The sequence below is a fragment of the Bubalus kerabau genome, chromosome 17, assembly GCF_029407905.1.
Source record: "Bubalus kerabau isolate K-KA32 ecotype Philippines breed swamp buffalo chromosome 17, PCC_UOA_SB_1v2, whole genome shotgun sequence".
Taxonomy (NCBI): domain Eukaryota; kingdom Metazoa; phylum Chordata; class Mammalia; order Artiodactyla; family Bovidae; genus Bubalus; species Bubalus kerabau.
The window spans coordinates 64,888,689-64,949,636 of record NC_073640.1 but is presented as its reverse complement, the minus strand read 5'-3'; the positions used below and the strand labels follow the sequence as shown (position 1 = coordinate 64,949,636).

General features: G+C 41.9%; 3 protein-coding genes and 1 long non-coding RNA gene across 4 annotated transcripts in view; all 4 read left to right on the top strand.

Moving 5' to 3' along the window:
- Window positions 1-5,185: 5,185 nt before the first annotated feature.
- LOC129632211 (zinc finger protein 883-like) lies at window positions 5,186-8,094 on the top strand. Its single transcript, XM_055553675.1, has one exon. It carries the CDS (start codon window positions 5,943-5,945, stop codon window positions 7,884-7,886), a length of 1,944 nt encoding a protein of 647 aa, XP_055409650.1. The 5' UTR covers window positions 5,186-5,942; the 3' UTR covers window positions 7,887-8,094.
- LOC129630721 (zinc finger protein 883-like) lies at window positions 7,958-9,629 on the top strand (the record flags this gene model as incomplete). Its single annotated transcript, XM_055551218.1, has 1 exon — window positions 7,958-9,629. A coding segment is annotated over one exon (837 nt), but the record flags the coding sequence as incomplete, so codon positions are not given.
- A 6,117-nt stretch (window positions 9,630-15,746) lies between these two features.
- Window positions 15,747-41,847, top strand: LOC129632213 (uncharacterized). The gene is made up of 3 exons (XR_008704426.1): window positions 15,747-17,713; window positions 33,943-34,038; window positions 41,427-41,847. It is a non-coding gene; the product is annotated as an uncharacterized LOC129632213 (long non-coding RNA).
- Window positions 41,848-55,359: 13,512 nt separating this feature from the next.
- The window catches only part of LOC129632210 (zinc finger protein 345-like), an 8,008-nt gene continuing 2,419 nt past the window's right edge, over window positions 55,360-60,948 (top strand). Inside the window, 2 exon segments of the mRNA XM_055553674.1 lie at window positions 55,360-55,440; window positions 60,123-60,948. The exon segment at window positions 60,123-60,948 is cut by the window's right edge and continues 2,419 nt beyond it. Of these exon segments, the coding sequence (XP_055409649.1) occupies window positions 60,152-60,948 (797 nt within the window). The 5' untranslated portion in view covers window positions 55,360-55,440; window positions 60,123-60,151.

The following is a 60,948-nucleotide window of genomic DNA, read 5'->3' as shown; positions in this document are numbered from 1 at the left end:
TATCTGGTAAGCTGGTAGCAGACTGGAATTTAGTCTAATCTCTATGTTAATACAACAAAGTTTTCTTAGAATGCAGCTTTCAAGAAGAGATTATGAATTTCTTTGCCTTTAAGTGATTTACTTTCATTTTAAAAATCTTTTGTTACTTTGGTAAAGTAAATAAGCGTTACTTAAGGTTATGGTACATGTAGACAAAGCTTATTCATCTTCTCCAAAAGTAACCCCTCATGGTTAGACTTTTGCCATCCTGATGCCTTAAAACATGGCCGTGGTCTGCTCCTGAATCACGGAATAAATATGCTACTGTGGCCCTGATTATTTTATAATTGCTCTTTCAGATGAGAATAGTTTCTCTAATGGCTTGTGGATCATAACTCATCCTCCTTTCTTCACATTAGAAATTGGGTAAATAGGAAAACTGTGTAAAAAAATATATTTTATAATACCAGCCAAGCCACCAAATCACGACCAGGTCTCTGAACTTGCCGTTTTCATCTTGGATCACATTAGGAAGACTTCCCACGGCATATTGGCATCTGTACTTTGTATTTCAGGGACGGCTAATGTTTCAGGATGTGGCCATAGACTTCACTCAAGAGGAGTGGGAATGCCTGGACCCCAGTCAGCGGAAATTGTACAGGGACGTGATGGTAGAGAACTACAGGAACCTGGCCTCCTTGGGTGAGGATAACTGCCTTCCAGAATCCCTTATCTACCCACTGTGTTTTTGTTCTGTCATTTCTAGAATGTCTTCTGAAATTTTCTGCTTCCCACAGTAGTTTCAGATCTGTGCTCTCTAGGGGATAATAGGTTATTTCTGAGTTTAGAAAGAAAGGCTTCATGATGAATCGTTGTGCTGGTGATGTTTTTCTTCCTTGATGTACTCTGCATCCTTCATTCTACGTTACTGGTAATTGTGTAAGTTCTGTGGTATTAAATAGTTGCACCCTCTCTTAATCTCACATTGACACTACTTACTTTTGCCTTAGTACTACTTGACCAGAATCTCAGGACCTGATTGTTAGGTGTGTGTTAGTATTGTATAGCAGCTTTGAATAAAGTATTTCAGGAAATCGTTTTCTAGAAGAAAATGCATTTTCGTCTCACCTGAATACATATTGGATTCGATACTGATGAATCTAACAACACAAATATTCCTTTCTCTGATCACCAGGGCTTCTCTCTAAGGTGGACCTGGTCACCTTTCTGGAGCTATTGAAGGATCCCAGGAATATGAGGAGAATGGAGGCAACAGCCATTTACCCAGGTAGGTATGAATGGCTGGAGATGATGACTCAGATGAGAGGTCCAAGGAGCAGCAAGGAACTCATCCTTCATCACGTGATGTTGGGAGATTTGCTTCAATGGAAATGGTTTTTGAAAACCTGGGTTGGTTCTGCTACTGTGATAGAAATGTATCACCTGCCCCATTCTCTCTTTCTGAAATCTTCATGAATTTATCTCCAGTGATTACTTTTCTCCATCACAGTGTGACCTAAAAGTCTCCTCTTGGCTTCTGACAAACTGCATTCATTCATTGCTCTTCGATTTCTTGGGGGCCCTAGGAAAACTCTGCCCATTTCTGAGTAACTGTATGACAGTCCTTTTAAAGTTTCCTTCTATCTCTAGACAGAAATGTGTGAGTGGAGTGGTAGACAAACTACCAAATTTCCAGGAATACTAGGGACGGGTTTTTGTTTTCTGATTTATAACTTCCTATCTACTGGGAGCGACACAGAGGACCTTCTAAGTAAATTTCAAATTCAAGTAATTTTTCACTGCAGAAAGCAAAACCTGGTGAAAATGAAACAATGCACATCTCAGGTTGACTTGAAAGTTTCTCTTTACCTTATATGATCTCATACTAAATATCTTTAGTGTATTTGCCCCAATTCTAATGTGCTAAAATACTTTATTGTGTTTTATTACCTCATAGAATTTTAAAATAAATGGACATAAAATCTTAGCACATTTTCCACTACATTATTAATGGTTGATTCAAACTATGACAATTTTTAGATTCTATAAAGAAATCTTTATTAAAAGTTCTAATTGGAATATAGCTGTTTTCCAATTTTGTACTCCTATACAGCAAAGAGCATCAATTATACATATCAGTCAGTTCAGTTCTGAGTCTGCGATCCATGGTCTGCAGCAGGCCAGGCTTCCCTGCCCATCACTAACTCCCAGAGCCTTCTCAAACTCATGTCCATCGAGTCAGTGATGCGATGCAACCATCTCACCCTCTGTCGTCCACTTCTCCTCTCATCTTCAATCTTTCCCAGCATCAGGGTCTTTCTCAGTGGGTCAGTTCTTCATTTCAGGTGGCCAGAGTATCAGAACTTCGGCTTCACTATGTCCTTCCAATGAATATTGAGGACTGATTTCCTTTAGAATGGAGTGGTGTGATCTTCTTGCAGTCCAAGGGACTCTCAAGAGTCTTCTCCAATAGCAGAGTTCAAAGGCATCAATTCTTCAGCAGTCAGCTTTCTTCATGGTCCAACTCTCACATCCGTAAATGACTACTGGAAAAACCATAGCTTTGACTGGATGGACCTTTGTCAGCAAAGTAGTGTTTCTGGTTTTTAATTTGCTGCCTAGGTTGGTCATAGCTTTTCTTCCAAGGAGCGAGCATCTTTTACTTTCATGGCGGTAGTCACCATCTGCAGTGATGTTGGAACCCCCCAAAAATAAAGTTTCTCACTGTTTCCACTGTTTCTCCCACTATTTGCCATGAAACGATCTGACCGGTGCCATGATCTTTGTTTTTTGAAGATTGAGTTTGAAGCCAGCTTTTTCAGGCTCTTCTTTCAGTTTCATTAAGAGACTCCTCAGTTCCTTTTGGCTTTCTGCTCTAAGGGTGGTGTCATCTGTATATCTGAGATTATGGATATTTCTCCCTGAAATCATGATTCCAATTTGTGCTTCATCCATCCCAGTATGTCCCAATATGTACCGTGCATATACATTAAATGAGCAGGCTGACAATGTACAGCCTTGACGTACTCCTTTCCCAATTTGGAATCAGTCCGTTGTCACATGTCCAGTTCTCACTGTTGCTTGTTGACATGCATAGAGATTTCTCAGGAGGCAGGTAAGGTAGTCTGGTGTTCCCATCTCTTTAAGAATTTTTCACAGTTTCTTGTCCACACAATCAAAGGCTGTGATATAGTCAATAAAGCAGATGTCGTCGTTTCTCCAGAAATCTCTCGCTTTTTATATGATCCCAGGCATGTTGGCAATTTGATCTCTGGTTCCTCTGCCGTTTCTAAGTCCAGCTTGAACATCTGGAAGCTGTCGGTTTACGTACTGTTAAAGCCTGGCTTGGAGAATTTGGAGCCTTTGCTATTGTTGGAAATGAGGGAAATTGTGTAGTAGTTTGAGCGTTCTTTGGCATTGCTTTTCTTTGTGATTGGAATGAAAACTGACCTTTTTCCGTCCTGAGGCCACTGCTGAGTTTTCCAAATTTGCTGGCTTATCGAGTGCAGAACTTTAGCATTATCATCTTTTAGGACTTGAAATAGGTCAGCTGGAGTTCCATCACCTGCACTAGGTTTGTTGGTCCTCATGCCTTCTAAGGCCGACTTTACTTTGGATGCCAGGATGTCTGTTACTAGGTGAGTGACCACACCATCGTGGTTATCTCGGTCATTAAGATCTTTTTTGTATAGTTCTTCCATATATTCTTGCCAACTTCTCTTAATATCTTCTTCTTTTAGGTCCATCCTGTTTCTGTCCTTTATCGAGCCCATGTTTGCATGAAATATTCTTAAAAGAGATCTCTAGTCTTTACCGTCCTATTGATTCCTTCCCATTTAGGTCTCCACAGAGCAATGAGTAGAGTTCCCTCTTTCAATCATAGTTTTAAAGTCTCTCTTATTTAATTTCTTAAAACTAGGACTTTATTAAGTTTATCTTATTTGTATTCAGCTTCCTTGGACACTGTCTTATGTGTCCTCAGTTTCTGACTAGTTCTCTGTCACTATCATTTATGCTTCTTAGATTGAAACAGCTAATAGAACATTCTCAGAAACATGTGTGGCAAGAAGTGGATTTAAGAATTACTAGGCACCTAGGATTTGTGAAAGTGTTTAGTGTCTCCACTTAAGATGACTAAAAGCAAGAAGTAATCATTAGATTGCCTATCACCTCTTAATTCAGTGGTCTTTGGAGGGTTTTATCTTGTTTCTTCCCCTATATCGTATGTCTTTGCCATCTCATGTTGTCCTGCGTTCTGTATGTGGTCTTTGTTTTGAAGCATGCAGCCACCTAGTTAATCTTCCTTCTGATAGCTGCACCTTGGTGGGTGAGGTTGGTCCAGAGGTTGGTGCCCTTGTCCTCTCTTGATCTGTGCTCTGATTGCTGTTAACTGTGACCAGAGCCTGCCCTGGATATTCAGGGCTGTTTCCCCCTTGTTCTGTGGTTGTTAGTGCCCTCTGGTGGTGTCTGCTCCCTGCATGGTGGAATAGAGCTCCCAGATCTGAGTCTTTGCTGTGATTCTGATCTGTGGTGCCAGGCAGGTGGGATTGGGGCACACCCACTGGGAGAGAAGTCACTGAATATTACTCCTCTAGGAATGTTCCCCTCAGGGTGTGCTCTGGTGTCCTCTCTCATGCGTTCTGCAAGCTCTCATGTTATGAGGTGCTAGCACTGCTCTTGGCCCCACCTTAACCATGGGCATGATGGCACACGGCCCTGGTGTCTCTCAGCTGTTGTTTTCACAAGGTCACCAGCATGGATTCAGTGAAGTCAGGTTCTGTGATTGCATTCAGCATGGAGCTGGACCCGCTGTAGTGCTATGGAGAAGCTCAGGCTCTGTCCTGGCCCAGCCCCCTTGGATAGGAGCCCACAAAGTCTACAGCTACTAAAGCTATACCTGCCGTGAATGAGAGAGCCCTTGGTTGTTGGTTCAGATGCTCTGTAGGGGCTGAGGTTACAAAGCTGGTCATGGGTATAATACCGTGGCTTGTGTTGCTGCAAGGAGAGTTTTCAGCTTTTCTTCTTTATTGCTGGCATTCACCTGTGCTTTCTGCTCCATCTGTGCATGTGGCCAACTCACAGGTGTCTTCTCCTGAGGCTGCCCCAGAGCTCCGGATTCTGCTGATTGTGGAGGAGGTTGATGGGGGAGGCCATGGCTGGGGGCTCAAATGATCCCAGGCTGTGTAGAGTTCTTCATAGTCCTTGGATAGCAGGGGCAGGCATAAGGGACAAAGGATGCAGCTGGCTCATTCTCTGGGCATCACTCAACAATGACACTTTCTCTGTAGTGGTTCACGCTTCCTCCACAAGCATCCTGTTTATAGACCTCCTCCCTCTCTCCCGTCCCCTCAGTATGTCTCCTCACAGCACACCGCAGTCCTCTGCCTGGGTCTGCTCTCCAAACCCCACATTTCAGCACCCAGCCCTTGTCTGCATTGCTGGACATGCCGCTAAGGCTGGGTGGGCAGGGCTGGGGTCAGAACCCTGTGTGCAGGTCTCACTCTGTCCTGCTGCCACGCACTGTTTGCCATGTTCTCTTCCCACAGAGAATGAGGCTCTTCTGTCCAAATTGAGCTCCCCCAGTGAGGGGATTCCTTGAATATGGAGACATCTCCTCACTTTCATCTCCCTGCAGGGTTGCAGGCCCCAACCCACTTCCTCTCCTCTTCTTTTTCCTTCTTCTTTCTTTTGTCCTACCCTACAGAGCAGGAATCTTTCTTTTCCTTTCAGATTTCCAAGGGCCTCCGCTAGTGTTCAGCTGGGCTCTGTGAGAATTGTTCCCATTTCTCATTCATTTGTGGAGAGAGAGATGAGCTCCACGTCTGCCTAAGCCTCTGGCATCTTGATCCTTCCATCTCCATTGTATTTTTAAACTAGCTATGGTCATCAATTTTCTGTAAATCTTTAAAGATATTCACTAGGAATAGCAGGTAAAATTACTTGTTATTTGGTATCTTTCAGCTATGTCTCCACAGGACACCCAGGATTTGATGGCAAAGAATCCAGCATTGGAAGATGTATTCCGAAAAGTAAACCTAGGAATGTATCAAATATTTCACCTCAAAAACTTAAATTTAATGACGGATTGGGAATATACCAGGGTAAATGAAAGACAGTTCTTCCCCCAACAGATATCTTCTATCCATTCCAAGATGTATAATGTTGATGATAATGGAAGAGATGCAATCCAACCATCATTCTTCAATACATATTGTGGTATGGTTAATACACAACAGCTTTCCATGTATAATAAAATGAGTCAGACCTTAAGTAAGAGCCCCAGCTCCAATAATTACAAGAGTATTTATGGCGGACTGAGAAGATATTCCGGCAATGAAACTAGGTATACATTTGAAGGAGACTCAAACCTTAAGAAACATCAGGGACCTGAATCTTCAAACAAGGATTCAAAAACTAATAATAGTAGAAATACCTTTGATCAAATGTCAGGTTTTTCTCTAGATAAGAGTACTTGTACTGGAGAGAGGACTTGTAGTGAATATGGTAAGGTTTCTAATCACTGTTCAGAACTTACTCAACAGGATGCTGTTCAGAATCCACAGAAAGAAAACAAGTGTAAGATAGGTGAGAAAATATTTAGTAAGTCATCCAATCTAAGTAGACATAGGAGAATTCATACAGGAAGGAAACCTTTCAAATGTACAGAATGTTGCAGAGCATTTAACTGTCACTCACTTCTTACTCAACATCAGCGAATTCATGCTGGAGAGAAACCTTATATATGTAAAGAATGTAACAAAGCCTTTCGTCGTTCCTCATTTCTTACTCAACATCAGAGAATTCACGCTGGAGAGAAACCTTATAAATGTACAGTATGTGGCAAAGCCTTTACTTACAACTCAAGCCTTATTAAACATCAGCAAATTCATGCTGGAGAGAAACCTTATAAATGTACAGAATGTAGCAAAGCCTTTACTTACAACTCACTTCTTATTCAACATCGGCGAATTCATACTGGAGAGAAACCTTATAAATGTACAGAATGTAGCAAAGCCTTTACTTGCAACTCAGACCTTATTGAACATCAGCGAATTCATACTGGAGAGAAACCTTATATATGCAAAGAATGTAACAAAGCCTTTCGTCGTTCCTCATTTCTTACTCAACATCAGAGAATTCACACTGGAGAGAAACCTTATAAATGCACAGTATGTGGCAAAGCCTTTACTTACAACTCAGGCCTTATTAAACATCAGCAAATTCATGCTGGAGAGAAACCTTATAAATGTACAGAATGTAGCAAAGCCTTTACTTACAACTCACTTCTTATTCAACATCGGCGAATTCATACTGGAGAGAAGCCTTATAAATGTACAGAATGTAGCAAAGCCTTTACTTGCAACTCAGACCTTATTGAACATCAGCGAATTCATACTGGAGAGAAACCTTATATATGTAAAGAATGTAACAAAGCCTTTCGTCGTTCCTCATTTCTTTCTGAACATCAGCGAATTCATACTGGAGAGAAACCTTATAAATGTACAGAATGTAGCAAAGCCTTTGCTTACAACTCATGCCTTATTCAACATCGGCGAACTCATACTGGAGAGAAACCTTATAAATGTACAGAATGTAGCAAAGCCTTTGCTTACAACTCATGCCTTATTCAACATCGGCGAACTCATACTGGAGAGAAACCTTATAAATGTACAGCATGTAGCAAAGCCTTTACTTATAATTCAGACCGTATTGAACATCAGCGAATTCATACTGGAGAGAAACCTTATATATGTAAAGAATGTAACAAAGCCTTTCATCGTTCCTCATTTCTTACTCAACATCAGCAAATTCACACTGGACAGAAACCGTATGAATGTACAGAATGTGGCAAAGCCTGTACTTACAAGTCAAACCTTATTCAACATCAGAGAATTCATGCTCGATAGAAACCTTATAAATGTACAGAATGTAGCAAAGCCTTTACTAAAACTCAAGCCTCATTCAACGTCAGTGAATTCATGATGGAGAGAAACCTTATAAATGTACAGAATGTAGCAAAGCCTTTACTAACAACTCACACCTTATTCAACATCAGCAAATTCATGCTGGAGAGAAACCTTATAAATGTACAGGATGTAGCAAAGCCTTTGCTTACAACTCAGTTCTTATTAAACATCGGCAAATTCATACTGGAGAGAAACCTTATAAATGTACAGAATATAGCAAAGCCTTTACTTACAACTCACTTCCTATTCAACATTGGCGAAATCATACTGGAGAGAAACCTTATATATGTAAAGAATGTCACAAAGCCTTTCATCATTCCTCATTTCTTACTCCACATCAGAGAATTCCCACTGGAGAGAAACCTTATAAATGTACAGTATGTGGCAAAGCCTTTACTTACAACTCAAGCCTTATTAAACATCGGCAAATTCATACAGGAGAGAAACCTTATAAATGTACAGAATGTAGCAAAGCCTTTGCTTACAACTCATGCCTTATTCAACATTGGGGAATTCATACTGGAGAGAAACCTTATAAATGTACAGAATGTAGCAAAGCTTTTACTTGCAACTCAAGCCTTATTCAACATCAGCGAATTCATACTGCAGAGAAACCTTATATATGTAAAGAATGTAACAAAGCCTTTCATCGTTCCTCATTTCTTACTCAACATCAGCGAATTCACACTAGGGAGAAACCATATAAATGTACAGAATATGGCAAAGCCTTTACTTACCAGTCAAACCTTATTAAACATCAGCGAATTCATGCTGGAGAGAAACCTTATAAATGTACAGAATGTAGCAAAGCCTTTACTTACAACTCAGGCCTTATTCAACATCAGTGAATTCATGCTGGAGAGACACCTTATACATGTACAGAATGTAGCATAGCCTTTACTTGCAACTCAGACCTTATTCAACATCAGCGAATTCATACTGGAGAGAAACCTTATATATGTAAAGAATGTAACAAAGCCTTTGTCATTCCTTATTTCTTCCTGGACATCAGCGAATTCACTCTGGAGAGAAATCTTATAAATATTCAGAATGTGGCAAAGCCTTGACTTACAACTCACATCTTACTCAACATTTGCAAATTCATACTGGAGTGAAACCTTATAAATGTACAGAATGAGCAAAGCCTTTATCTGTTACTCAGATCTAACCTCTCATCAGCAAATCCATACTGGAGAGAAGCCTGATATAGGTAAAGAATGTAACAAAGCTTTTCATCATTGCTCAATTCTTACTCGACATCATCGAATCCATTTGGTGAAAAACCATACAAATGTAAAGAATGTGGCAAAGCCTTTATTAGGAGTTCAGCCCTTTTTCAACATCACCCAATTCATACCGGGGATAGACGTTATAAATGGACAGAATGTCTCAAGGCCTTTATTACGCGTTATAATCTTACTGAGCATCGGCGCATGCATACTGGAGAGAGACCATATAAATGTACTGAATATGGCGAAGTCTTTGGTTACAACTCTGCTCTTACTCAACATCGGCGAATGCATACTGGAGAGCGACCTTATGAATGTACTGAATGTGGCAAAGCCTGTAGTCAGAGTGCTTATCTCACTAAACATCTGAGAACACACACTGGAGCGAAATTCTAGTAATGGAACAAGTGATGGAAGAGGTTTGCCCTAAACATGCACCAGAAAACACAAGAGTTTATAGAAAAAAAAAAAAAAAACAATGGAAATGACGTAACCAATATGTAGAAAAGTATTTAATCAAAAGTTAAATGGAAATAAATATCAGAGATTGCATAATAGAAGGCATTTCATCAATCTTGTTTTCAGAAGTTTCTCTGAAGTACAATGACTGTAGGGAGTGCTCCATAGTTAAAACACATAGAAAATGGACATATTAGCATGAATCGTGAGATGAAGGTTGGTGGTTAGAAAGTTACAATTCTTAGCAATGTATGTATGAAAGCAAAAGTAAAGTCGCTCAGTTGTGTCCAACTTTGCAACCCCATAGACTGTAGCCTACCAGGCTCCTGTGTCTATGGGATTTTCCAGGCAATAGTACTGGAGTGGATTGCTATCTGTATGCTTGTTTAGAATGACATGATTTGAGATTCTTTTACATGAATGTAATTGAACACTCCATCCATACTAAGCTTTCTACTGTGTTGGAAAACGTAGTTTTTTTATGGTTTGTTAAAGATTAGCCTTTTTATATTGTGTTGCAACCATTTCTATCTATCCTCCATTAGAAGATGAAGGATACCATAATGTAAAATGGACAATGACCATCTAAATGGAGGTGTTTGGCACTGATGTGAAATATCTGGAAGTTGCCATGATGTAAGTGATCATTTAATCTTTCCATGTATTAAAGTAAGATAGAAGTTGGTTCAAAAGTTTCAATAGTAATATCCTTGATTTGTAAGAAAAACACAATGAGAGTTCACTGCAATATTGATGTATCTTTATAATATCAACACACAAGTCATGATTATTACTTGACAATGTTGAAATGAAGACAGCTTCTGTGATAACCCAGAAACGTATTAGAAAGTCTTCCTGGAAGAGGCGTGGAATTAGTGTATACCACGCTTCCTAAGTGCTTCCTAGGCTTTGTCTGGTAAGCTGTAAAAGTCACAAATCTCATATCCTTATATCAAAAAATGAATATTGTTGACAATTTCCATAAACTGGTCCATGCTGTTGCTGCCTCAGCATCTGTCTGGGCAGCAGGCAGCCTGCGGTTTCTTGAACTCACAAAAGCCAGTCCTGTGAGCACCTGGTCTAGATGACCAGCTTCCTTGAGATCAACAGTCTTGCTGAACTCCAGGGTCTACTTTACAAGCCCCCCTTCAATGACACCCTCACAGTGCTCACCGGATTTGTTGTATTGGTTTAAATGGGTTAATTCACACACACCCTAGGGATCCCAGAGCACCTCACCCAGCGTAACTTCTACAGGCTAAACTGCAAGAACTGGCGTTCTCTCTGCCTGATTCTAGCTTTGCCCTCTCTCAGAAATCCCTGCCCGAAATCCTCCCCTACAGAGAGGTCTTAGGTGTGGTGAGTGTGAGGCTTTGAGTTCAGGACTCCTGAACGTTGGTTTGGGAGAAGAAACATCAGAAAAAAGTGGGATTTGCTGATGACTCCATTAACGGCCACACTGTAGACCTGCAGATTGATAACTACTTGGAGTGGGGACCTGACCACCAGGGATTTGTATTCATTGAAATGGTTCAGAAAGAATCTTTACCCAAGTAGTTTCCATCTGGTTTTCCATCAGGATCACATGACCAGTGTCAGGAACTGACCTCACTGATGCCCTCCCAACAGAGTTCTATGTTGGTCCTGTGGGAGCATCACTGTGGTGTCTAAGAAGTGCTCCAGGGCATTCTAAGCAGAGGCCCTGGTTAAGGAAGTGCCTCGTGATCCATCTGTGAGAGCTGAGCCCTGGCTTTCTCCACGGAGAGGCAACAGGTTGGTCTAGCTGGATTTGGACAGGGAAATGCAGTCAGCTCACATCATCTGTGTGAGGAGAATGTTAGGAGCTCTCTATGGGGAGAGAACAATCAAGAAATAAGTTCACAGGCTGGTCTCCAGGTAGGAATTGATTGTTCCTGAATCTCTCCTGAGACAGAGGACAGGAGAGGTCAGTCTTCTCAGCTTTTCAAGGCCCTTCTGTCTGTAGGAGCATTGGTTGCAGGTTAAAGAGCTATTGTGATGCCCTCAACGGTATTTTCTGAAACTTCAGAAGTGCGTTTGCAGCGTAATATCCCCAGAGAAGACAGAGCAGGAGGAAGAAGAGGAGGAAATGGCAATTTCTCAGGTAAATATCCTGTCCTGGGTCTGGGGCTGCATCTGCTTTTCCTCCTGAAATGCCCAAATGAGAATCTGCAAGCCTTTAGCTTTCTGCTCCTAGTTTTTCTTCCCGGGCATCTCATCATCTTATTTCTTCCCATTTCTTCTTATCATAGTGAAGACCAGCCCTTTAGACTTCCTTCTGTCCCAGAGCCTTTGCTCCATTGTCTGCATCCTCGCTTTCTGTGGAGCATAATGAATTCTCAACGTGAATCAGGGACTTTGAACTGTTGAAACTATTCTTTTTGTGAGAGATCAGCATGGGGAGTCACTCCTATCCTCACTCCCACTGGGATGTGGTTTGATGCCGGGAGCCGGCGAGAGACATTCCACTCGTGACAAAGGTCATGAGGAAGGGGGCTCGGCATACGCAAAGGCGGGATCGAGCCTCGGGAGTGCCCCCGGATATTCTCGAGCATCTACACCCAAAAAACCAGAGTCTGCCTACTTTATTGCTTTGTGCTCTCGCCTCTGACTTTACTGGGGGCTGTCCCCCACCACCATCTCACTCTCTCTGTCAAAGAGTTAACTTACAGCTCCAATTAATAAAGTTCCTGGGCAATTAGGAGTGTTTAAATCCAAACCCCTCAGATGGTTCTCTAACTCGCCTGACAAGTTTACCCGGACACCTACAGCTATGCATACGATTGTTTACAGTCTCCCAGCCTCCAGAGGCACGGGAAGCTTAAGATATTCAAATAGCTTAGAGCCTCTCAGAGAATTAGAAACTGTCAGAATAAAACTAGTAAAAGATTTCATTGATGAGCCAATGTTTGTTGCCAAGTTTTCACATCCCCTGAATTGTATCCTTGAATGTGCATTAATTAATATAGTTGGTATGTAGAAAAAATAAGTAGTGGCCTGGTGTTAGTAACTTTAGACCCTTAAGGTAGTAAATTCTTTCCTTTGTAAACCCATTACACATCCACCCTATAGGAACGTAATCTTATCTTCGGAGGATGGCGCCAAACCTTAAAATAATTACTCTTAGAGAAAATAAGTCTTTGTTGATAAGTCCTTGTCAAGAGTCATAAAATGTTAATAGGCCTCTGGCCAGAAGATGATGTAAATCACCTAAACCATTTGTATACGATAAATCTGCAGGAAAGAAACCCTGGTTTTTGATAAGCATCAAAGACTGCTGATTTTGCATCCCCTATTGTCCTCTATGTGTAACTTAGGGTATAAAAGCCCCTGTTGAAAATAAAGCTATGGGCCTTGCTCACCAACGCTTGGTCTCCCCATGTCATTCTTCCCTTTAACTTCTAGCTGAGTGTCCATCTGGAGCGTGGATGTCCTCTGCGACCATTTATTTGCCTGGGCTTCTAAGACCCACTCGAGAAGGTGTCTAAGGTGGGGCACCTTCCGCTATTCGAGAGGGCGCCTGCGGCCTCCGTGGTCAGAGCTAACCTGGTGTCACGGGTTATATTGATTTTCCGCGTAAACCAAGCCACTCAGCTTCTTTTCTCCACTGAATTTTCCTACTGAGCTATCCTCATTCTATTCCTCTTTATTATATCTAATTAACATTTGAATAGGTCGCCTAGCCGTCTCTCCTTCGAATACCCTGGATCAGCCGGGAGCCCCTGCAGTTTGGTGTTGGGATTTTAGGGATGTTGCGAAATGCAGTGATGACTTAGCACCTGGGTGCAATATAGATATTTAAAACAGAGTTTGAGAATGCCATTATACAAAGAACCAACTCTCTTCTGTCCATGGGATTTTCCAGGCAAGAATTTTGCATTGGATTCCCATTTCCTCATCCCAGGGATTCTCTCCACCCCGAGACTGAAGCTGCATCTCCAGCATTGGCAGGCAGATTCTTTACCACTGAGCCAGCTGGGAAGCCCAGTGACTCAACTCAGAGGACCAGAGTTTTTCAGAAAATTTTCAGAAATAAAACTAGGAGATGCTGTCTTTTGCATTGCTGAGTCTTACTACTTAAATGCATTATTAGGATACTAAACAGGGGAAGTATATGTGAAATGAAATTTGCATAAAATTGAGATTTTTAAATGTTAAATTCAAGTTATAATTTCATTGTTAATTCCAGAATGCCCAGGCAGTGATTGTGCATTTCATGTGATTCATTTACACCGTGACATCTGATGTCCACTGGTTCTGGAGACGTCACTCTGACATCATAAGACTATGAAGTTCATACTTCTCTCTCTCTTTAAACAAGGTTGTGGAAAAAAGGAATAAGGAATGTGTGGAAATGCTCATAGTTAATGGAGAAACTCCCCATCTTCTTGGTTTCTCTTTGCTTCTGAGAATGAACACTCATTGTGTTGATTATAGATAGTGGGTTTTCCGGGTAGACGAAATGATCAGTCAAGCCCAGGTGTGATGTTTCCAGAACACTCCAGGCTCAAATCACAGACACAGTCTTTTTACCACCTCCCTGTACTTCTACCCCATGACTCATGTTCACTGGTTTAAGTGTTTCTGTGAGATTCCCATGCTGTGAATTTGTTTTTTTCCACTTGACTTGAACAAGTGTCTTGGAAAGAAAAATGAGGGATGTGCCTAAACTATCACAATTAATGAAGTAACTTCCTGTCTTCTTACTTTCTTTCTGCTTTGGAAAATGAACACTCGTGTGTGTTTAGCAGAGATGCTGGGTTTGGGGAGTGGTGGTTTTCATCCCAAGCCCAGGTCTGATCTTTTCCAGTACACTCCATGCTCACATCACAGAGTCTCTTCACAGTTTTGTATTTTCCAAAATGTTTACAAGAATCTTATTAGTCCTAATCTATGCTCAACTGTATTAAAATTTAAAATACAGCTCAGTGCAAGTAACGAATATCATCCTCTAACATTATGTACATTTTACTACATTCAAAATTACCTGAGTTTAGTGACATGAAAATGTCTCTCTCTTCCCCCTAATGAGCATATAGCCCCATTTGAGTGTATGTCTGTACTCCGTGGAGATGAGTTTGAGTAGGCTCCGGGAGTTGGTGATGGACCGGGAGGCCTGGCGTGCTGGTCATGGGATCACAAAGAGTGAGATACGACTGAGCAACTGAACTGAACTGTGTGTATGAAAATATTAACATGACTTGATCAATTTTTTCTTCTTCTTGTCTTTTTGCTTTGTTTTTCTGAAGAACTTCTGGGGAAGGGAATGACTACCCGTTCCAGTATTCCTGCTTGGGAATTTCTTGGACAGAGGAATCTGGCAAGTTAGAGTCCATGGGGTCACTAAGAATGGGACAGACTGAGTGACTAAAGCTTTTCTTGCCTTTAGTATTCTTTTCAGTTACAGAAACTTCTATCAACTTTTCTTAGAGTTGTCACTGTGAATCTGTGTTTTATTAGTTAAAGTCTGAAGTACATAAACTGAAATAATGTTTAAGCTCTGCTATTTAATGGCTATTTGTTAAAATCTGTGCCAAAAAGTACAAGAGCAACATTACTGATTTTTAGTTATTTCTCTTGCACTTTCAAGACTCTGATAAAAGCAATCAGAAAGATACAGAGCATATACTAAATAGTTAAAATGATTCTTTCTGCCAAGGTTGTGGTTACCCAAAGAGTGAAGAGCAGATAAAACCAAGGAGGGTCTTAGAATGCAGAAACTGAAAAACCAAACCCGTATTGTCTCATGTCTGGAAATTCTTTTCCAACCGGCACCCAGACCGTGACATTTTTGTGGCTTGTTCAGGGACTTGGAGTCTCTTGCCCCCCCACCCCAACCCACCCCTGCCCTCACTTCTCCTTTCTCACAGGGACCCTCATCCAAAAGGCAACTGCTCTGGAGGCAACTGAGGAATGCTGGCCAGGGTTACCCTCTGGTGTGTTCCAAACGCCCCACTGCTCACTGCGCCCAAAGTATCTGCCACTTGAATGGGTGAGGGTCTCTCCTTTTTTTTTTTTTTTTTTTTTTTTGGCAAATGAGGACTATTCCAACCAATATTCTGTGGGCGCAGATCAGACACGTAAAAGCCATTAGGGCTCTTGCCACAGAAAGACTCCCATGTGAGGATGGGGGGCACACAGAAAGGATCAGGCCACAAGGGCATCCACCCGCAGCAAGACAACTTCCGTCCACCATGTCAGGCTCATAGTGGTTGAAGCAAAACAGAAAGCATTCTTCCCAGGCCACCACCTCCCGGATATATTGTTCGGCGGATGCCTCAGCCTTCTTCCCTGTCACTTTCTCTTCTTTCCATTTTGGTTTGGATTGATTTACAGAAGCCTGGGTATTGCCTCTGAGCCATCCCAAGAGTGCCTTCCACGTTTCAGGGAATCACCAAATGGTGAGTCACCTGGTTGCTCCCAGGAATTTCTGTCTTTCTCTGCCCGTGTCACCTGGTGGCTTAGCTGCATGGTTCTCAGAGGTCTCCTCTCACTGTTGGATGTGACTGTTGGGCCGCTCGGCCATTCTGTGCCCTCAGTCACACGGAGAGACCACTGGGGGAAAAGGGACGTCTTTCTCTCAGCCAGTGACTCTCAGTACTCCCATTCTATGGTAGATAGGCTATGAGTGGGTTCTGTTACATCCCAGGAGGCTCTCATACTCAACCTTTGTCTACATTCTCAGAAACTGGATACTTGTCAGCCTTCAAAAGGCCTGGCTCCAAAACAAACAGGGGACCGCCAAAAATGGCCTCTGAATGGCTCACTAGGTTTTGCCAAAAGACGGGAAAGGATTCAGAATGTCCTTACATTCTGTTGCCTGCCTGTCTCCTGTCCCTCTCTCTCTCTCCATCAGATTTCCTAGATGACCTCTATGTGACCTTTTATATCCCCATGATCTCTAGGAAAGGATTCTGAGGTTCCCTTTGGTCCAGGTTTCTTCTATATTCAAAAGCCTGAAGGATCAAAAACTGTCCTAACATTTCTAAAGAATCCCTTTCTAAGGAAGCTTATCTCTCACGTGGAGAGGGAACCAAGCTTCCCCCACGCCTGAACATCCTAAAGAATTCCCTTCTGAGTACTCCTGTTTCTCAGGGCTGCCAAGGACCAAGGTTCCCCCAGTCCTGCAAATTCCCTTAGGCCTTCAGATTCTTCTGATGGGACAAAGACCTCACTTTCCACCACAGGGACAGTCCAAAATTTTTATTAGCTGAAATGCCCCTGATATTAGAGTCAATTTGAGCATAATTTGGTCTATATTTTAGCTATAAAACTAAGACTACAGAAAGGAAAGGTAACTTTTTGACACAGGATGGCCCTGATATTCTTTAGACTGGAGAAAACTGGTTAAAATAAAAGTTTCTTTCCCTTGGAAACTGCAAAACCGGTTCTTTTTGCATATACATTTTAAAACAACTAGCTTGTTAACAACTAGGTTGGAGAAGGAAATGGCAACCCACTCCAGTATTCTTGCCTGGAGAATCCCAGGGATGGGGGAGCCCAGTGGGCTACCGTCTATGGGGTCGGACACGACGGAAGCGACTTAGCAGCAGCAGCAGCAGCAGCTTGTTAAAAGGCCTGCCTAGGGAAAAGCTTGTAGTTAACCCTTTCCATGTCCTTGAATGTCACTGCCCACTTTGCCTGAGACCTGACTCAGCCTGGGGCAAATCAGAACTTCAAGCCAAACAAACAAACGGTCAAAGAGATGTTTTAAATCTTAACCAGGAAACTATGAAATCTCTGTCTGTCTGTCTGGATTTATGTATGGCTCAGTGTGCTTTTTTTTTTTTTATAATATTGCTGAAGTTCTAAATGAGTTCTAATTTAAATGGCCTAAAGGGCATCCCTGATGGCTCAGAGGTTAAAGTATCTGCCCGCAATGCAGGAGACTTGCGTTCGATCCCTGGGTTGGGAAGATCCCCTGGAGAAGGAAATGGCAACCCACTCCAGTATTCTTGCCTGGAGAATCCCATGGACGGAGGAGCCTGGTGGGCTACAGTTCACGGGGTCGCAAAGAGTCGGACATGACTGAGCGACTTCACTCACTTCACCTCAAGGAAGGTAAGTGCTTACAAATCAGACAATTCTAACTCCAAGAGAAATTTACCTAAGTGAATTTCAGATGCACGTGAACTGGGAAATATTAAATATCTAGCATTAATGTTTGTTTGCTAATCTAATGTAGATATGTCTAAGAGTCATTAAGCACAGTATTTTCATTGTGCCTAGGTTTATTATTACTTACATATTGTTATATTTTTATATCTGTTACAAGTTTCTCAACCAGGAAAGTACCTCTAGGAAAGAGGAAGAAAAAAGAAAAAAGAAAAAAAAAAAACTTCAAAGAAAATGTAAAAGAGATATGGTCTTTCAGGGAAACTCTTTTAAGAATAATTATACTTTAGAAATATCTCTCTAAAACATTCTCTCGATTTCGGTATCCTGACTTTCTAGGGCTGTGCCAAACTAAGTGATGGAAGTTTATTGACTAGCTAGGTCATTTGCAAATAAAATAAGATTCTGAAACATTCATTACTGAGGACTAACTTCCTCTTACAGAGAAAGTAGAGATGTTGGACTATTCATGACTAATGCTTGATGCCATCCTGAGATGTTCTCTAGAATATTTCTTTTAGTGCTTATCACTGGTATTTATGTTCACCAATCCACAAAATGCTTAAGTTCTAGGCTGCTTCAGGAAAGTAGCATGTGTATTTTCAGTAAAGAAGGTATGAGGAAAGAAATTACATTTTATGAAGAGAAAAGGAAGTAGGTCTGACTTAGAGGTGGCTCTTTCAGCATGGGAGAACAAAGTAATGGGTACAGAAAGTGATAAGGTTTTATGGAAAGAGGACACCAAGGGAAGAGTTTTGTGCATAAATACATGTTTTCTTGCGATGTTGAGCTGCCTTTGATAATGGATTTTAAGTTTCTTTACCTCTGAAGTGATCTGTTCTAGGTTTACCTTTGAAATCTTCTTTGTTACTTGGGCTAAGTGAATACATTATTTCCCAGTGATCTATATGATTTTCCAAAGTAGTTTTTATACCTTAAGTTATGCATAGAGGATAATGGGGGAAGGGGTAGAGTCATGCAGTAAGCCAGGCTTTCTTCCTGCAAACTTATCATATGCAAAAGTTTAGGTGATTTGCATCATCTTCTGGCCCGGAGGCCTGTTAACATGTTAAGAAACTTATTTTTCTCTAAAGGTGATTAAAGTCAGGCGCCACCCTCCAAAAGCATTAGATAAAGTTGCATTCCTATAGGGCAAAGGTGTGGTGGGGTATAACAAGAAAAAGAATTAACTCAAGGGCCCAAGATTACAAACATTAAAGCTACCACTTACACCAATTATATTAATCAATACATTGCCAGGAACACAGCAGGTAAGGGATATGGAAACTTAGCAGCAAACATTGGCGCAAGAAGTGAAAAACCCTTCACCAATACAATTTCTAATCAATCTTTTAACTGCTCAAAGGAATCTGTATTCAGACAGTTTAGAACATCTCATGCCTCTCACAGTTGGGAGGCTCTGAACAAACACATGTGGCTGGAAAAACCTATTCAGGCAGGCTAGAGGACTTCCAAAGGAGTTTGTAGGTTGAAACACTGTCACACCCAGGAATTAGTAACAGGAGCTGTAAGTTAATTCGTTTTTCAGAGAGAGGTAGTGGGGGACGGCCCCCCAAAAAGTCAGAGGTGTAGGTGAGAGCACAAAGCAGAAAGTAGGCAGACACTGATTTTGGAGGGTAGATGCTCGAGAATTTCCAGGGGGACTCCTGAGGCTCGATCCCGCCTTTGCGTATGCCGAGCCTCCTTCCTCATGACCTTTGCCAGGGGCAGAACTACTGCTCCCAGCAGAATATGCTATCTAGGTGGGTCATAACTTTCTTTCCAAGGAGTAAGCGTCTTTTAATTTCATGGATGAAGTCACCATCTGCAGTGATTTTGAAGCCCGAAAAAATAAAGTCTGACACTGTTTCCCCATCTATTTCCCATGAAGTGATGGGACCGGATGCCATGATCTTCGTTTTCTGAATGTTGAGCTTTAAGCCAACATTTTCACTCTCCGCTTTCACCTTCATCAAGAGGCTTTTTAGTGCCTCTTCACTTTGTGCCAGAAGGGTGGTGTCATCTGCATATCTGAGGTTATTGATATTTCTCCCGGCAATCTTGATTCCAGCTTCTGTTTCATCCAGTCCAGCGTTTCTCATGATGTACTCTGCATATAAGTTAAATAAACAGGGTGACAATATACAGCCTTGACGTACTCCTTTTCCTATTTGGAACCAGTCTGTTGTTCCATGTCCAGTTCTAACTGTTGCTTCCTGACCTGCATACAAATTTCTCAAGAGGCAGATCAGGTGGTCTGGTATTCCCATCTCTTGAAGAATTTTCCACAGTTTATTGTGATCCACATAGTCAAAGGCTTTGGCATAGTCAATAAAGCAGAAATAGATGTTTTCCTGGCACTCTCTTGCTTTTTCCATGATCCAGCGGATGTTGGCAGTTTGATCTCTGGTTCCTCTGCCTTTTCTAAAACCAGCTTGCACATCAAGAAGTTCACGGTTCATGTATTGCTGAAGCCTGGCTTGGAGAATTTTGAGCATTACTTTACTAGTGTGTGAGTTGAGTGCAATTGTGCGGTAGTTTGAGCGTTCTTTGGCATTGCCTTTCTTTGGGATTGGAATGAAAACGGACCTTTTCCAGTCCTGTGGCCACTGCTGAGTTTTCCAAATGTGCTGGCATATTGAGTGCAGCACTTTCACAGCATCATCTTTCAGGATTTGGAATAGCTCAACTGGAATTCTGTCACCTCCACTAGCTTTGTTTGTAGTGATGCTTTCTAAGGCCCCTTGACTCCACATTCCAGGATGTCTCGCTCCAGGTCAGTGATCACACCATCGTGATTATCTGGGTCGTGATGATCTTTTTTGTACAGTTTCTCTGTGTATTTTTGCCATCTCTTCTTAATATCTTCTGCTTCTGTTAGGTCCATACTATTTCTGTCCTTTATCGAGCCCATCTTTGCATGAAATGTTCCTTTGGGATCTCTGATTTTCTTGAAGAGATCTCTAGTCTTTCCCATTCTGTTGTTTTCCTCTATTTCTTTGCATTGATTGCTGAAGAAGGCTTTCTTATCTCTTCTTGCTATTCTTTGGAACTCTGCATTCAGATGTTCATATCTTTCCTTTTCTCCTTCGCTTATTGCTTCTCTTCTTTTCACAGCTATTTGTAAGGCCTCCCCAGACAGCCATTTTGCTTTTTTCATTTCTTTTCCAATGGGATGGTCTTGATCCCTGACTCCTGTACATTGTCACGAACCTCATTCCATAGTTCATCAGGCACTCTATCTATCAGATCTAGGCCCTTAAATCTATTTCTCACTTCCATTGTATAATCATAAGGGATTTGATTTAGGTCATACCTTAATGGTATAGTGGTTTTCCCTACTTTCTTCAATTTAAGTCTGAATTTGGCAATAAGGAGTTCATGGTCTGAGCCACAGTCAGCTCCTGGTCTTGCTTTTGCTGACTGTATAGAGCTTCCCCATCTTTGGCTGCAAAGAATATAATCAATCTGATTTCGGTGTTGACCATCTGGTGATGTCCATGTGTAGAGTCTTCTCTTGTGTGGTTGGAAGAGAGTGTTTGTTATGACTAGTGCATTTTCTTGGCAAAACCCTTTTAGTCTTTGCCCTGCTTCATTCCGTATTCCAAGGCCAAATTTGCCTGTTACTCCAGGTGTTTCTTGACTTCCTACTTTTGCATTCCAGTCCCCTATAATGAAAAGAACATCTTTTTTGGGTGTTAGTTCTAAAAGGTCTTGTAGGTCTTCATAGTACCGTTCAACTTCAGCTTCTTCAGCGTTACTGATTGGGGCATAGACTTGGATCAGTTATATTGAATGCTTTGCCTTGGAAACAAACAGAGATCATTCTGTCATTTTTGAGATTGCATCCAAGTACTGCATTTCGGACTCTTTTGTTGGCCGTGATGGCTACTCCATTTCTTCTGAGGGATTCCTGCCCGCAGTAGTAGATATAGTGGTCATCTGAGTTAAATTCACCCATTCCAGTCCATTTCAGTTCGCTGATTCCTAGATTGTCAACATTCACTCTTGCCATCTCTTGTTTGACCACTTCCAATTTGCCTTGATTCATGGACCTGACATTCCAGGTTCCTATGCAATATTGCTCTTTACAGTATTGGACCTTGCTTCTATCATCAGTCACATCCACAGCAGGGCATTCTTTTTGCTTTGGCTCCATCCCTTTATTCTTTCTGGAGTTATTTCTCCACTGATGTCCATTCTCCATCACAGTGTAAACTAAAAGTCTCCTCGTGCCTTGTGACAAACTGCATTCATTCGTTGTTCTTCCATTTCTGGGGGCCCTAGGAAAACTCTGCCCATTTCTGAGTAGCTGTATGACAGTCCTTTTAACATTTCCTTCTACCTCTAGACAGAAATGTGTGAGTGAAGTGGTAGACAAACTGCCAAACTTCTATGAATCCTAGGGACGGGTTTTTGTTCTCTGATTTATAATTTCTTATCCACTGGGAGCGACACATAGGACCTTCTAAATAAATTTCAAATTTAAGTAAGTTTTCATTGTAGAAAGCAAAACCTGGTGAAAATGAAACAATGCACATCTGAGGTTGACTTCAAAGTTTCTCTTTTCATTATATGATCTCATATTAAATATCTTTAGTGTATTTGCCTGAATTCTAACATGCTAAAATACTTATTATATTCTATTACCTCATAGAATTTTAAAATAAATGGACATAAAATCTTAGCACATTTTCCACTATATTATTAATGGTTGATTTAAACTACGACAATTTTTAGATTATATAAAGAAATCTTTATTAAAAGTTCTAATTGGAATATAGCTGTTTTCCAATTTTGTACTCCTATACAGCAAAGAGAATTAATTATAAATATCAGTCGGTTCACTTTAGTTGCTCAGTAAAGTCTGAGTCTGCGATCCATGGTCTGCAGAAACCAGGCTTCCCTGTCCATCACCAACTCCCAGAGCCTGCTCAAACTCATGTCCATTGAGTCAGTGATGCCATGCAACCATCTCACCCTGTGTCGTCCCCTTCTCCTCTCATCTTCAATCTTTCCCAGCATAAGGGTCTTTCTCAGTGCATCAGTTCTTTGCATCAGGTGGCCAAAGTATCGGAGCTTCAGCTTCACCATGTCCTTCCAATGAATATTGAGGACTGATTTCCTTTAGGATGGAGTGGTGTGGTCTTCTTGCAGTCCAAGGGACTCTCAAAAGTCGTCTCCAACACCACAGCTCAAAAGCATGAATTCTTCGGCATTCAGCTTTTTCATGGTCTAACTCTCACATCCATACATGACTACTGGAAAAACCATAGCTTTGACTAGATGGACCTTTGTCAGCAAAGTAATGTTTCTGCTTTTTAATATGCTGCCTAGGTTGGTCATACCTTTTCTTCCAAGGAGCAAGCGTCTTTTACTTTCATGGCTGTAGTCTCCATCTGCAGTGATTTTCGAAGTCCAAAACTTAAAGTCTCTCACTGTTTCCACTATTTCTCCCCTTGTTTGCCATGAAACGATCTGACCACTGCCTTGATCTTCGCTTTTTGAATGTTGAGTTTCAACCAGCTTTTTCACCCTCTTCTTTCAGTTTCATCAAGAGACTCCTCAGTTCCTCTTTGCTTTCTGCTGTAAGGTGGTGGTGGTGTCATCTGTGTATCTGAGATTATGGATATTTCTCCCTGAAATCTTGATTCCAATTTGTGCTTCATTCAACCCGATATGTCGCATAAAGTACTGTGCGTATAAGTTAAATAACCAGGGTGACAAATGATGTGCTCCTTTCCCAATTTGGAATCAGTCCGTTGTCACATGTCCAGTTCTCACTGTTGCTTCTTGACATGCATACAAATTTCTCAGCAGACAGGTAAGGTAGTCTGGTGTTCCCATCTCTTTAAGAATTTCCCACAGTTTCTTGTGATTCACAAATCAAAGGCTGTGGTGTAGTCAATAAAGCAGATGTAATTGTTTTTCCAGAGCTCTCTAACTTTTTACATGATCCAAGGGATGTTGGCAATTTGATCTCTGATTCCTCTGCCGTTTCTAAATCCAGCTTGAACATCTGGAAGCTCTCGGTTCAGGTACTGTTAAAGCTTCAATTGGAGAATTTTGAGCCTTTGCTATTGTTTGAAATGAGGGAAATTGTGTAGTAGTTTGAGCGTTCTTTGGCATTGCCTTTCTTTGTGATTGGAATGAAAACTGACCTTTTCCCGTCCTGCGGCCACTGCTGAGTTTTCCAAAATTGCTGGCCTATCGAGTTGCAGAACTTTAGCATTATCATCTTTTAGGACTTGAAATAGCTCAGCTGGAGTTCCATCAGCTTTGTTCGTGTTCATGCCTTCTAAGGCTGACTTGACTCTGGATTCCGGGATGTCTGTTACTAGGTGAGTGATCACACCATCGTGGTTATCTCGGTCATTAAGATCTTTTTTGTATACTTATTCCCTGTATTCTTGCCAACTTCTCTTAATATCGTCTACTTCTTTTAGGTCCATCCCGATTCTGTCCTTTATTGTTCCCATCTTTGCATGAAATATTCCCAGTACTTCTAATTTTCTTAAGGAGATCTCTAGTCTTGACCGTTCTATTGATTTCCTTCCCATTTAGGTCTCCACAGAGCAATGAGTAGAATTCCCTCCTTCAATTATAGTTTTAAAGTCTATCTTCTTATTTAATTTCTTAAAACCAGTACTACATTAAGTTTATCTTATTTCTATTCAGCTTCCTCGGACACAGTCTTATGTGTCCTCAGTTTCTGCTTAGTTCTCTGTCACTATCATCTATGATTTTTAGATTGAAATATCTAATAGAACATTCTCAGAAACATGTGTGGCAAGAAGTGCATTTAAAAATTATTAGGCACCTAGGATTTGTGAAAGTGTTTGGTGTCTCCACTTAAGATGACTAAAAGCAAGATGGAATTATTAGATTGCCTATCACCTCTTAATTCAGTGGTCCTTGGAGGTTATTATCTTGTTTCTTCCCCTATAACCTATATCTTTGCCATCTCATTTTGTCCAGCATTCTGTGTGTGGTCTCTGTTTTGAAAGGTGCAGAAACCTAGTTAATCTTCCTTCTGGTATCTGCACCTTAGTAGATGAGGTTGGTCCAGAGGTTTGTGCTCTTATCCTCTCTTGATCTGTGCTTTGATTGCTGTGAACTGTGACCAGAGCCTGCCGTGGATATTCAGGGCTGTTTCCCCCTTGTTCAGTGGTTGTTACTGCCCTGTCTCTGGTGGTGCCTGCTCTCTGCGTGGAGTAATAGAGCCCCCAGATCTGAGTCTTTGCTGTGAATCTGATCTGTGGTGCCAGGCAGGTGGGATTGGAGCACACCCACTGGGAGAGAAGTCACTGAGTATTGCTCCTCTAGGAATGTGCACCTCAGGGTGTGCTCTGGTGTCCCCTCTCATGCGTTCTGCAGGCTCTCATGATATGTAGTGTTGGCACTGCTCTTGGACCACCTTAACCATGGGCATGATGGCACATGGCCCTGGTGTCTCTCAGATGTTGTTTTCGCAAGGTCACCAGCATAGATTCAGTGAAGTCAGGTCCTGGGATTGCATTGAGTGTGCAGCTGAACCCGCTGTGGTGCTACGGAGAAGCTCAGGCTCTGTCCTGGCCCAACCCCCCTTGTGTAGAAGCCCCCAAAGTCTACAGCTGCTAAAGCTACACCTGCCATGACTGAGAGAGCGCTGGTTGTTGATTCAGATGCTCTGTAGAGGCTGAGGTTACAAGGCCGGTCGTGGGTGTAAGCCCTTGGTTTGTGTTGCTCCAAGGAGAGGTTTCAGGTTTCTTCTTTATCCCTGGGTTTCACCTGTGCTTTCAGCTCCATCTGTGCGTGTGGCCAACTCACAAGTGTCTTCTCCTTAAGCTGCCCCAGAGCACAGGATTCTGCTGATTGTGGAGGCGTTGGATGGGGGAGGCCCTGGCTGGGGGCTAAAAGTCCTACGTGGATGGAGTTCTTCATAGTCCTTGGAGAGCAGAGGCCGGCACAAGGGACAAGGGATGCAATGGGCTTCTTGTTTGGGCGTCACTCACCAATGGCACTCTGCTCTATGGTGGTTCAGGCTTCACCACAAGCATCTTGTTTGCAGAGCTCCTCTGTCATGGCCATCCCTTCAGGATGTTTCCTCATAGCCAATAGTAGTCCTTTGCCTCGGTCCGCTCTACAAACCCCACATTTCAGCACCCAGCCCTTGTCTGCATTGGTGGACATGCCTCTAAGGCTGGGTGGACAGGGCTGGGGTCAGCACCCTGTGTGCAGGTCTCACTCTGTCCTGCTGCCACACGCTGCTTGCCATGTTTTCTTCGCACAGAGAATGAGGCTTTCCTTCTGTCCAAACTGAGCTCCCCCAGTGAGAGTCTTCCCCGGATATGGAGACATCTCCTCACTTTCATCTCCCGGCTGGGTTACACGCCCCAACCCACTTCCTCTCCTCTTCCTTTTCCTTCTTTCTTTTGTCCTACCTGGCTCAGCAGGAATCTTTCTTGTCCTTTCAGATATCCAAGGGCCTCTGCTACTGTTCAGCTGGGCTCCGAGAGAATTGTTCCATTTCTCATTCATTTGTGGACAGACAGATGAGCTCCGCATCTGCCTAAGCCTCTGGCATCTTGATCCTTCGGTCTCTATTTTATTTTTAAACTAGCTAATGGTCATCAATTTTCTTTAAATCTTTAAAGATATTCACTGAGAATAGCAGGTAAATTACTTGTTATTTGGTATCTTTCAGCTATGTCTCCACAAGACACCCAGGATTTGATGCCGAGGAATGCAGCGTTAGAAGATGTATTCCCAAAAGCAAACCTAGGAATATATCAAATATTTCACCTCAGAAACTTAAATTTAATGAAAGACTGGGAATATACAAGGGTATATGAAAGACAGAGGGATGTTTATATGGACATAAAGAAATGGAGGCAGTTACACGTAATGCTAACAATACTGCCAAAAGCAATGAGCAACGTGAGTCGAACTGGGAAAACACCAACTTCAATCTTCAATATCTGCCGAGAAGTGTAAGTGTTTAAGAAAAGATTTCCATCCTTTTTTGAAACCTACATATTCTCTGAAGGGACATGTGGAAAATATGGAAGGTAATTTAGTCTCTACTGCAAATCCTCATTCATACAATTGTGAACGTAGGCTTCAGCTAAACATACATTCAGGGATGTCTGAACACCTACAATTTAACACTGAGTGGGAAAATTCACTATCTAATCAATTTGAGAGATCCGTGAGCAGAGAGTCATTTTTCTTCCCCCGACAGATATTTTCTCTCCATTCCATGATATATAATGTTGATAATAATGGAGGAGACATAATCCAGCCATCATTGTTCAGTAAATATTGTGATATGGTTAATACACAACAACTTTCCATATGTAATAAAATGAGTCAGACCTTAAGTAACAGCTCCAGCTCCAATAATTACAAGAGTATTTATGGTGGACTGAGAAGGTATTCAGGCAATGAAAATGGGTATAGGGTTGAAGGAGACTCAAACCTTAGGAAACATCAGGGTACCGATACATCAAACAAGGATTCTAAAAGTAATAAATGTAGAAATACCTTTGATCAAATGTCAGGCTTTTCCCTAGATAAGAGTACTTGTACTGAAGAGTGGACTTGTACTGAATATGGGAAGGTTTCTAATCAGTCTTCAGAACTTACTCAACAGCAGACTGTTCAGAATCCACAGAAAGAAAACAAGTGTAATATATGTGGGAAAGTATTTAGTAACTCATGCCATCTACGTAGACATTAGAAAATTCATACAGGAAGGAAACCCTTCAAATGTACAGAATGTACCAAGGCGTTTAACCATAGCTCACTTCTTACTAAACATCGGAGAATTCACGCTGGAGAGAAACCTTATAAATGTACAGAATGTGGCAAAGCCTTTAATCACAACTCAAATCTTATTCAACATTGGCGAATTCATACGGGAGAAAAGCCTTACAAATGTACAGAATGTAGCAAAGCCTTTATCTGCTACTCACAGCTAACCTATCATCAGCGAGTTCATACTGGAGAGAAGCCTTATAAATGTAAACAATGTAACAAAGCCTTTATCCGTTCCTCACATCTTACTGGACATCAGTGAATTCATTCTGTGGAGAGACCTTATAAATGTAAAGAATGTAACAAAGCCTTTATCGTGGCTCACATCTTACCGAACATCAGCAAATTCATACTGGAGAGAGACCTTATAAATGTAAAGAATGTGGCAAAGCCTTTATTACGAAAACACCCTTACTCAACATCACCGAATTCATACTTGGGATAGATGTTACAAAGGTACAGAAAGTGGCAAGGCCTTCATTAAGGGTTCTAGTCTTACTAAGCATCAGCGAATGCATACTGGGGAGAGACCGTTTGAATGTACAGAATGTGGCAAAACCTTTAATCGGAATTCAATTCTTACTACACATTTTCGAGTTCATACTGGAGAGAAACCTTATAAATGTAAAGAATGTAACAAAGCCTTTCATCGTCCCTCACTTCTTACTCGACATCAGCTAATTCATTCTGGGGAGAGACCGTATAAATGTAAAGAATGTGACAAAGCCTTTATTCAGTGCTCACATGTTACTCAATATCAGCGAATTCATACTGGAGAGAGACCTTATAAATGTACAGAATGTGACAAAGCCTTTAGTCATACTAGTAATCTCACTAAACATCTGAGAACACACACTTGAGAGAAGCCCTAGTAATGGAACAAGTGATGGAAGACGTTTGCCCTAAACATGCATCAGAAAACACAAGAGTTTATATAAGAAACCAATGGAAATGATGTAACAAATATATAGAAAGGTATTTAATCAAAAGTTAAATCGAAGTAAAGATGCGTGCTCCTGCTGCTAGGTCGCTTCAGTCGTGTCTGACTCTGTGCGACCCCGTAGATGGCAGCCCACCAGGCTCCCCCGTCCCTGGGATTCTCCAGGCAAGAACACTGGAGTAGGTTGCCATTTCCTTCTCAATGCATGAAAGTGAAAAGTGAAGTAGCTCAGTCGTCTCCGACTCTTTGCGACCCCAAGGACCGCAGCCCAGCAGGCTCCTCCATCCATGGGAATTTCCAGGCAAGAGTACTGGAGTGGGGTGCCATCGCCTTCTCCGAAATATGCGTACTAGAAGGCATTTCATCAATTTTCCTTTCAGAAGTTTCTCTGAAGAAGAATGACTGCAGGGAGCACTCCATAGTTAAAACTGGTGGAAAATGGATATTTTAGCATGAATCGTGAGATGAAGGTTGATGGTTAGAACATTACAGTTCTCAGCAATGTATATATGCTTGTTAATAATGATGTGATGTGACGTTATTTGAACTGAATGTAATTCACCACTCAAATAATCCACGTTATGCTTTCTTTCTAGTGTGTTTGCAAACATAGGTTTTTGATGTTTTATTAAAGATTAGCCTTTTTATGTTGTGTTGGAACCATTTCTATCTAATCTCCATTAGAAGATTGAGGATAGCATAATGTAAAATGGACAATGAACATTTAAATAGAGGTATTTGTCGTTGACGTGAAATATCTGGAGGTTGCCATGAAGTAAGTGATCATTTAATCTTTCCGTGTATTAAAGAAAGACAGAAGTTCGTTGTAATGTTTCAATAGTAATATCCTTCATTTGTAAGAAGAACACAATGACAGTTCACTGCAATATTGATGTATCTTTATAATATCAACACAAGTCATGATTACTACTTGACAGTGTTGAAATAAGGACAGTAATAACCTAGAAACGTAAGAAAGCTTTCCTGGAAAAGGCATGGAATTGGTGCATATCATGCTTGCTAAGTGCTTCCTAGTCTTTGTTTGGTAAGCCATGGAAATCAGAAATCTCACATCATTCTATCAACAAAGGAATATCTTTCTCCGTACTTTTGATCTGTATTTAATCATGGATCATACCGCGGATTGTAAAAGGTTTTATTTCAACTATGTGTGAAATTTAATACATGGTTATTCATAAAAGTGAATGGCTTTTATTGTTTCGGTTGTTGTAATGTATGAAATGTTAACCCACCACCAACAGCAACCTCGCCCACCTTATTTAAGGTTGTAGTGAAGAGACCGCAATTAACTGTTCGGTAACACACAAAGATGGCATATGGGGAAATTAGTTTACTCACTGGATTTAAACTTCTCATAACTTCATGTACATTCCATCATTTCTAGGTTGTATCTCCTCTTTCATTTTGTAACTGCTTAGACACTGGGATGATTCTAGTAAGAAAGATGATACAGAGTATTGTTGACAGTTTCCCTAAACTGCTCCATGATGTTGCTGCCTCAGCATCTGTCTGGGGATCAGGCAGCCTGCAGGTCCTTGAGCTCACACCAGCCAGTCTTGTGAGCACATGCACTAGATGAACCCCTTCCTTGAGACCAGCAGTCTTGCTGGACCTCAGGGTCTAGCCACAGACCCCCGTTCAATCACACTGAGAGAGTCAATTTCTTGGCAGGTTGATAAGTCCAGGGGTCCCCAAGGAGAGAGGGGTCTGGAATTCTCAAGGAGGAAGAAAGGACAAACGTGGTTTTTTCCTGTTTGAGGACACTCGGGAAAACAACTTTCTGGCTAATCTTATTGTCTTAAAATGTAAATTATGGGAGTGGGCCTAGTGAGGTCTTTACAACCTCCAGACAGTCTTTTGATTCACTGGAATAACTAAATAATAGTATGTAACTCCTTTGCTAACACTAGCGAGGGGGCACTCTTTCTGCCCCTTCTGAAGTCTATGTCAGAAGCTTTCTCTATTCTCTTTTATACTTTAATAAAACTTTATTACACAGAAGCTCTGAGCGATCAAGCCTCATCTCTGGCTCCAGATTGAATTCTTCTCCTCAGGAGGCCAAGAATCCAGGGGTCTTTTTTGGTTGAACAACAACCTTTCAACACGCTCACAGTGCTCACTAGAATCCTTGACTTGGTTTGAATGAATTAACCCACACTCAGCCTAGAGAGCCTGAGGCACTTCACTCAGGGTAAAGTATAAAAGCTGAAGTCCAAGTACTCCTGTTTTCTCTGCCTGATTCTAGCTTTAACCTCTCTCAGAAATTCCTGCCCTAAATCGTCCCCTACAGAGAGGTCTTAGGTGTGGTGAGTGTGAGATTTTGAGCTCAGGACTCCGGAACGTTGGTTTCGGGGAAGAAACATCAGAAAAAATGGGATTTGCTGATGACTCCTTTCACGGCCCGACTGTAGACCTGCAGATTCATAAGTTCTTGGAGTGGGCACCTGACCACCAGGGATTTGTATTCATTGAAATGGTTCAGAAAGAATCTCTAGCCAAGTGGTTTCCTTCTGGTTTCCCATCAGGATCACGTGACCCGTTTCAGAAATGACCTCACTGATGCCCTCCCAACAGAGTTCTATGTGGTCCTGTGGGAGCATCAGTGTGGTTTGTAGGCAGTGTTCCAGGAGATTCTAAGCAGAGGCCCGGGTTAAGGACGTGGCTCCTGGTCCATCTGGTCCATCTTAGAGCTGAGCCCCGGAGTCAGTGTGAGGAGAGGCAGCAGGGTTGGTCTAGCTGGATTTGGACCGGGGAAGTCAGTCAGCTCACATCATCTGTGTGAGCAGAGTGTTAGGAGCTCTCTATGGGGAAAGAACAATCAAGAAATGAGTTCACAGGCTGGTCTCTAGGTAGGAATTGATTGTCCCTGAATCTCTCCTGAGACAGAGGACAGGAGAGGTCGGTCTTCTCAGCTTTTCAAAATCCTTGTGTTTGTAGGAGCGGTGGTTGCAGGTTAGAAAGTTGTGTTGATGCCCTCCAAGGTATTTTCTCAAAACTCAGAAGTGCGTTTGCCGCGTAATATCCCCAGAGAAGACAGAGCAGGAGGAAGAAGGGGAGGAAATGGCAGCTCAGGTAAATATCCTGTCCTGGGTCTCAGGCTGTGTCTGCTTTCCTCCTAAAATGCCCGAATGAGAATATGCAAGCCTTTAGCTCTCTGCTTCTAATTTTTCTTCCCGGGCATTTATTATCATCTTATTTTTTCCTATTTCTTCTTATGATAGTGCAGATCAGCCCTTTAGACTACTTCCTTGTGTCCCAGAGCATTTTCTCTGTTGTCTGCAGCCTCACTTTCTGTGGAGCATGATGAATTCTCAACGTCAATCAGCGACATTCAACTGTTGAAAATATTCTTTTTGTGAGAGATCAGCATTTGCAGTCACTCCTATCCTCACTCCCACTGGGATGTGGTTTGGTGTTGGGATTTTAAGGACGTTGGGAAATGCAGTGATGACTTGGCACCTGCATGCCATTTAGATATTTAGGACAGAGTTTGAAAGTGCCATTATACGTAGAATCAACTCTCTTCTGTCCATGGGATTTTCCGGGCAAGAATTCTGCAGTGGGTTGCCATTTCCTCCTCCCCGGGATTCTCTCCACCCCGAGACTGAAGCCGCATCTCCAGCACTGGAAGGCAGATTCTTTACCACTGAGCCAGCTGGGAAGCCCAGTGACTCAATTCAGTGGTCCAGAATTTTCACAAAATTTTCCATGGGCACTGTACAGGGACGTGATGTGAGAGAACTCTAGGAAGCTGGCCTGCTTGGATGATGACAGCTTCCTTCCAGAATCCCTTATCGACCTACTGGGTTTTGGTTCCATCATTTCTAGAATGTTTCTGAAAATTTCTGATTCCCACAATAGTTTGAAATCTCTCCTTTCTAAGGGAAATGGGTATGTATGAATTTGGAAAGAAAGGCTTCAGGATAATTCATTATGCTTGTAACCTTTTTCTTCCTTGATGTACTCTGCCTCCTGTGAGTCAATTCCTAGGCAGGTTGATAAGAAGTCCAGGGTCCCGAGGAGGAAGGGGCAGGGGGGTGGTCTGGGACTCTCAAGAAGGAGATACGGGTGTGCAATTCTAAAGGAGGAAAAGGCAAATACCTTCTTTCTCTTTACATTCCTTGGTCTTAGACACATAAAATGACTTTTTTATGTCTTTATGAGTCTTAGACACAGGACTTTTTCTTTAAGCCCAGAACTGATGATTAAACAACAAAAAACTCGGTTTAAACTCTGTACTAGGGATTATATAACAAAATGTATCCTGCTTGAGCACAGTTTCTCCTTCCTGAAAACATTCTGGCTAATCCTGATATCTTAGAATTTATATTATGGGAGAGGGTCTGGTTCAGTTCAGTTCAGTTGCTCAGTCTTGTCTGACTATTTGCAACCCATGGACCTCCGCACACCAAGCCTCCCTGTCCATCACCAACTCGCGGAGTTTACGCAAACCCATTGAGTCGGTGATGCCATCCAGCCGTCTCATCCTCTGTCGTCCCCTTCTCCTCCAGCCTTCAATCTTTCCCAGCATCAGGGTCTTTTGAAATAAGTCAGCTCTTTCCATCATCTTGACAAAGTATTGGAGTCTTAGTTTCAGCATCAGTACTTCCAATGAATATTTAGAACTGATTTCCTTTAGGATTGTGGGAGTGGGTCTGGTAAAATTTTAAAACCTTGAGACATTCTTTTGATTTATTGTAATTACTGATTAAAAAAGTATATAGCTTCCTTGTTTAGACTAGCAAGGGGTCATTCTCCACCCCCTTCTGATGTCTACGTCAGAAACTTCTGTCCCTTTTTCACTTTAATAAAACTCTGCTACACAAATGCTCTTGAGCCATCAACCCTGGTGCCTGGTCTGTGGTCCCAAAGTGAAATCTTCTTGTTTGGAGATCATGAATCTGACACCCTTCACTGGAACCTATCACTACATTCTAGGTTAGTGGTAATTGTTTAAGCTCTGTAGTATTAAATAGACACCCCTGTTATTTTTTATTTTTTCTTTTTTTTCCCCTTTTTTTTAGATTATTTTTTTTTATTATTTTTACTTTACAATATTGTATTGGTTTTGTCATACATCAACATGCATCCACCACAGGTGTACACGTGTTCCCCATCCTGGACCCCCCTCCCACCTCACTCCCCATACCATCCCTCTGGGTCATCCAAGAGGCACACCTTTTCTTAATTTCACAGTGACACACTTACTTTGCCTTCGTAGTACTTGACCAGTATCTCAGGATCTGATGTTATGTATTTGTTAGTGTTATATAGGTGATTTGAATAAAGGATTTGGGGAAATCATTTTCCAGGCTGTATTAACATTGTCTCTTGCGTTCTTGTCTCAACTGAACACATATTGGATTGGACACTGATGAGTCTCTGAAACACAAATATTCCTTTCTCTGATGAACAGGTCTTGTGGGCTCTAAGCTGGACCTCATTACCTTTCTGGAGCAACTGAGCAATCCCAGGACTATAAGGAGAATGGAGGCAGCAGCCATATTCCCAGGTCGGTATGAATGGCTGGAGATGATGACTCAGATAAGAGGTCCAAGGAGCTAGAGGAAGTCATCCTTTGTCAGGTGGTTTTGGAAGATCATCTTCAGTGGAAATGATTTTGGAAAACCTGGGTTTGTGTCCACTGCTGCCATAGAAATGTATCACCTGCCCTAGTCTGTCTCTTAAATCATTCATAAATTCATCTCCAGTGATTACTTTCCTTCATCACAGTGTGAACTAAAAGTCTCCTCTTGTCTTGTGAGAAACTGCATTCATTGGTTGCTCTTCCATTTCTTAGGGGTCCTAGGAAAACTGTGCCCATTTTGAGTAACTGTATGACAGTCCTTTGAAAGTTTCTTTGTACCTCTAGGCAAAAATGTGTGAGTGAAGTGGTAGACAAACTGCTAAATTTCTAGGAATACTGGGGACAGGTTTTTGTTTTCTGATTTATAACTTCCTATCCACTGGGAGCTAGAAGGACCTTCTAAATAAATTTCAAACTCAAAAGCTTTTTTCACTACAGAAAGCAAAACCTCCCGAAAATGAAAGACTGCACATCTCAGGTTGACTACAAAGTTTCTCTTTTCCTTATATGATCTCATATTAAATATCTTAAGTGTATTTGCTCCAATTCTAAAATGCAAAAATATTTACTATATTCAATTACCTCATAGAATTTTAAAATGAACTGGCATAAATGCTTAGCACATTTCGCACCATATTATTAATATTTGATTCAAGTTATAAACATTTCTAGATTATATAAAGAAATTAGCTTAAAAAGTTCTAATTGGAATATAGCTGTTTTACAATTTTGTACTACTGTATAGCAAAGAGAATCAATTATACCGATCAGTCAGTTCAGTTCTGATGCTCAGTCGTGTCCAACTCTTTGGGACCCCATGGACTACAGCATGCCAGGCTTCCGTGTCCATCGCCAACTCCCAGACCCTGCTCAAACTCACGTTCAAGTCAGTGATGCCATCCAACCATCTCATCCTCTGTTGTCCCCTTCTCCTCCTGCCCTCAGTCTTACCCAGCATCAGGATGTTTCCAATGCATCAGTTCTTCACATCAGATGGTCAAAGTATTGGAGCTTCAGCTTTAGCATCAGTCCTTCCAACGAATATTCAGGATTGATTTCCTTTAGAATAGAGTGGTGTGATCTCCTTGCAGTCTAAGAGACTCTCAAGTGTCTTCTCCAACACTGCAGTTCAAAAGCCCTCTTTATGACCCTATGGACTATACAATCCATGGACTTCTTCAGGCCAGAATACTGGAGTGGGGAGCCATTCCCTTCTCTAGGGGATCTTCCCAACCCAGGCACCGAGCTGAGAGCTCCTGCATGATGTACTCTGCATATAAGTTAAATAAGCAGGGTGACAATAGGCAGTCTTGACATAGTCCTTTCCCAATTTGCAACTAGTCCATTGTTCCATCTCCGGTACTGTTTCTTCTTGACTTGCATACAGATTTCTCAGGAGGCAGGTAAGGTGGTCTGGTATTCCCATCTTGTTAAGAATTTTCCACTTTGTTTTGATCCACACCGTCAAAGGCTGTGGCGTAGTCAATAAAGCATAAGTAGATGTTTTTCTGGAACTCTCTTGCTTTTTCTATGATTCAATGTATGTTGGCAATTTAACCTCTGGTTCCTCTGCCTTTTGCAAATCCAGCTTGAATGTCTGGACGTTCTCGGTTCACACACTGTTGATGCCACGCTTGGAGAATTTTGAACCTTACTTTTGTAGTATGTGAAATGAGTGCAATCGTGTGCTAGTTTCGTCATTCTTTGGCGTTGCCTTTCTTTGGGATTGGAATGAAAACTGACCTTTTCCAGTCCTGTGGCCACTGCTGAGTTTTCAAATTAGCTGGCATAATGTGTGCCGCACTTGAGCAACATCATCTTTTAGGACTTGAAAGAGCTCAACTGGAATTCTATCACCTCCACTAGCTTTATTCATAATGATCCTTCCCATGGCCCACTTGACTTCAGACTCCAGGATATCTGTCTCTAGCTGAGTCATCACACGGTCCTGGTTTTATTGGTCATTATGATTTTTTTTGTATATCTTTTCTTGTATTCTTGTCCCTTTTTCTTAATATTTTCCACTTCTGTTAGGTCCATATACCATTTCTGTCCTTTATTGTGCCCATCTTTGTATGAAAAGTTCCCTTGGTATATCAATTTCCGTGAAGAGATCTACAGTCTTCCCCATTCTATTGATTTCCGTACCACTTTGGTCTCCACAGAGCTATGAGTACACTTCCCTGTGTTTCAACCATATTTTTAAAAGGCTCTCTTCTTATTTAATTTCTTAAGAACTAGCACTTTATTTAGTTTATCTTATTTGTAATCCACTTCCTCGGACACTGTCTTACGTGTCCTCAGTTTCTGATTCGTTTTCTGTCACTATCATTTATGATTTTTAGATTGAAACATCTAATAGAGCACTCTCAGAAACACGTTTGAAAAGAAGTGGATTAAAGAATTATCAGGAGCCTAGGATTTGTGAAAACGTCCGGTGTCTTCACTTAAGATGACTCAAAGCAAGAAGTCATTTTTAGATTGCTTATCTTCTCTTCATTTAGTGGTTCTTGTAGGGTTTGATGTTGCTTTCCTCTATATAACCTATTTCTTTGCCATCTCATTTTGTCCAGTTTTCTGTCTGTGATCTCTGTTTTGACGGCTACAGGAGCCCAGTTAGTCCTCTGTCTGGTGTCTGCAACTTGGTGGGTGAAGTTGATCCAGAGGTTTGTGCCCTTATCCCCTCGATCTGGGCTTTGATTGGATTACTATGACCAGAGCTTGCCCTGGATATTGAGGGGATCTTCCCAATTGCTCTGTGGTTTTCACTGCCCTCTCTGTGGTGATACCTCTCCCTGGTTGGTGGAATAGAGCCCCAGATCTGTTTCTGAGCTCTGTTTCTGTTTTTTTTTTTTTGTTTGTTTGTTTGTTTTTTGTTGTTGTTGTTTTTTATTTATTTGAGCTGTGTTTCTGATCTGTGGTGTGAGGCTGGTGGGATTGGGGCACACCCACTGGGAGAGAAGCCACTGAATATTTCTCCTCGCAAAATATTCTCCACGGGGTGTGCTCTGTGTGTCACCTTTCATGCTCTAGCAAGCTCTTGTGTGATCCTATTACTGGCATTGCTCTTGGCCCCACCCTAAGCATGGGTCACCCTGTTTATTTAACTCATATGTAGAGTACATCATGAGAAATGCTGGACTGCATGAAGCACAAGCTGGAATCAAGATTGCTGGTAGAAATACCAATAATCTCAGGAATGCAGATGGCACAACCATTAGGGCAGAGAGCAAAGAAGAATTAAAGAGCCTTTTGATGAAACTGAAAGAGGAGAGTGAAAAAGTTCGCTTAAAACTCAACATTCAGAAAACTAAGATCATGGCATCTCGTCTCAACACTTCATGGGAAATAGACGGGAAACAATGGAAACAGTGACAGACTTTATTTTTTGTGGTTCCAAAATCACTGCAGATGGTGACTGCAGCCATATAATTTAAAGATGTTTATTCCTTGGAAGAAAAGTTATGACCAACCTAGACAGCATATGAAAAAGCACAGATATTATTTTGCCAACAAATGTCCGTGTAGTCAAGGGTATGGTTTTTCCAGGGGTCATGTATGAATGGGAGAGTTGGTCTATAAAGAAAGCTGAGCACTGAAGAATTGATCCTTTGTAACTGTGGTGGTGAAGACTCTGAGTCCCTTGGAGAGCAAGGAGATCCAACCAGTCCATCGTAAAGGAAATCAGTCCTGAATATTCATTGAAAGGACTGTTGCTGAAGGTGAAACTCGAATACTTTGGCCACCTGATGCGAATAAGTGACATTAGGAAAGACCCTGATACTGGGAAAGGTTGAAGACAGGAGCAGAAGGGGACAATAGAGGATGAGATGGTTGGGTGGCATCACTGACTCAATGGGGTCCCAAAGAGTCGGACATGACTGAGCGACTGAACTGAATTGAATCACTCAGATGAACCGTTGGGAGGAAACTGTAACCAGAGACGTGCTTACAACAGGGCAGTTGGCTTTTCTCTTAGGAAGTGAGTCCAGAAAGAAAGAGGGAGACCGGACCCACATTGTTGTTTATAACATAACCACAGAAGTGACATACCGTTACTCCTGCCAGAGTCTGTTGATACACAGATTGCTTCTGTTAATTGTTGTTGCGGCTGCTGCTGAAGTGATCACGTTCTACTTTTCGTCACTGAGGAGACACCCATCTTCACACACTCACAAAAAGGGCTTTTGCATTTTCCCCGTTTTTCAACTTGCTGAAAACACCTCGGATTCCCATAGAGACACCTCTCAAAATTTTTCTCTTTTGCCCTAATTGTCTGAAACACTAGTTAGAACAGGCAGGAAGCAGCTCTGCTCCAGAAGGAATCCAAGAGATTTAAAGGCATCAAAAGGTAGAGAAAGGAAGCACAACTGGACAGAAGGACCAACAGACCCAAAATTGACAGGAGCGGGGGTGAGGGGAGGCAAGGCTCTGCCCCCACTGGCCCCGCCCCTACGTACCTGTGCTTTTGGCTTCTTACTACCCTCGACCTTACGACGCCTCTTGTTGGCCGTGGTGTAGCTCACTCACCTTCCTCTGTCATACAGGAAGGAAACCTTTCAAGTGTACAGAATGTGCAAAGCATTTATCCGTTGCTCACATCTTACTCAACATCAGCGAATTCATACTGGAGAGAAACCTTATAAATGTACAGAATGTGGCAAAGCCTTTAATCACAACTCAACAATTTCTGAAAATCAGCAAATGCATACTGCAGAGAAACCTTATAAATGTACAGAATGAGGAAAAGCCTGTCATCAGAACTCAACTCTTACTCAACATCAGTGAACACATACTGGACAGAAACCTTATAAATGCAAAGAATGTGACAAAGCCTTTATCCGTTGCTCACATCTGACTCGACATCAGCGAAATCATACTGCTGAGAGACCTTATCATTGTACAGAATGTGGTCAAACCTTTATTCAAAGTTCAAGTTTAACTGCACATCATCAAATCCATACTGGGGAGAAATGACACAAATGTAAAGAATGTGGCAAAACCTTTATTACAAGTTCAAATCTTACTGAACATCACCGAATTCATATGGGGGACAGATGTTATAATTGTACAGAGTGTGGCAAGGCCTTTATTAACAGTTCTTGTCTTACTAAACATCAGCAAATCCACTGGGGAGAGACGGTATAAATGCACTGAATGTGGCAAAGCCTTTAATCGGAACTCAATTCTTACTACACATTTGCGAGTTCATACTGGAGAGAAACCTTATAAATGTACAGATTGTATCAAAGCCTTTAGTCATAGTGGTCATCTCACTAAACATCTCCGAACACATGCTGGAGAGTGATGGATCAAGTGATGGAAGATGTTTGCCCTAAACATACATCAGAAAACAAGAGTTTATACAAGAAACCTATGGAAATGTTGTAACAAATATGTAGAAAAGTATTTAATCAAAAATCAAATTGAAATAAATTACAGAGATTGCATACTAGAAAGTATTTCATCAATCCTCTTTTCTAAATTTTCTGTAGATGGAGAATTACTGTAGAGAGCAATTCATAGTTAAAAAACAGAAAATGGATATATTAGCCAGGATCGTGAGATAAAGGTTGACAGTTAGAAGGCTACACTTATTAGCAATGTATCTTTGTTTACAATGACTTGATTTGAGATTAGTTGAAAAGCAAAATGAATGTAATTCACTGCTCATATAATCCATACTATGCTTTGTTTCTAGTGTGAATGAAAAAAAGTTTTTGACGGTTTATGCTTCCAAGATTAGCCTTTTTATGTTGTGTTGCAACCATTTCTACCTATTTTCCATTAGAAGATGAAGGATCAGTTCGGTTCAGTTCAGTCACTCAGTCATGTCCAATGCTTTGCGACCCCATGAACCACAGCAGGCCAGGCTTCCCTATCCATCACCAACACCCGGAGTTTATCCAAACTCATGTCCATCGAATCGGTGATGCCATCCAGCCATCTCATCCTCTGTCATCACCTTCTCCTCCTGCCCCCAGTCCCTTCCAGCATCAGGATCTTTTCCAGTGAGTCAACTCTTCACATGAGGTGGCCAAAGTATTGGAGTTTCAGCTTTAGCATCAGTCCTTCCAATGAACACCCAGGACTGATCTCCTTTAGGATGGACAGGTTGGATCTCCTTGCAGTCCAAGGGACTCTCAAGAGTCTTCTCCAACACCACACTTCAAAAGCATCAATTCTTCGGTGCTCAGCTTTCTTCATAGTCCCACTCTCACATTCATACATGACCACTGGAAAAACCATAGCCTTGACTAGACGGACCTTTGTTGGCAAAGTAATGTCTCTGCTTTTAGGTATGCTATCAAGGTTGATCATAACTTTCCTTCCAAGGACTAAGTGTCTTAATTTCATGGCTACAGTCACCATCTGCAGTGATTTTGGAGCCCAAAAAAATAGTCTGTTTAAAAACTGTTTCCACTCTTTCCCCATCTACTTCCCATGAAGTGATCGGACCGGATGCCCTGATATTAGTTTTCTAATGTTGAGCTTTAACCCAGCTTTTTCACTCTCCTCTTTCACTTTCATCAATACCGTAATGTAAAATGTACAATGTAAAATGTACAATGAACATCTAACTGAAGGTGTTTGTTATTCATATGAAGTATCCTGGGAGGTTGCCATAATATAAGTGATCATGAAATCTTTCCATGTATTAAAGTAAAAAAGAAGTTGGTTCTATTGTTTTTTGTTTACTATTTATTTATTTGGCTACATCAGATCTTAGTTGCAGCATGTGGGACCTAGTTCCCTGACCAGGGATTGAACCCAGACCCCCTACATTGGGAATGCAGAGTCTTAGCCACTGGACCACCAGGGAACTTCTCCAAAAGTTGGTTCTAAATTGTCATTACTTATATCACTTGAACTTTAAGAACACAATCACAGTTCACTACAATATTGATTTATCTTTATAATATCAGCATAAGTGAAGTATATGACTTGACAATGTTGAAATAAAGACAGCTTCTGTGATAACCTAGAAATGTATTAGAAACCCTTTCCAGAAAAGGCATGTAATTAGTGTATTTCTTGTTTACTAAGTGTTTCCTAGGGTTTGTTTTGGAAGTCATAAACATAATGATCCTCACATCCTTTTATCAGAAAAATGAGTATTTCTCTGTGCTTTTAATCTGATTTAATCCTGGATCATACTGTGGATTGTAAAATGTTTAATTTCAACCTTGTGTGAAATTAACACATGGTTATTAATAAAAGTGAATGGTTTCTAGTGTTTCAATTGATTGTAATGAATGAAGTGTTAAGATTGTGATCAGCAGTCTTGCTCATCCCCAGGTTCTACTTCACAGGTCCCCGTTCAATGACACCCTCGCAGAGCTCATCAGAATCCTGCTCGTCTTGGTCTGAAGAGACCGATTCACCTTCAGTCTGTGGAGCCCAGAGCATTTCACCCAGGGTCAACTTATAAGCCTGAGTCCCACTTACTGGCACTGTCTGGGCCTGGTTCTAGCCTTGACCTTCCACAGGGTCCCTCAAGGCTTGCTGTGAATTCTCTCATAAACTCACCAGCTTCAATTATCCTTTCTTCTTCTGTTGAACTAAGACTTTCCATGGGATCATTTTAGCAAATATAAATTTAACAAAATCACAGAAACGACAATTAAAAAACATGATTGCAAAATTCTGAACTACGATTCGTAAAATTTTACCACATGTAAAATTCTCAGCACATGTCTCTCATCTAGGCTTAAAGGAACTGTTTCCTCATGCCTTTGACATACATTGAATGCAATATATAAATATCTGAAGGTACATACATTAGCAGTGAGAAAAGTAATATCGAATGTGCAAGTGTAGGAGTTTTAGTGCATATTTATTTAAAGAATTTGGGAATGATAGATCAAAAGTGAGAATATCAGCATTGCAGATGATTTACCACGAATTTACAGAGTTGTCAACTAATCTGTTTTGTCGACTTTTCATGGAATTTATTTCCTTACATGTCAGGAGGTTGCGTTTGTTAAGGAACTGCCACACTGTCCTCCCTAGCGGCTGCACCAGCTTCCATTCCCTTCAGTCATGTAGGAGGTTCCCTGATCTCCATAGCCTCTTCAGCCTTTATTTTATCTTTCGTGGGCATTTTGATAATGGTTATTCTGACTAGAATGAGGTCATACCTCATTGTAGTTTTGTTTTCCATTTTATAATAATTACTGATGCTGAGTGTCTTTCATTTGGCTCTTGCCCATCGAAATGTCTTCTTTGGAGATATGAGGTCTTGGTCCAATTTTTGGTTGAGTTATTTTTGTCCCTGATATTTTAAACATTTAAAAAATTTTTGCCTGTTGCTGTGTGCAGGCTTCCTCTAGGTGTGCTGCATGGGCTTCTCATTGCAGTGGCTTTTTCTGTGAAGCACGGCTCTAGGCGTCAGTAGTTGCAGCACACAGGCTCAGTAGTTGTGCTGCACAGGCTAAGTTGCCCTGCAGCGTGTGGAATATTCCTGGGCCAGGGTTCAGCCCCATATCCCCTGCACTTGCTGGCAGATTTGTATCCACTGGGCAATTGTTTTAAAATTTTTCCTAAAAATGGAATTTTTTTTTTCTTTTGAAATGTATATATTTTTAGTTTTTGAGTTTTTTAATCTTTTTAAAATTTTTCCATTGAAGGATAATTGCTTTACAGAATTTTGTTGTTTTCTGTCAAACATGAACAAGAATCAGCCATAGGTACACCCGTGTGCCCTCCCTTCTGAGCCTCCCTCCCATGTCCATCCCCATCCCACCCTTCTACATTGTTACAGTGCTGTGTTCCTTTCTGCTGTACAACATTGTCAATCAGCCATAAGCGGTGAGGCACTCTGAGTGCAGGTTGGAAAAGGATTTCCAGACACAGGCCATTTCAGAAAGGAGTGAGTTTATTAAAACCAAAGGGCAGAGATAAAGCAGGCAGTGCGAGTGCAATGGGCCCACATCTGCACAGACCAGGGGATGCCGACAGTTTCCATGAGCTAATAGCCAATTTTTACAGCCTCAAAGCAAAATTGCTGCTGGATGGTTGGTGTTAGGTGATTGGTTGGGGCACTATAGGGTGCTTACTGGAGTGGGCATCTTTGCCCCACTGGGAGTTTGGAAGCCTGGTATGACTATCAGTGGGCTTTTAAAAACGTTACAGAGGAGGATAGTCAGCTTTGAAAGTGTCCTTGACTCTGAGCTCCTCTTCTGTGTTCTTGGTGCAAGGCTTTACATCTGTGGCCTTGGGGCAGCACGCCAGAAATAACACTAGCCATGATCTATATTCTCTGTGTTGATTGTGTCCTTCCACTTGGCAGTCATTTAAAATGGAACCAAAATACTGAGAATCATGCTGAAGATCCAGCAGAGGATACTGAAGGTGCCCACATATTTGGGAGCTTTTCTCTTAAGCTCTGCCCACCTGGAGTCACTAGAAATGATGATCACCTGAAAGGCACTCAAGAGGAAGATGGTGCCAATGGACACATCTCTGCCAACTCTTGGAACGGAAAAAGCAAGTGTGCATCCAAAGCTGCCAGTGTTTCAGGAATTCCTTTCAAATGACCAACTAAGAGTTTGGCTAGAGTCACGTGCATGAGAATCCAATCTGTGGACCGACATTTGCCTCCTGCGAAATAAAGGGAGCAAAAATGGTAAACAAGACAGAAATTCCCCATAATCCCTGCCGTAGTCTACAATAAAAAGATCACTCCTATTGCCAAATCCTCGGGGGCCATTTTGTCAAATCCCGGGAACTAATAATCTTCTTCTGAGCCAGAGAATCGTGCATGAGAAAATTAGGCAGAACTCTGTACCATATCAACTGGAATTGATACTCTTAAGAAGTCTTCATTTACCTTAGATGCCACTGAAAAAGAAGAATTTCTATTTCTTCCTGTAAAACAAGTGTGTGATATTTGAATGTGTAACAGTGAAAAAACTTAAAGGAATATCAATGAGGATTTAAAAGTCATGCCCTGGTGGTTCAATGGTAGAGATTCCACCTGCCAAGCAGGAGACTAGTGTTCGATCCCTGGGTAAGGAACAAATGAATGTAATATCAGTAAAGATACCATGATTATATTCTAAACTACACAAGATGATTTTTAAGTCCACACAGGGTAAAGATAAAGTAAGAGTAAAAATATTCAGGAATCAATATTAAAGCATACCATTTAGTTACAATAAATGAAAGTTTGATAATAAAGTAGAAATAGGTGGATGTGATTGATAAGTTCAGTGCAATGGTGGGAAGGAGGATAAATACTGCATTACAAAGCGGTAGTGAAAAGATGATTTTTCTTTTTTTTTCAACAAATGAGTTAGTATAATGGCGACTATCTTCCCACCTTTGTACATACCAAGTGAATCAAAGTTTTTAAAAAATCTTGGTAAAATGCTAGGAGCCAGCACGGGAGTTTCCACCCATGACAAAGGTCATGTGGAGAGGATCTGACATGCAAAGGTGAATAAGAACTCAAGGGTCCCACCGGACCTACCCAAGGATCTACCCCAAAACCAAAATCTGTCTGTGTTACTATTTCACGACCTTCACCACCTCTTCTGACATTAACGGGGGGCTATCCCTGATCACCTTTCTCTGAAGAAAATCAATTTAGAGCTCTAGTTAATAAGTCTCCTGGAAAAAAAAAAAAATAAGAAAAAGTCTCCTGGGCATAATAGGAATGTTTCAATTCAAACCCCTCTGATGACTTTCTATCTTGCCTGACAGGTTTGTTCAGATTCCTGCAGCTACACATGTGATTGTTCACAGCCTCCCAACCACAAGAGGCAGGGAAGCTTAAGATATTCTAACAATGCAGAGCTTCTCAGAGAGTGAAAATTGTTAGAATACAACTAGTAGAGGATTTCTTTGTTGAGCTGATGCTTGCTGCCAAGTTTCCATATCCCTTACCTATTATGTCCCTGGGAGTGTATTGATTAATATAGTTGGTATATAGAAATGTAAGTAGTAGCTTTAATGTTTGTAACCTTGGACCCTTGGGTTAATTCTTTTCTTGTTATAACCCACCACACTTTTGCCCTATAGGAATGCAACTTTATCTAATGCTTTCAGAGGGTGGTGCCTGACTTTAGAATAATCACCTTTAGAGAAAAATAAGTTTTCTGAAGAAAGGATCATAAAATGTTAAAAGGCCTCCTGGCCAGAAGATGATGTAAATCACCTAAAGCTTTTGCACATGATAAGTTTGCAGAAAGAAAGCCTGGCTTTGATAAGGGTTAAGCACCGCTGACCTTGCATGACTCTACCCCGCCCCCATTATCCTCTATGCACAACTTAAGGTATAAAAACTACTTTGAAAAATAAAGTGTGGGCTTTGCCCACCGAAGCTTGGTCTCCCCATGTCATTCTTTCTCTTTCCTTTTCCTTTTTCAGGCTGATTCCCTGCAGCGCAGGGGCCCTCTGTGATCACTTTCCTGCCTGGGCTTCTAAGACCCACTGGAGAAGGTGCCTAAGGTGGGGCACATTCAGCTATTTGAGAGGGCGCCTGAAGCCTACGTGAACAGAGCAAGTCTTGTGCTGGGGCTTTATTGGCATTCTGGGTAAACCAAGGAATATCAGCCTCTTTTCTCTCCTCTATTTTCTTAACTGCAAAATTCTTTCCTTATCTCTTTATTTCTCTCAGTCGCCGATGCCGCCCTCCGAGGGAATCCCTGGATGCAACAGGGGCTGGACCCCGGCAGTAAAACATACATAAGATGAAATTATAAAAATAAATAAAATTCATGTCTATAATACACGTTTACATACATCAAAATTCATGCCAGGATGAGTATTTTCATGGAACCATAAGTACAATGAGCCTAATACAGGTTACAGACTTGTAAAAATGTTAAGTTTTTTATTAAAAAGGTGAAAGTAGAACTTAGTTCAGTTCAGTTCAGTTGTGACTAACTCTCTGCAACCCCATGGATTGCAGCATGCCAGGCTTCCCTGTCCATCACCAACTCCCAGTGTTTGCTCAAACTCGATTCCATTGAGTCAGTGATGCCATCCAACCATTTTCATCCACTGTCGATCCCTTCGCCTCCTCTCTTCAATCTTTCTCACCAACAGGGCTTTTTTCAATAAGTTAGTTCTTCGCATCAGGTGGCCAAAACTATTGGAGCTTCAGCTTCAGTATCAGTCTTTCCAAAGAATATTCAGGACTGATTTCCTTTAGGATTGACTGTTATGATCTCCTTGCTGTCCAAGGGATTCTTGAGAGTCTTCTCCTACACCACAGTTGAAAAGCATCAATTCTTCAGCGCTCACTTTTCTTTATGGTCTAACTCTCACATCCATATATGACTACTGGAAACACCATAGCTCTGACTATACAGACCCTTGTTAATAGAGTAATGACTTCGATTTTTAATATGCTCGCTAGGTTGGTTATGGCTTTTCTTCCAAGAAACAAGCGCCTTTTAATTTCATGGCTGCAGCCAATATCTCTAGTGATTTTGGAGCCCGAGAAAATAAAGTCCGTCACTCTTTGCATTGTTTCTCCATCTATTGAAGTCCACCCTATGAAGTGATGGGACTGGGTTTCATGATCTTCATTTACTGAATGCTGAGTTTGAAGCCAGCTTTTTCACTCTCTTGTTTCACTTTCATCAAGAGATTCTTTAGTTCCTCTTCACTTTCTGCCTTAAGGGTGGTGTCATCTGCATATCTAAGGTTATTGATATTTCTCCCAGCAATCTTGGTTCCAGTTTGTGCCTCACCCAGCCGCGCATTTAGCTTAAATACTAAATACTCTGCATTTAAGTTAAATAAGCAATGTGAGAACATACGGCCTTGATGTACTCCTTTCGAAATGTGGAACCAATCTGTTCCATGTCCAGCTCTAATTGTTGCTCCTTGACCTGCATCGTAATTTTTCAGGAGACTGCTAAAGTGTTCTGGCTTTCCTATCTCTTTAAGAATTTTCCACAGTTTCTTGTGATCCACACAAATGCTTTAACATAGTCAATGAAGCAGAAGTAGAAGTTTTTCTGGAACTCTCTTTTTCTATGATCCAAGGGATCTTGGAAATGTGATCTTTGGTTCCTTTGCCTTTTCTAAATCCAGCTTGAACATCTGGAAGTTCTTGGTTCACATACTATTGAAGCCTGGCTTGGAGAATTCCGAGCACTACTTTACTAGCATGTGAGATGAGTGCAACAACTGTGCTTCAGTTTGACCATTCTTTGGCATTGCCTTTCTTTGAGATTTGAATCAAAACTGATATTTTCCAGTCCTGAAGCCAGGGCTGAATTTTCCAAATGTGCTGGCACATTGAGTGCAGGATTTTGAACCTGAAACTCCAATACTTTGGCCACCTGGTGCAAAGAGCTGACTCATTGGAAAAGACTCTGACACTGGGAGGGATTGTGGGCAGGAGGACAGGGGGACTACAGACAATGAGATTGCTCGATGGCATCACCGATTCGATGGACATGAGTTTAAGTGAAGTGGGGGAGTTGGTGATGGACAGGGAGGCCTGGCGTGCTGCGATTCATGGGGTTGCAAAGAGTCAGACACGACTGAGCTCCTGAACTGAGCTGAATTTCAAATCATAAACTGATCTGTTAATTAATGTGACATTAAAAGTATTGAGCGGAAGTCAAGATATGTGAAACATTAATATATCACATTTAAAGAAAATGATATTTTAACAAGGTGATTTTTACTTTGTAAAATGAAGTTATACAACTATAAATTTTGAGAATATTTTCAAATCAGAGAATAGGACACACTAGGCTTTTATGCCTGATAGCTGCCATCTGAAACCCATTTCTGAAGTTACTTTTGGAAAATGGTCTGACCCAAGTCACCCATTTATGGATTTTTCAATAGGAAACAATGTCTCTGTTAAGCGCTTTATAAATTCCAGAGGCAGAGAAGGTATTTCTACTGCTTTCTGGTAGTTCAGATGGTAGAGAACCTGCCTACAATGCAGGAAACCAGGGATCGATACCTTGATCAGAAAGATCCCCTGGAGAAGGATATGGCTAGCCACTCCACTATTCTTGCCTGGAGACTTTCATGGATAGATGAACCTGGCTGTCTACAGTCCATGGCGTTGCAAAGAGTCAGACACGTCTGATGGACTAAGCACACTATTGTCAAATGTATACACTGTTTCTAATAAATATCATTCCTATAGATTTATTACTCATGGGGGTACTGTTGGCACACATATCGTAACCCCCAAAATGTATGATTTCTGTAAGGTACTCCATAATTTCCCATATATCTCTACAATTCCAGTCATTAGTTATACTAAACATTAGGTTTCATATCACTTGGATTCTAAAATAACAATCACTGTCAAAAAAATTACACTGTGATTTCCTTGGTGGTCCAGTGACTAAGACATCTGGCTCTCAATGCTAGCTTCGGCGAGGGCGGGGGTGGGGGATGGGGGGTCAGGACTTGGGGGAGGTGCCTAGGTTTGATCCCTGATCAGGGAACTAAATCCCATATAGCACAAGTAAGATCCAGTTGGTGCTGCAGCTAAGTCACTTCAGTCGAGTACGACTCTGTGCGACCCCATAAACTGCAGCCCACCAGGCTCCCCCGTCCCTGGGATTCTCCAGGCAAGAACACTGGAGTGGGTTGCCATTTCCTTCTCCAATGCTTGAAAGTGAAAAGTGAAAATGAAGTGGCTCAGTCATGTCCCACTCTTAGCGACCCCTCGCACTGCAACCTAACAGGCTCTTCTGTCCATGGGATTTTCCAGGCAAGAGTACTGGAGTGGGGTGCCATTGCCTTCTCCAAAGATCCAGTACAGCCAAATAAATAAATATTTTTCAAAAAGAATTACACTAAAATATGTTAGGAGGCATTGCGAACTGACATCTGGTAGCACCCAATCTCTCTTTAATAGCTCCATTACATTTTTTGAATTCTTCCTCCTTCCAGTGTTGCTTTGGCACTGCATTACTTTGAGTCAGAACACTTTGTTTTCCTGAATGGTCACCAACCCAGACTCCCGAAAGCACCTGTTTCTTGCAGATTCTTGCCCACAAGCTGAAACAGAAAATACTCACTTGATATCCTCACATAGCCCCGATATTGTGTTCAGAGTGCTGGTCACATCAAGCTGCTCCTGTGGGGGACCGACTTCATTTTCACTTTTCACTTTCAAGCATTGGAGAAGGAAATGGCAAGCTGCGGAGAGGGACGCAGCCAGACCCCTAGATAGGGGTTTGTGATTCTGTGACCTCATGACCCCTCAAAACTGCAATTATCTTTTCACCTGTATCTGCGATGTCAGACAGGCTTGGAGAACTGTGATTATTTGTGGAAATCTTTATGGCTCAGTTGCTAATGATAAAACAACAATTAAAAGTTTGTACCGATCATCTCCAAAGGGACTCCTGAAATGCTTAAGGAAGGTTCTATTCCCTTTGGTCCCTGGAGACAGACAGGGACTCACAAGGAACCAGTAGTAAATACTGAGGTCTGACAAAGGAAGGGAATTTCATGTGTCTGCTTGTATAGTTTGTATCCATGAGAAGTGTTTCAACCAAAAACGAGTTATTTCCTATTCTTGAGACCACTGAACTGTGCCTCCATTAAGATTATGAGTAGACAAATGGAGCCAAATCACCTGAGAGGGGTTTTCAAGAATTTCTCCATCTGTCATTTTACAAAGGTGAAATGTTCATACCTCATTGTCTGAAATGTCATAGAACTTCTCAAAAGTATCTTGAGGCAAATACCCCCTGTTTATAGTTAGGATTCAATGTCTGATAGATAGAAATTCCTGCATAATTTCCACTGTAGTCTGCAATAGCAGTACACCTTAGTGCCAACTCCCTAGAGAATATTCTCCTAGTTCTTAGTGACCAAAGTCATATTCAGAACCAGAGGTTCCAGCAGGGAACTGTGAGAATTGACCTACTGATACATTTACCATGACAATCAGTATCAATATCCTCTACTTAGAATTTGTCCCCACTCACAGATACTTAAGAAACATATTTTCTTTTTTGTTCACACCTCCAAACATGTGGGATCTTAGCTCCCTGGCTAGGGAAGGAACCGCAATGCTGCATCGGAAGGTGGGGTCTTAACCACTGGGCTGCTGGGGATGATCCTAAACACATTTTCTTTAATAAGTAATTTATTACCTTGACATACATTTTCCTTTATATTGTAATGATTAATGCTCTTTCTGTGTAAGAAATGATTAAACCTTCAACTCTGAGATCTTAACTCCCCGAGCACGGATTGAACCCAATAATAACCTGCAGTGGAAGCACAGCATCTTAACCACTGGACTACTAGGGAAGTTGCTAATCTCACATTTAAAGAGAAAGGTGTACTCTCCTGGGATACAATGGTCTGTGGGCCTCTTACTATTTTTCATGTCTTGCGTTAGCGCTTCTCCAGATTATCCTTTCAAGGACTGGGTGAAGAGGGGGAGGTTAGGAAAGAAAGCCAACAGTAGGAGAGGGTGTTTGGGAAGCTAAGTGCAGAGCAGTCGATGTGATCCAAGCGTCCCATTTGCCTAATTTCGTGCCCAGTTTTAGCACAAAAAGTCCTGCTTCTTGGAAACTTCTTCACTCCTGGAAGAAGCAAGGCAATTGGTTGCTTCAGCAGCAGCAACAACAATTAACAGAGGCAATCTGTGTATCAACAGATTCTGACAGGAGTAACGGTATGTCATTTCTGTGGTTACGTTATAAACGACAATGTGGATTCCTATCTCCCTCTTTCTTTCTGGAATCACTTCCTAAGAGAAAAGCCAGCTTCCCTGATGTAAGCAGGTCTCTGGTTACAATTCCTGAGGCTTCCTCTCAACGGATTATCTGAGCGATTACATTCTGCTTTTCATCACTGAGGAGACACCCATCTTCACACACTCACACAAAGGGCTTTTGAAATTTCCCCGTTTTTCAACTTGCTGAAAACATCTCCGCTTTCCATAGAGGCAGCTCTCAAAATTCTTCTCTTTTGCCTTAAGTTGTTTGAAACACTAACTTAGAACAGGCAGGAAACAGCTCTGCTCCAGAGGAAATCAAAGAGATTTAAAGGCATCAAAAGGCAGAGAAAGGAAGCACAGCTGGACAGAAGGACCAACAGACCCAAAACTGACAGGGGCGGGGGTGAGGGGAGGCAAGTCTCCGTCCCCACGGGCCCCGCCCGTAAGTACCTGCGCTTCCGGCCTCCTCCCACCCTCTCCCCTTTCCTCGCCTATCTTTGGCTGCAGCGAAGCGCACTCACCTTCCTCTGTACCGGATCTTCCTCCCGCGCGTGCGCAGTATCCTGCAGACCCGGAATTGAGTTTAAATGAGCGACCGAGTGTTCTGGTGAGTTTTGTTTGTTTAAAACCCGATTCCTAGTCCCACAGCCTGTTGTCCTTCACACGTGGCTTTCGGGGGTCTCTGTGAACGTTCAAACCACCGTTCCCATTTTCCCGTTCCCAGTGTGTGTCCTCGCATCGCCGTCAGAAGTTCTGAAGTCCTTTATCTTAGCTGCCGGGACCTTGGGGTCCACGTCTGCTTCCTGTTAATATCGTTCTAGACTCCACGTCCTTCTCTGGCAGTTCTACCTTCTAACTTGTAGAGACCGCTGCTTAAAGTCCTGCATTGCCCAACCCCTAAGTCCCTGATCCACGAAGAGGTGAAGGAGGCTCTATTCTGTAAGGAGTTTGGTCAGGGTCTCGCCTAAGGTTTGAAGGGGAGGGTCAGCCTAGAACGTGTGGTTTTCACAGGAAGGGCCGCGAGTTCTGAAGAAAAGAAGAAAACGAAAAACACCTCGTTTGATTCTGTGTTCCAGAATCCCTGCTGTGTCAGTGGCCGTAGAGGATTGTATTTTGTACCTGTTGAGATCCTCCCTCTGTGTGGGGCTGTGTTACAGGGAGCTCGATGTGTTTTTCTAAGTATTAAACAGTCTATTTTCAACATTCAGGGGTCACTTCCCAAGACTGATCTTACGTGAGAAGGAAGCCCAGAGGAAGAGGAAAGCAAGGAGTCAGAAATGACTCATTCCGAGGTAAGAGGCATAGTCCTTTTGTTTGTTTGTTCTGTCTCTTTCCTGAAATGCTGTTTCTTTGGACTTGATAAGCTTCTTAACTTCTGAACGGGTTTGTTTACACTTACTGATAATCATGACCGCAAGGGACCCATTGCCCTCCTGGCACATCAGAATGACAGAAGACAGAGTATTGCCAGCCAAAGAGTCTCAGTTCAGTGCAGTTCAGTCGCTCAGCCGTGTCCGACTCTTTTCAACCCCATGAATCACAGCACGCCAGGCCTCCCTGTCCATCACCAACTCTCGGAGTTCACTCAGACTCACATCCATCGAGTCAGTGATGCCATGCAGCCATCTCATCCTCTGTCGTCCCCTTCTCCTCCTGCCCCCAATCCCTCCCAGCATCAGAGACTTTTCCAATGAGTCAACTCTTCGCATGAGGTGGCCAAAGTACTGGAGTTCCAGCTTTACCATCATTCCTTCCAAAGAAATCCCAGGGCTGATCTCCTTCAGAATGGACTGGTTGCAGTCCCTTGCAGTCCAAGGGACTCTCAAGAGTCTTCTCCAAGATCACAGTTCAAAAGATCAATTCTTCAGCGTTCAGCCTTCTTCACGGTCCAACTCTCACATTCATACATGACTATAGGAAAAACCAAGGCTTGACTAGATGGACCTTTGTTGGCAAAGTAATGTCTCTGCTTTTGAATATGCAGTCTATGTTGGTCATAACTTTCCTTTCAAGGAGTAAGTGTCTTTTAATTTCCTGGCTGCATTCACCATCTGCAGTGATTTTGGAGCCCCAAAAATAAAGTCTGCTACTGTTTCCACTGTTTCCCCATCTATTTCCCATGAAGTGATGGGATCAGATGCCATGATCTTCGTTTTTTGAATGTTGATCTTTAAGCCAACTTTGTCACTCTCCACTTTCACTTTCATCAAGAGGCTTTTGAGTTCCTCTTCACTTTCTGCCATAAGGGTGGTGTCATCTGCATATCTGAGGTGATTAATATTTCTCCCGGCAATCTTGATTCCAGCTTGTGCTTCTTCCAGTCCCGTGTTTCTCATGATGTACTCTGCATATAAGTTAAATAAACAGGGTGACAATATACAGCCTTGATGAACTCCTTTTCCTATTTGGAACCAGTCTGTGGTTCCCTGTCCAGTTCTAACTGTTGCTTCCTGACCTGCATACAGATTTCTCAAGAGGCAGGTCAGGTGGTCTGGTAGGCCCATCTCTTGAAGAATTTTCCACAGTCTATTGTGATCCACACAGTCAAAGGCTTTGGCATAGTCAATAATGCAGAGATAGATGTTTTTCTGGAACTCTCTCGTTTTCCGTGATCCAGCGGATGTTGGCAATTTGATCTCTGGTTCCTCTGTGATTTCTAAAAGCAGCTTGAACATCAGGAAGTTCACGCCTCACGTATTGCTGAAGCCTAGCTTGGAGAATTTTGAGCATTACTTACTAGCATGTGAGATGAGTGCAATTGTGCAGTAGTTTGAGCATTCTTTGGCATTGCCTTTCTTTGGGATTGGAATGAAAACTGACCTTTTCCAGTCCTGTGGCCACTGCGGAGTTTTCCAAATGTGCTGACATATTGAGTGCAGCACTTTCACAGCATCATCTTTCAGGATTTGAAATAGCTGGAATTCCATCACCTCCACTAGCTTTGTTCATAGTGATGCTTTCTAAAGCCCACTTGACTTCACATTCCAGGATGTCTGGCTCCAGATCAGTGATCACACCATTGTGATTATCTGGGTCGTGAACATCTTTTCTGTACAGTTCTTCTGTGTATTCTTGCCACCTCTTCTTAATATCTTCTGCTTCTGTTAGGTCCATACCATTTCTGTCCTTTATCGAGCCCATCTTTGCATGAAATGTTCCCTTGCTTTCTCTAATTTTCTTGAAGGGATCTCTAGTCTTTGCCCTTCTGTTGTTTTCCTCTATTTCTTTGTATTGATCACTGAGGAAGGCTTTCTTATCTCTTCTTGCTATTTGGAACTCTGCATTCAGATGCTTATATCTTTCCTTTTCTCCTTTGCTTTTCGCTTCTCTTCTTTTCACAGCTATTTGTAAGCCCTCCCAGACAGCCATTGTGCTTTTTTGCATTTCTTTTCCATGGGGATGGTCTTCATCCCTGTCTCCTGTACAATGTCACGAACCTCATTCCATAGTTCATCAGACACTCTTATCTATCAGATCTAGTCCCTTAAATCTATTTCTCACTTCCACTGTATAATCATAAGGGATTTGATTTAGGTCATACCTGAATGGTCTAGTGATTTCCCCTACTTTCTTCAATTTAAGTCTGAATTTGGCAATAAGGAGTTCATGGTCTGAGGCACAGTCAGCTCCTGGTCTTGTTTTTGTTGACTGTATAGAGCTGCTCCATCTTCGGCTGCAAAGAATATAATCAATCTGATTTCGATGTTGACCATCTGGTGATGTCCATGTGTAGAGTCTTCTCTTGTGTTGTTGGAAGAGGGTGTTTGTTATGACCAGTGCAGTTTCTTGGCAAAACTCTTATTAGTCTTTTCCCTGCTTCATTCCGTATTCCAAGGCCAAATTTGCCTATTACTCAGATTTTATCTGACTGAATGGTATACGGATCACATTAGGAAGACTTCCCACGGCCTATTGGCATCTGTACCTTGTATTTCAGGGACGGCTGACGTTTCAGGATGTGGCCATAGACTTCACTCAAGAGGAGTGGGAATGCCTGGACCTCGGTCAGCGGAAATTGTACAGGAGCGTGATGTTAGAGAACTACAGGAACCTGGCCTCCTTGGGTGAGGATATCTGCCTTCCAGAATCCCTTATCTACCCACTGCGTTTTTGTTCCATCACTTCTAGAATGTCTTCTGAAATTTTCTGCTTCCCACAGTATTTTCAGATCTGTACTCTCTAGGGGATAATAGGTTATTTCTGAGTTTAGAAAGAAAGGCTTCATGATGAATCGTTGTGCTGGTGATGTTTTTCTTCCTTGATGTACTCTGCATCCTTCATTCTACGTTACTGGTAATTGTGTAAGTTCTGTGGTATTAAATAGTTGCACCCTCTCTTAATCTCACATTGACTCTACTTACCTTTGCCTTAGCGCTACTTGACCAGAATCTCAGGACCTGATTGTTAGGTGTGTGTTAGTATTGTATAGCGGCTTTGAATAAAGTATTTCAGGAAATCGTTTTCTAGAAGAAAATGCATTTTCGTCTCACCTGAATACATATTGGATTCCATACTGATGAATCTCTAACAACACGAATATTCCTTTCTCTGATCACCAGGGCTTGTCTCTAAAGTGGACCTGGTCACCTTTCTGGAGCTATTGAAGGATCCCAGGAATATAAGGAGAATTGAAACAACAGCCATTTACCCAGGTAGGTATGAATGGTTGGAGATGATGACTCAGATGGTGTTGGAAGATTTGCTTCAATGGAAATGGTTTTCGAAAACGTGGGTTTGTTCTGCTACTGTGATAGAAATGTATCACCTGCCCCATTCTCTCTCTTAAATCATTCATGAATTTATCTCCAGTGATTACTTTTCTCCATCACAGTGTGACCTAAAAGTCTCTTCTTGGCTTCTGACAAACTGCATTTATTCATTGCTCTTCGATTTCTTGGGGGCCCTAGGAAAACTCTGCCCATTTCTGAGTAACTGTATGACAGTCCTTTTAAAGTTTCCTTCTACCTCTAGACAGAAATGTGTGAGTGAAATGGTAGAAAAACTGCCGAATTTCCTGGAATACTAGGGACAGGATTTTATTCTCTGATTTATAATTTCCTATCCACTAGGAGCGACACATAGGACCTTCTAAATAAATTTCAAATTCAAGTAATTTTTCACTGCAGAAAGCAAAACCTGGTGAAAATGAAACAGTGCACATCTGAGGTTGACTTGAAAGTTTCTCATTACCTTATATGATCTCATATGAAATATCTTTTTGTGTATTTGCCCCAATTCTAACATGCTAAAATACTTTATTGTGTTTTATTACCTCATAGAATTTTAAAATAAATGGACATAAAATCTTAGCACATTTTCCACTACATTATTAATGGTTGATTCAAACTATGACAATTTTTAGATTATATGAAGAAATCTTTATTAAAAGTTCTAATTGGAATATAGCTGTTTTCCAATTTTGTTCTCCTATACAGCAAAGATAATTATTTATATGTATCGGTCAGTTCAGTTCCATCGTTCCATTGAATCTGAGTCTGCGATCCATGGTATGCAGCAGGCCAGGCTTCCCTGCCAATCACTTAACTCCCAGAGCCTGCTGAAACTCATATCCATCGAGTCAGTGATGCCATGCAACCATCTCCCATCTCACCCTCTGTCGTCCCCTTCTCCTCTCATCTTCAATCTTTCCCGGCATAAGGGTCTTTTTCAGTGGGTCAGTTCTTCACATCAGGTGGCCAAAGTATTAGAACATCAGCTTCACCATGTCCTTCCAACGAATATTGAGGACTGATTTCCATTAGGATGGAGTGGTGTGATCTTCTTGCAGTACAAGGCACTCTCAAGAGTCTTCTCCAATACCACAGTTCCAAAGCATGAATTCTTCAACACTCAGCTTTCTTCATGGTCCAACTCTCACATCCATACATGACTACTGGAAACAATATAACTTTGACTAGATGGACCTTTGTCAGCAAAGTAATGTTTCTGCTTTTTAATATGCTGCCTAGGTCGGTCATAGCTTTTCTTCCAAGGAGCAAGCGTCTTTTACTTTCATGGCGGTAGTCACCATCTGCAGTGATTTTGGAACCCCCAGAAAATACAGTTTCACACTGTTTCCACTCTTTCTCCCACTGTTTGCCATGAAATGATCTGACCGGTGCCATGATCTTTGTTTTTTGAAGGTTGAGTTTGAAGCCAGCTTTTTCAGGCTCTTCTTTCAGTTTCATCAAGAGACTCCTCAGTTCCTCTTCGCTTTCTGCCCTAAGGGTGGTGTCATCTTTATATCTGAGATTATGGATATTTCTCCCTGAAATCATGATTCCAATTTGTGCTTCATCTTTCCCAGTATGTCACATTATGTACTGTGCATATAAGTTAAATAAGCAGGGTGACAGTATACAGCCTTGACATACTCCTTTCCCAATTTGGAATCAGTCTGTTGTCACATGTCCAGTTCTCCCTGCTGCCTGTTGACATGCATACAGATTTCTCAGGAGGCAGGTAAGGTAGTCTGGTGTTCCCATCTCTTTAAGAATTTTCCACAGTTTCTTGTTGTCCACACAATCAAAGGCTGTGATATTGTCAATAAAGGAGATGTTGTCGTATCTCCAGAACTCTCTCACTTTTTATATGATCCAAAGGATGTTGGCAATTTGATCTCTGATTCCTCTGCCGTTTCTAAATCCAGCTTGAAAATCTGGAAGCTCTCAGTTCACGTGCTGTTAAAGCCTCGCTTGGAGAATTTGGAGCCTTTGCTATTGTTGGAAATGAGGGAAATTGTGTAGTAGTTTGAGCGTTCTTTGGCATTGCCTTTCTTTGTGATTGGAATGAAAACTGACCTTTTTCCGTCCTGAGGCCACTGCTGAGTTTTCCAAATTTGCTGGCTTATCGAGTGCAGAACTTTAGCATTATCATCTTTTAGGACTTGAAATAGGTCAGCTGGAGTTCCATCACCTGCACTAGGTTTGTGGGTCCTCATGCCTTCTAAGGCCGACTTTACTTTGGATGCCAGGATGTCTGTTACTAGGTGAGTGACCACACCATCGTGGTTATCTCGGTCATTAAGATCTTTTTCGTATAGTTCTTCCATATATTCTTGCCTACTTCTCTTAATATCTTCTTCTTCTTTTAGGTCCATCCTGTTTCTGTCCTTTATTGTTGCCATCTTTGCATGAAATATTCCCGGTACCTCTAATTTTCTTAAAGAGATCTCTAGTCTTTACTGTCCTATTGATTTCCTTCCCATTTAGGTCTCCACAGAGCAATGAGTAGAGTTCCCTCTTTCAATCATAGTTTTAAAGTCTCTCTTCTTATTTAATTTCTTAAAACTAGTACTTTATTAAGTTTATCTTCTTTGTATTCAGCTTCCTCGGACACTGTCTTATGTGTCCTCAGTTTCTGACTAGTTCTCTGTCACTATCATTTATGCTTCTTAGATTGAAACAGCTAATAACACATTCTCAGAAACATGTGTGGCAAGAAGTGGATTTAAGAATTACTAGACACCTAGGATTTGTGAAAGTATTCGGTGTCTCCACTTAAGATGACTAAAATCAAGAAGTAATCATTAGATTGCCTATCACCTCTTAACTCAGTGGTCCTTGGGGGGTTTTATGTTGTTTCTTGCCCTGTAACATATTTCTTTGTCATCTCATATTGTCCTGCGTTCTGTATGTGGTCTTTGTTTTGAAGGGTGCAGCCACCTAGTTAATCTTCCTTCTGGTATCTGCACCTTAGTGGGTGAGGTTGGTCCAGAGGTTTGTGCCCTTATCCTCTCTTGATCTGTGCTCTGATTGCTGTGAACTGTGACCAGAGCCTGCCCTGGATATTCAGGGCTGTTTCCCCCTTATTCTGTGGTTGTTACTGCCTTGTCTCTGGTGGTGCCTGCTCCCTGTGTGGTGGAATACAGCCCCCAGATCTGAGTCTTTGCTGTGATTCTGATCTGTGGTGCGAGGCAGGTGGGATTGGAGCACACCCACTGGGAGAGAAGACACTAAGTATTACTCCTGTAGGAATGTTCACCTCAGGGTGTGCTCTGGTGCCCCCTCTCATGCGTTCTGCAAGCTCTCCTTATGTAGTGTTGGAACTGCTCTTGGCCCCACCTTAACCATGGGCATGATGGCACACGGCCCTGGTGTCTGTTAGCTGTTGTTTTCACAAGGTCACCAGCATAGATTCAGTGAAGGCAGGTCCTGGGATTGCATTCAGCGTGAAGCTGGACCCGCTGTGGTGCTACGGAGCAGCTCAGGCTCTGTCCTCGCCCAGCCCCCTTGAGTAGGAGCCCACAAAGTCTACAGCTACTAAAGCTATACCTGCCAGGAATGAGAGAGCCCTTGGTTGTTGGTTCAGATGCTCTGTAGGGGCTGAGGTTACAAAGCTGGTCATGGGTGTAAGACCATGGCTTGTGTTGCTGCAAGGAGAGTTTTCAGCTTTTCTTCTTTATTGCTGGCGTTCACCTGTGCTTTCTGCTCCATCTGTGCTTGTGGCCAACTCACAGGTGTCTTCTCCTGAGGCTGCCCCAGAGCTCAGGATTCTGCTGATTATGGAGGAGGTCGATGGGGGAGGCCATGGCTGGGGCTCAAAAGACCCCAGGCTGGGTAGAGTTCTTCCTAGTCCTTGGCTAGCAGGGGCAGGCACAAGGGACAAGGGATGCAGTGGGCTCATTCCTTGGGCATCACTTAACAATGACACTCTCTCTATGGTGGTTCAGGCTTCCTCCAGAAGCATCCCTTTAGAGACCTCCTCCCTCACTCCCGTCCCCTCAGGATGTATCCTCACAGCGAACCGCAGTCCTCTGCCTGGGTCTGCTCTCCAAACCCCACATTTCAGCAGCCAGCCCTTGTCTGCATTGCTGGACATGCCGCTAAGGCTGGGTGGGCAGGGCTGGGGTCAGCACCCTGTGTGCAGGTCTCACTCTGTCCTGCTGCCACACACTGTTTGCCATGTTCTCTTCCCACAGAGAATGAGGCTCTCCTTCTGTCCAAACTGAGCTCCCCCAATGAGGGGCTTCCTCGGATATGGGGACCTCTCCTCACTTTCATCTCCCTGCAGAGTTGCAGGCCCCAACCCACGTCCTCTCCTCTTCTTTTTCCTTCTTTCTTTTGTCCTACCCTGCAGAGCAGGAATCTTTCTTGTCCTTTCAGATTTCCAAGGGCCTCTGCTAGTGTTCAGCTGGGCTCTGTACGAATTGTTCCATTTCTCATTCATTTGTGGAGAGAGAGATGAGCTCCACATCTGCCTAAGCCTCTGGCATCTTGATCCTTCCATCTCTATTTTATTTTTAAACTAGCTATGGTCATCAATTTTCTTTAAATCTTTAAAGATATTCACTGAGAATAGCAGATAAAATTACTTGTTATTTGGTATCTTTCAGCTGTGTCTCCACAAGACACCCAGGATTTGATGCCAAAGAATCCAGCATTAGAAGATGTATTCCCAAAAGCAAACCTAGGAATATATCAAACATTTCACCTCAGAAACTTAAATTTAATGAAAGATTGGGAATATACCAGGGTATATGAAAGACAGAGAGGATGTTTATATGGACATAAAGAAATGGAGACACTTACAAATAATGCTAGGAGTACTGCAAAAAGAAATGAGCAACCTGAGTCAAATTGGGAAAAACAGCAACTTCAATCTTCACTATCTGCCGAGAAGTGTAAGTGTTTAAGAAAAGATGTCCATCCTTTTTTGAAACATACATGTTCTCTAAAAGAAAACGTGGAAAATCTGGAAGGTAATCTAGTCTCTACTGCAAATACTCATTCAGACAATTGTGAACGTAGGCTTCGACTAAACATACATTCAAGGATGTCTGAACACCTACAATTTAACAATGAGTGTGAAAATTCAAAATCTAAGCAATTTCAGGGATCCGTGAGCAGGGTGTCATTGTTCTTCCCCCAACAGATATCTTCTATCCAGTCCAAGATATATAATGTTGAGGATAATGGAAGAGATGCAATCCAACCATCATTCTTCAATACATATTGTGATATGGTTAATACACAACAACTTTCCAGGTATAATAAAATGAGTCAGACCTTAAGTAAGAGCCCCAGCTCCAATAATTACAAGAGTATTTATGGCGGACTGAGAAGATATTCAGGCAATGAAACTAGGTATACAGTTGAAGGAGACTCAAACCTTAAGAAACATCAGGGACCCGAATCTTTAAACAGGGATTCTAAAATTAA

Excerpts from the sequence above, each read along its gene's own strand:
- LOC129632211 (XM_055553675.1), top strand. The coding sequence starts at position 5,943 with ATGTCTCCACAGGACACCCAGGATTTGATGGCAAAGAATCCAGCATTG.